This window comes from Helobdella robusta (assembly GCF_000326865.2).
Source record: "Helobdella robusta unplaced genomic scaffold HELROscaffold_8, whole genome shotgun sequence".
In the NCBI taxonomy this organism is placed as follows: domain Eukaryota; kingdom Metazoa; phylum Annelida; class Clitellata; order Rhynchobdellida; family Glossiphoniidae; genus Helobdella; species Helobdella robusta.
In genome coordinates this window covers 2,229,894-2,301,982 of record NW_008705459.1, presented here as the reverse complement: position 1 = coordinate 2,301,982, position 72,089 = coordinate 2,229,894, and the positions used below count along the sequence as shown (strand labels likewise).

Sequence of the window (72,089 nt, the reverse complement as noted above, 5' to 3'; positions counted from 1 at the left end):
TAGGTGGGAATGATTCTGCCTATTTGTTCTATCCCCCAACCTATCAACCCTGTCTGAAATGTTGGCTTCTGACATCCATCGAGGTATCCCTGGCCACACCCTGAAATCTCGTCGGTAAGTCGTCGATCTGCCTGATTCTAGTAGGTTCTTCTCTCGCCAAATTTGTTTATTTACATCTGATATGTCTTTTAATGTCGCTCGTTTTGTATGGTTATCTGGTTATAGAATATAATGTGGGATATAAACATGTTGAAATTAATGAAAACATTTGTGGTACAACCTTGTTTGATAACTGGAGGTGGTTTTAATATATCTTTTGATGTTCCTGCTGACGTTTTCAATGTCGAATCAAGAGGATGTATTGCTTTGTGTGGGATGACGACAAAATTTCCTGAACTGCTATCGTACCTTCTAAAACCATCATTTTCAATTTTTACTGGAATAGGAAGATTTCTATCAGGCTGAAAATATTTTGTAATGAAAAAACTGTTCAACTGCAATTGTTAACGAACAATCATTAACTATATTAACATTAGCACATAATATGTGAAATTAGTTGAGAAACCAATGTAATGATTCATCGTATTTCAACTATTTTGCAAACTGGAACTATACCACTAAAATATGAGCAAAGCCATTTCATCCGGAAGGCAACTTACGTGAAAACGATCTTCATACCAATTTCCAATAAGAACTTGAGTAGAATATTTCGGTTTAATTTCGTGATCGTTATCATAATATCGTGCAAACATTTTATTTCAGCAAATGTAAATAAACTTTCGTGAGCGTTCACACCATTTATAATTCTAATTATCTGAAATCTAAACGAAATAAGTTTAATTTATTTAAAACCATGACAACGGCATATCTCATTTAATGCTAAGCAACCACGTAAAAACAGGTATCTATTCATTCTATTGAAATTATTGAAAATGTTTAAAAATATTTTATAACAAACATCCATTAAATAAATTAATGTTTATTTTTAACATTTTCCAACAATATTTTCATTAATAAATTAATGATGAATGGCATTCATTAATTTCTAACTTACATAACGTTTTAACAACATTGTAATACATGCGCAGTCATCGCTTAGCAACTTATTTTATTCGTTCAAATTTCTGATTTTAAATAAAATTTGTTTCATTCCCTTTTTAAAATTTTCATAAACCTCGATTATGGTAATTTTTTATTTTAAATTTAATTATTTTAATTTCACACTAAATACGCCTTATTTTGTGTTCTTCGTTTTTTTTCCTAAAATGGCTAAAATGGAAAATCACAAATTAGGCAGAAATTGAAGAAACCTTGAAGAGATTGCAAAGCCAGAAAGGTGTCATTGGTCTAATTGTCATCAACAGTGAAGGTATTATAGTTGGCTGAGATATTAAAAGCTGAACTGATTAACTTTAATTTTAATTAATAATATTTATTAAATATAATTATAATGTTATTTTCTTTTATTATTTACAAAAATTGAGAATCGAAGAATCTTTATTGTCTATTCTATCAAGATCAGCAGATTAAACATGGATGGTAGCTTTTTGCAGAAAAAATTTAATTTATAATTGAATGCAGTGAATCTTTTGAGCTTTATATTTATTTATAATCAATATTAAGTCAATTCAACAAACAAAACATATGGATAACATTGGAAAGTAAAACTCACAGCTTAAATAACACAAATAAAAATAAATAAAGATGTATCTCATTATTGTGTCTGCATCGAAATTTCAGTTTAACATGTATTCAATCCTAGGCATTCCAGTGAGGACTACAATGGACAATGCAACAACAGTTCAATATGCTAGTCTGCTTCATAGTTTGGTGGCTAATGCTCGTAATTGTGTTCGAGACACTGATCCACAGAATGATTTAACCTTTCTCAGAGTCAGATCAAAGAAACATGAGATCATGATTGCTCCAGGTTCAACATGCTTCATTTATTTGTATCTTAAAATTTTTTTTACAATTTTTATAGTGATAGTATAATTTGATAATAATTTTTGTAAACTTCTTTTCTGTTTATGTAATTAGTTAATTTTAAATTATTTCAGATAAAGATTACATGCTTATTGTCATTCAGAATCCTAGTGAATAACATTGAATGGATGAATCAATCATTTAACATGTTCAACTTTCACTAAATGTTATTTCTAGTTTATTGTATATATATATATATATGATATATATATATATATATATATATATATATATATATATATATATATATATATCATATGGTTACGGGATCCAGTTCATCTTCAAAGTACTCACTGCATGTGTCTAATCTCTATTTGAATCCATTTATGTTTTATTCATTTATATTCAAAGTTTTGTGGTGGATTCTTGGTTTTTTCGATTGAATAATAAAGTAATAGTTTGTTATTTGGTCTTGTCGTTTCGGCGTTGAAGCCGTTTAAACGGTTCAAGTTTTGCGTTGATTAGAATAATTTTTAAAATGATGCGCTTCACAATTTATCTCCAATGTATGTTATTTTGCTGTACGGCCGTAAAAATGAATAATCGTCGATTTCCTTGTAAATTCTCTTTTATCGTCGGCTTTTAATCTCCGTAGCTTGACTAAATGATCTTCATTTTCTGTCAACTGAAGAATTAAATTTTTTGAAAAAAAGTATCTTCATGGCGTGTAAGTTTATTTTTTATCTTTCTGAACGTTGAAAGTTTATTTTATCGGTTGAAGCACGATTGGTCAATTTCTAGTCCGAATCATTTGTTCCTATAAATAAATAAATTATCGAAAAAATAAGCTTCAAAGTTTTTTTATGAAAACGAACGGCGTAACGAGCGTTAAATATCCATTGCAATCCAACTCCATTTTATTACATTTATTTGCATTAGTGAATTAACGTTTTTTTGCAAACGGACGCATTACGGATGTAAATTCGTCCAGCTAGTAATTAGGATTTTTTGTTAAAAAATTGTTATTTGCATGCACTGACAGCAGGCAGCGGGGATCAGCATTGGTACTTCTCGCAAGTCAAAGGCACAGCTGATGAGGAAATTGCTGAAGGTCAGTTTGTAAATGCATGTCTGTGTGTGTGTGTTGGTGTATGTGTTGGTGTATGTGTTGGTATGTGTATCATATATATGTATATATATATATATATATATATATTTTATTGCAAGTAATTTAAATTTTTATTATAATTGCAAGTCGTGTAATATAATACTAAAATTATAAAAATATTATAGCTATTTATTACATTTTTATATCAATTAATTTTAATAAATTTTTAATGTAAATGAAGTTTATATTGAAAGTTTAAAATTATTGTTTGGTGTTTGCTCTATTGCTTCATCATGCTACGTCAAAATTGAATTAATAATTAATTGTGTTTATGCAGCCGATGTCATTTCCTGTGTTGAGTTCAACAGAGATGGTGAGTTACTGGCCACTGGTGACAAGGGTGGGCGTGTTGTCATTTTTCAACGGGACCCAGAAGTTGGTTCTACTTTTTTTTGCCATTTCTCTACCTAACATACATCATATTTTTTCATAATTGAGATATTCCGTGTCTTTTATTTGGTGTGATTTTATATTTTTTTCTCAGACAAAGAATAGTGAAGACAAGTTAGCAGAATATAACGTCTATACAACTTTTCAAAGCCATGAACCAGAATTTGACTATTTAAAAAGTCTTGAAATTGAAGAAAAAATTAATAAAATTCAATGGCTCCAACATTCCAATCCAGCACATTATCTCTTATCTACAAATGGTGAGTTATTCTTTTTTTTTAAATCTCTCACCTTTAAATATCATTTTGATATTTTAAAATGCTATAATAATTATGAAAACTATTTTAGATAAAACGATTAAACTCTGGAAAGTATCCGAACGTCGCAAACAGCCAGAAGGTGAGCTGAATTTAAAAGATGAACAGGGCGAACTGAAAGACCCCTCAACTATTACGACATTGCATGTTCCTGTTTTTAGGAATATACCCACAATGACGGTGGAGGCCAATCCACGAAGGGTGTATGCAAATGCACATGCATACCACATTAACTCAATTTCGGTGAACAGTGACCAGGAGACATTCGTGTCAGCTGATGACTTGAGAATCAATTTGTGGCATCTAGGCATTACAAACCAGAGCTTCAGTTAATATTTTTCATCTTCTTCTCTATTTTTTCAATCAACTTGTATTTTAGTTCACTTTTAAACTTTTTAAATTAATCAGTTGATTTACAGTTTTTTTTGGTTAATTATTTCATTTTATTTCTTTCTACTTGAATTTATAAATGAATTCATAAATTTGTACTATTTATCTGCTTAATCCTGATTAAATATCCTTCAAAACCACATTAAGATATTGTGGATATAAAGCCAGCAAACATGGAAGAACTGACAGAAGTCATCACAACAGCATGTTTCCACCCCATGGAATGCAACATTCTTGTGTACAGTAGCAGCAAGGGAACATTGAGATTGTGTGACCTTAGGTCACAGGCACTCTGTGACCAACATGCCAAGCGTTAGTTGCATAAATCACAGTTCGATGATTATTTATATAAATTATTATATGTATCCATATATTTGTTACTCTGGACTGCAGACTACATTTGCAATGTAAATTATTTTTACATCAACACTTTGTTTCTCATGTTTGCAGTGTATGAAGAGCCAGAGGATCCAGCCAACAGGAGTTTCTTCTCTGAAATAATTTCAAGTATATCAGATGTCAAGTTCAGTCGTAGTGGCAACAACATGGTCACGAGGGACTATCTCACTGTCAAGGTCTCTTGTTCATTATCACCTTTAATTATTATTCCATTGTATGTAGAGCCTGTAAACAGGAGAGTGAAGGCTAACTCCCTGTGACAGGAGAGTGAAGGCTAACTCGGTATTGTGTATAGGATGTCAGAAATGGGTGCATAAGAGATGTAGTGGTGTGAGGGGGGCACTGAAAAAGGTGGAAGGCACGTTCAAATGTAAGAAATGTGTTCATGGTGTGATTAATAGGACGGACGCAAGGACGGGGTTGAGTGGTGGTATTGAAAGAGTGGAAAGCTTTGTTTACTTAGGGGATAAGCTGAATGCGGATGGAAGATGTTTGAGTGCAGTTACGGATGGATGAAATTTAGGGAACTGGGTGGGGTATTGTGTGGAAAGAAATGGTCAGTGAAGATGAAAGGGAGGGTATATAAAGCATGTGTGAGAGCAGCGATGGTATATAGTGGTGAAACTTGGGTGTTGAGGAGAGAGGAGGAAAGTGTACTGCAGAGGGCTGGAAGAGCTATGGTGAGGATGATGTGTGGGGTTAAAGTGAAGGATAGGAGGAGTAGTACAGAGCTGATGTCAATGATGGGACTGAATGAGGACATTGTGACATTGATAAGGAGATCGAGATTGCGATGATATGGACATGTGTTGAGAAGGGATGAAAGGGTCGGGATTAGGCGAGCGTTGGAGTTCGAGGTTGAAGAAGTGGTAGGAAGGGGTCGTCCGCGATTGGGATGGAGAGAGTAGGTAGAGAAGGACAGGGTGAAAGCGGGGTTGCGAGATACTGAGGCGAGTGACAGATGTGGATGGCGTCGAGGGGTATTTCGGTTTCATCATAGGTAGCAACCCCCGATCTCAGGGAAAATGTCGTCTAAACGTGTGTTGTTGTTGTTGTATGTAGGGCCTGTAAACCTTCCTCATGCAACATCAACTTCCATGCCATTATCATTTTTGAATCAACATTGTTCATATCTTTTTATGTCTGACCTTCTTGTATGTGTAACCATCACTTTTAATTTGTTTTTTTTTTTTGTTCGATGCTGAAGCTGTTAGTTTTTCAGCATATTACATACACAAGTCATGTAGTTATCTAGTGATCAACTAAGTGTACCTGCCAACTGAGCATTCGTTCTCCAGCTTTCTTCCTAATCTCCAAATTGAAAAGTAGATGATTTGAAAATAAATTCGCTTAAACTGCAAACATAACAGACCTTGATTAACACACCTTGATTAGTACTCATAATAGTACTGAACATGCGTCCTCTTTATTCAAATTGTTGTATATTTAAAAAAAACTACATTTTAAAAACATCAACCATTGCTTATAATTAATATGTACAACTGACATTATATAACAATTGAAACAGGTTTGGGACCTTAGAAATGAATCGCGACCTGTGGAGACCTACCAGGTTCATGATTATTTGCGAGCAAAACTCTGTGCCCTCTATGAAAATGACTGCATATTTGATAAATTTGAAGCTTGTTGGAGTCCAGATGACAGGTTACAATCAATTAATCAATTCTCTCATTTTCATCATCAAGTTAAACGTCTTCACATTTCTCAACACTATTGCCATTATTGACTTCGTAGCAGTCTTTTTCATCATCACTGCTGCTTGTTTAATTTATTTGCTGTCCGTTTCAGTAAGATAATTTCCTCATAACATTTCAAGTGGTTTAAATCACAAAACAACTCACATTGAATTGAGGACAGATGATAATAATTAGTTTCCTAATGAACATCTCATTGCAGATGGTTGCTGACAGGCTCCTACAACAACTTCTTCAGGATTTTTGACAGGGAAGGCAGCCACAAAGACTTGACCTTTGAGGCATCCAGGGATGTCCAGAAACAACAGCAATCCACCTATGGAGTCATGCTCAAACCCAAAAAGGTAGAAGCTGATGTTTCACTTTCATGTTGTTTCTGTTTTTATTCATTGAAACTTTTTGTACTGGTAAAATTTTTTTTGGAGGATTTTTTTTTTATAACCAAAATAACATTTCTTTTTAACATTGATCCCCACAAATGGAACGTTCATATTAACCAATAAAATGTATGGTAATTTCAATTCCTATCATCATAAGTCTCACATCAATCAACTAACCGACAAATTACTCATAACGTGGAAACATTATATGTATTTCTTTTTCAGGTTTTTTCCAGTACCGGTGGTGCAGCAGGAAGCTCGAGTGCCGGATGTCCACGAAGAAAGAGGGACGAGGTGGCTGTTGAATCACTTGATTTCAACAAAAAGATTCTCCACGCTGCCTGGCATCCTGCAGACAGTGTGGTCGCCATCGCAGCTACCAATAATCTTTACATATACAATGCCAAAGATAAATAATTATATTAGTTATTATAATAATAATATTACAATAGAATTTTATTTAATTATGCATATTTTTTTCATTTCACTCATTCATTTGTTCCCTTACAAGGTAACATTGTTATTACATCGTTATTACTTATAATAATATTAATCTTTTTACAAATTCAAAATGGACATTCTTTTACCATTTGATTAGTTAATTTAACTAATTAATTAAACACTTTTTTTGTTGTTTAACTGGTTACATTATTATTTTGTTTAATTATTTGTTGGTAGTCATTTTAATTAATTGCATTTGTGCATAGATGACTTGCCTGCTATAAAACAAGCAAAGTATAGGCAATCATTAGCATTATTTTTTGTATAATTATTTTCTTTCCGATAATTATTGTTGTTATTATTGTTGTTATTATTACTATTATTATTGTTATAATTATGATCGTTATTTTACAATGAATTTTATGTAAGGCTAATTGCACCATATTTCTGTTGTATAATTTAGAAAACTCATTCAACAACTAATTGATAGGTGAATTAGCATATTCTAATGCAGTGCGTGGGTTTTGTGCGTCAATTGTCGTTCTGTATTAGTCTTATTTATTGTTTAATTAATGTTATATAAGACGTGTAATTAATTTAATAATTAGATAATTGTGCCGAATGCGGTTGGTGACGAAAATAACTTTGTAATGCGTTTCGTTGAAAAAACGAGTGCGTTTTTGTTTGTATGTGTGTGTGTTTATTTGTATGTGTGGTGTGTGTGTGTGTGTTTGCAGAGCTGGTACAGTTTTATACATCATTCGGAAGTAGATTGTTGTCGCATCATCCGCTTATTTGTGCATCTATATTACCGTTGTACATGTCTGTATATATTTGTACGTGTACATATGTGAGTTTGTGTGTGTCTGTGTTAGATTGAAACATTTTGGGAGGCATAGCACAACTTAATTTAATAGCTGGTAATTTGTCCTAATTTTTGTGTTTATAAATTTGATTCATAAGTTACTAGGCAGGCCCATGTATGGTAGATTGGATATATGCCGATGAAGTCGTCTGTTAACTTCCATCATTAAGATGCATTTAACTGTTACACTACGTATGGCAACAGCTTTATTCTAGGATTTACTTTGAAAATTTTTACATTTTATGAAGAAAGTTCGATCGTCTAAATGTTGAAAAACTATAAATGATTGTGATCATTATGTAAATAGATTACTCATCCGTTTACTCAATCATTCGCCATTTCATTTTATTCATTCTTTCATTCATTTTTTCATTCATCCATTTATGAATTGTTCTTTTTTTGTACGTTTGTCTATTATGCTTTTTCTAAACATTGACCGACGATATGCATGGTTAATTTGTCCGTTCGTCTTGTCGGCGCGTGGATGTACATGTTATGTACACATTTTGTGCACGCGTACTTTATTCGTATGTTTGAGGTGCATGCTGTAACGTTCAGTTACATATATTATCGATTCGATGATTGATCATGTTTTTTTAATTATTATTAATTATTTAATTAATGATTCAGCAATGCGTTAATTAATCTTATTCTTTTTTTAAGTCATTGAATTATAATAAATTTAACTGATGATGGCTACTATATTAGCGGTTCTCAGTTGTGGACGCGTGTGTCGCGGCATCTTTCGGAATAGTTTTGTGTCGTCTTAACGAACCTCTTATTAGATCATCAGCGACAGATTAATTACTAAGTTGAGGTCACTCAATTAGTGACGTACTGAGGTCAGTTAGATGATAAATTTTTTCTTAAAGGTTTGTTCATCGTAGCCTGTTTGCATCTGCTACAATTGTTAAGACGTACTAAAGTATCTTTGCACTTGCTCTAAATGTTCCTAATGCTTGTGTGTTTATAAAACTGACAATTATTTTGACTTAACTACTTTTTCAATTTTTTTATACGTTACAGAATTAAAGAACTCGTATTTATTCTTGAAATTTTCAATTAAAGAATTTATTGTTCACTGAAGGAGATGAAATTGAGGCAACAAAATACCAAACAGGTGCAGCAACAAATGTCCTTTCAAAATTTCCTGCCCATTCTCTTCCACGTAGTCCACGAATTCAACTTTTACATCTGGGATTTTTCTATTGGTGGCCATGGTGCTCTCACTTTCGTCATATTCATCTGATTCCGTTGTGGAAACAAACTGAGCATTTATCGTTTCGTTTCTTTTCATTCTTTTCCTTGCTTCTACCAATATTGGCTCTTCGTATTCCACGTACCCTTCTTTAGCTTTTGATTGGTCGACATCTTTCGCATCTGGTTGAACACCATCTTTAGCTTTTGAATTGTCACCTGTCTCCACGGTTTTGTCGCCAGGGGAATTTCTAATCATTCTTTTGTTCCTACCTTTCTTCCCACGAAAGAGCCCTTCACAATGTTATAATAATTGCATTCTTACACAAATCAATTTATTAAAAAAATGAATTAGTATACATAAGAAAGCGACAAAATCTTACAGATCTTACCAGGTTGATGGCTTTGGTCATGTTTTGATGAAAGCCGTGCAGCTTTTTCTTTACTGTTGCATTTGTCTTCTCTGCATATGAACAAGCCACTGTCCGTACTTTGGCGAGCTTTCTGCTTTGCTTCATCGTAATCTGAACAAGCAGCAACGAACCTACCTGTGCAGTTCAGTTACATACATCGTTATCTTACTAAGTCTCGATTTGTACTTATTCATTTTTTGAGTATTTATCTAATTACGCGAATTTGATAAAATGTAGAATTAACCCTTGTTAACGGAAAGAAGTGTGCAAACAGGTTTGTTCTTAGTGCATTCAACTAAGTTGTAATCACATGCTAAATTATTACTATCATAGCATTGTAGTGACTGGCAAAACTTTGCAATATCAACAAGGTGTATTGTTAAAAGCGGAAACATGATTCTTGATGGCCCCTTCATTATTAGAAACAATAATGAAAACATTCTGACATCATTATTAATCATTAATGAAAACAAAAGATTAGGAAACATTAAAGAACTTGAAAATAATAAATAAACTGTTTCATCATCAAAAAAAGCTAAAGTTAACCAAACATGAAAAAATTTGTTTACAAAAATTTAATTGAATAAAGATGCATATATATATATATATATATATATATGTGTGTGTGTGTGTGTGTGTGTGTTATTTCTCTTATTGTTTTTGAGTTTTCAAAAAGTCATTCATAATTTTATCCCATTGAGCAACTTTTTTCTCTGTAGTTCGGAGGGCCTTAGCTGATCCTGTGATGAAAAATATTGTATAAATAAATGAATTAATTCATAACCATAAAATGCTTTCAAAAAATCAATAAGTGAAATCTAAAATGTTTCAAACCAATGGTTCTTCGTGGTGCCAATATTTCTTTTGACTCATTTGCACTATCCAAATCGAATTCATCTGCTATGCTCCTGATAAGAAATTTAGTGAAACAAATAAAATAAATAAATAGAGATTTTAATAATATAATATTTTTATTAAATTTTAATTATTACATTTTAAAATTTAAATAAAAATAAAAAAATCATTAATTGTTAATTGAAAATTACATTTCTTTTTGGACTGTGACTTCTGGTGATTTAGTTGCAGAGGTTTTAACTTTAACTGAATCTCCATCAACTTCGACGCCATTCTTCTCCAGAGCAACTTCACGAACAACAGACTTTTTCTCAGTTTCTTCCTTTCGAGTTAGTTTGCAGTCAAATTCATACTTTCCTTCATTTAGTAAATTAAAAACATTTATTATATCGCTTGGACCGATTTCATACTTTTCATCATCACTACATTCCACTTGCCAATCTTCACCATCTTCCTGAACAGAATTATCTACCTCCATCTCATCATTCCGTACTCTAAGAAAATTATTTTTTTGAATTTTGAATATACGAAAGTTAAGTTTACTTTTAGTTGCCAAAGACCTTCAACATTTAATAACATTAAACCACACATACAATTAGAATAAATATAACGGCCTTCGCTTATTTTTGACGGTCGAACAAGAAGCTTACTTCCGGAGGGAAATTGGAGGGTGATTTTTTATCGTCCAAGTCAAAAGTTACGATCGTATATTTACTAATTTCGGAATATTGCTTCTATTTAAAATTTCAAAATGTTTTGAAAGGTACTAGATGCTGTTTTAGGATAGATATTGCTGTACGACGGTTAAGTATCTTTTTGCATTTGAAATAAAAAAAATTTTTTGTGAATCACCAACAACACTTAACTCATTAACTGTAACAACACTAAACGACGACTAATTAGTAATTAAATTACTAAACTCTAATAATTAAGCTAAAACTAAACTCTACTGATTCTAATTACTAATTGAAATAAATAACATAACACTAACGAACATTAACAGATTAGACTACTAGAAACTACCAACCACTACAGTTAACAGCACTTGTTCCTAAGATCCTAAATTCTATTGCTTGATTGGTTTTAAAATTTTTATTTACAATGCTTAGGTCTGGGAATAAAAAATATACTAAATTAAATAAATATATCAAACAACTTATCAATCAATTTTATAAAATAAACAATTTTGTAATTTGTTCAATTCAAGCTTCAAACTCCCCAAGCTAACTTGTAATTTAATTAAAATTTATTAATTATGAGTGATTCAAACTAAATATTTTTTCATTTAATGTTTTACAAAATATTCCTCATTCTTAAATTGTAGTACATGTTGTTGATAAATTTATTAAAGATAATGCGTGATTCCAGTGATTCATCAATCCATGACTTGTTAGATCATGATCATTCAGTTTTAAAGAATCCCCATTGCCATAACCAATGAGGTTTGTAAAAATTGTACTTTTAATTTATTATACATTTTATGCCCGTACAAATGCAGTGTCAACGCGAATGATTTTTGATCAGAGTCATATGTTCTAATTTTTTTAAACTTTTCCAGAAATTTTTCTGTTAATTTATTTGTTACATTAAATACTTGATGTGTATTTCATATAAAAACTTGATTATGCCAATTTAGTTAACTTGTTAAGCATTAATATAAAATTGACTCTGTAATGGTGATTGGTATGATGATGATGATCCCAGTTCTAAGCAGGGTTTATTATTCACAATGTCATTATGCCCTTTCTAAGTTTTGATAAAATACATGGAATATTGGTGAATGCATTTTATATTTTTTGTATAGATAAGAATGTTGCAATGTACAATGGTGATGTGAATTGCTTCCTTGTGTAACTGATGACATATAAATATAACTAACTTGAAAACATGGGAATGCTTTCTTCAGCATTACCTTCCATTCTCCATCATAACCCTTATAATCTTTATTACAGAAATGATCACTGCATATTCTTGCATTTTTTGATGGAAGCCATTTGAAATCATTTATTTCCTGTCTGATGCACTTAATCCAATCGTTTTGCATTTTTACATTTTGAGGAAATCTGAAATTTTATGAACTGTTACAGAAACTTGTGCATTTCTTAAGTATTGCTTTTAATAATAAAATGGTAATCCATGATAGCATTATAAATTATAATAGTCTATAAAATAAAATATATGTAATTGTAAAACAAAATAGTTCTATTCAATGAGTATAGGGATATTGTCAATAATTAAAAAAAAATTTCAAATCGATTTCATTGTGATATCAATAATGATTTTTGTAACCTGACTGATTAAAAAGCATCAAAGAAAGTTAAAATAGAATGGAGAATTTGTTATATTGGGATATTCGTTTAAAAAGCGAGCAAAATTTTAATATAAAAGCGCTTATAAATCTATGCATATTGGCTCAGCTTGGCTTGGCTCGGCTTGGAATCGGATGTTTAGCAAGGTGTGGTCTTAAACTATTTTGAATTCTCCCCGAAAAATTTGAACTGCGTGCGTACATATATAGCAATGATTACTGTTGTTTTTATAATGAATTTATAAAATATATAAATATAGCGAGCAAAATTTTAACATAAAAGCGCTCATAAATCTATGCATATTGGCTCAGCTTGGCTTGGCTCAGCTTGGAATCGGATGTTAAGCAAGGTGTGGTCTCAAACTATTTTGAATTCTCCCCGAAAAATTTGAACTGCGTGCGTACATATATAGTAATGGCTACTGTTGTTTTTTATAATGAATTTATAAAATATATAAATATAGCGAGCAAAATATTAACATAAAAGCGCTCATAAATCTATGCATATTGGCTCAGCTCGGCTTGGCTCGGCTTGGAATCGGATGTTAAGCAAGGTGTGGTCTCAAACAATTTTGAATTCTCCCCGAAAAATTTGAACTGCGTGCTTACATGTATAGCACTGATTACTGTTGCTTTTATAATGAATTTTTATTATATATATATATATAAAGTGACTGGAATCCATGTATACAAATAATTAAATTATATTATATTAGATTATATGTTTATATGAAAAGCAATATAGCAGATTCAACCAGCCAACCAGAAAGTTTCGAAGGCGTTCGTTCGATGACTTCAATTTAGTACGGTTAGCATTGTGGTTAAGACTGTAAAATAGTGCAGTATATACATTAAACAAGTTTTTTACTGATGCGAATGATTGAAATGATGAGAATGTATGGTTGAAACGAGTATAAATAGAGGAGCTGAGACAACATGAAAATCAGATCAGCATTCTGCCTCGCTTGAAGCAGTCTGTCTGATCTCATTTATTTTATTTTTAAATTTTTTTTATTTTTATTTATTTTATTATATAGAGTTATATAGAGTTATATAGTGTTATATAGAGTTTGCATGTTTGTAGGTGGTTTGAATGTTTGTAGGTGGTTTGAATGTTTGTAGGTGGTATTTTTTTAATTTTAGGTGGGTTCTTTAACGGTTGCTCATACATACATACATACATCATGTTTGTTTGTGTGGTAGTATTTTATGTTCTGTTTTATTCCTTTTTCTCTTTCTTCATGAGTCTTGAGTTAAGTTAATGAAGCATAGGTAGGTGAGGTAAAAATTAATTTATTATATAGGTAGGCTAGGGCATAAGGTAATTTAGTTACATAGGTAGGTTAGGGACTCCTATTCTTTTACTACTTGGTGGCGTGATTTTTGTTTTGTGTTTTTTTTTGTTTTGTTTCACATCATACATTCAGCAGGTACGCGGTGGTTCCTGGTTTTAGTGGGATTTTTATTGATTGAATGTGATAGTATGCATGGTTATATAGAGTTATATAGAGTTATATAGAGTTATATAGAGTTATATAGAGTTATATAGAGTTATATAGAGTTATATAGAGTTATATAGAGTTATATAGAGTTATATAGAGTTATATAGAGTTATATAGAGTTATATAGAGTTATATAGAGTTATATAGAGTTATATAGAGTTATATAGAGTTATATAGAGTTATATAGAGTTATATAGAGTTATATAGAGTTATATAGAGTTATATAGAGTTATATAGAGTTATATAGAGTTATATAGAGTTATATAGAGTTATATAGAGTTATATAGAGTTATATAGAGTTATATAGAGTTATATAGATGGCACGATAGCCGATAGACTCTGAATTTCGAAGTCTGTTGTCAGAGGTAAGCCTTGGTGGCCAGTGGTGTACCGGCAATGGTTTACTATCCGGACGGCAATGGTTTACTATCTGCACGGTAATGATTTACCATGCGGCACGGCCATAGTCTACTACCCGCACGGCTTCCGGACGGCAAATGGTTTACTATCCGCACGGCAATAGTCTACTATCCGCACGGCAACGGTTTTCTATCCGGTGCCCTGGCTGTCGGTGAACCTCTGTGCAAGGAGGAAGAATGAAAGGGGACTTTCGACTATCGTACCATTAACAATTTAATATAGATTAGTTAAGGTAATTGAATAGGTAGATATGATTATTTTTATTAAGCAATTTGAGATGCAGGCACCGCTAAGCTTTCTGATGAGAATCTACTCTTTCTCTATCTTTCTCCATCGACACGGGCTGTGTTTCAACAACAACCTCGAGGAGGACTGGCACCAGTATTGGAGGACAACGTAGGAACCGGACCGCATTCAACATTCTGCCTTTGTCGAATGGACGACGGTAAGTTTTTTTTACATTTTACTTACTTTATTATTTTAAAATTTTATTTATTTGACATTATTTTTATTTTATAATTTAATTTTTTTTGCTTCTAAGATTCTAACATTCATTTACTACTACGCAAATAAAAAAATTTTGTTTACAGAATGATGAGAGGTGGGCAGTGGTGGGAGTCAGCACGTTTTAGATGGTGGTCTCATGATGATTTACATATGATGATGGTGGTGTAGGAAGAATCAGCTCGTTGGCTGTTTGACTGACACTCTGAAGTTCGGATGGTATTTTGTGTGCCGACCAGATGGTGGTGGTCGGTGCAATAGAAAGTACAGTAACGACGATTTTTGAAGTAAGGTTTAGTTTCGTTTTTTATTTTTCTCATTCGTTCATTTTATCACTCAACCTTTCAAATTATTCTTCTATTAATTGATTCGTTAATTCATTCTATTTATTAATTGATTAATTCATTCACTCATTCATTCAACCAATTATTCAATCATTCAGTTAATCATTTATTCGATCGTTCCTTTGTTCCTTGATTTACTAATACGCTATTAAAAAATGTCTACAGAATGATGAGAGGTGGGCTGTGGTGGGCATCAGCACGTTTCAGATGGAGGTCTCATGATGATCGTTCCGATGACAAATCGAAGATAATGTTAAAGGTTAATTTGTTTTTGTCTCATTGTACCTTTGAAAGTACTCGAATTTGAACAAAGATTGAGTGTTATCTCAAAAAGATAAGTTGCCTATTTTTTCCAATTGCTTGTTTTTTATTTTAGTGAATTAATTTTTTTTTTCAATTTATTTTTCAGTATCCGGTCAAATTCATTCCATCGATGCGTGTCAGATGATGGTCGGTGCAATGGAGGTTCGTCGGTAGTGAGTGAAGTTTCTGGAGATTGCGCGCCCGCACATTTACATACACACACATCAATACAACACACGCATACACAACATCCATTCATTCGGTGTTGCTATGTTTCTCTTCAACTTTATATTTTCTCTACCGTGAACCGGGCTTTAATTTAATTCATAGGTAAGTTAGGGACTGAGATGAGTTAAACAATTGTAGGTAGGCTAGGGCTTAACATTAGTTAAAAAGCTTCAAGTAAAATAAAAACGCTAAAATATGTAAAATAAAATACTTGAAACATCTAAAACGAGAAATAAAAATTTGTAGGTAAGTGAGTTGAGTCAATGTTTATAAGTAAGCTAGGGCCCTGAGAGTAATTTTATTATAGATAGGTGACTGACTATTATTCTTGCGACTTCTTACCAGTTTTGTGTGATGTGTTTGTTTTCGCTTCACAACACCACACCAACAAAACAAACTACATTTCATTCTCGTCGTCGCCTTAAATTGTACCTTTTTGAACAATCTTTTTAATGTCTATTTATTTATTCATTAAATGTTGACTGGTTTCTAGTTTTTTTTTAAATTGGTTATATAATTTTTGGATATTTTTTGATTTACTTTGTATATATGCATGTATAAATTATTTCTGTTTAGTATGTTGATTTAGTCATTATGATATGTTGTGAACTGTTCTTACTAAATGTTCATGTTACGTGGTTTATTATCCTTCGAGAACTTCTAAGGAGTGTGTATGATAATAATAATAATAATGGATAATAATTATTTTTATCGGTCGATATTTTGTTATATTTGTTTATTTAAAATACGAATTTAAAAAAAAATTGGCATTTTAAAATTTTAATTAACCGTCACTTTTCATTTTTGAATGAATTCAAATAAATGCAACTACTGTGTTTTTCTTTCTTTACTAAAATCTCGAAATTGTTTGTAGATCTGTACGGTTAACTGTTTGTTCGAGTTTAAACAGGCCTTGCAAATTTTTTTATTTTTGTTTTTATTTTTGTTTATTTGGATCATTCAATTTAGTTGATTGATTGATCAGTTGATTGATCGGTTGGTTGATTGATTGACTGACAGACTGGCTGGCTGGCTGGCTGGCTGACTGACCGACCGACCGACTGACTGATTGATTGATTTATCTCATAGTATTGTATACATGAGAAAAAATCCGTAATTTAATAATCCATAATTTAATAATACATAATTCTATTAATCATTATTAAAATTAAATAGAATTACTACAATGTTTTAAGCATATTAAATCAAGTAAATATTTCATTTAGCTTGCTCGTTAAAATCCATGCAATTTCGTAAGCCAACAATCCAAGCACGACAAATAGCCCGACCGATAGATCGAATTGATCGATTAGTCCTATTATTCTAGTTATGTGGTTTGGAGCAATGGGAGACATTACTGAAAATAATTAAAGGTTGAAAAAATTAAGGTTCTTTGCATATCCCTGCTTCAACCCATAAGAAGGTGTTGTATGCTGGTAAATAGGCCTCCCCTTGAAACCACATACTGTTAATGTCTTTGTTCTAACCAACGCACACATATGTATAGAATATAAAATATAATTGTAGAGTACATAATTTATTTTATAAAGTATTATACAAATATATATATATATATAAATATACGAATATTAATTCGTTTTTCGTTCATTGTTCGCTCGTTCATCATTCATTCATTCATTCATCCATTCATTCATTCATGTGTGTGTGGTACGTGTGTATGTATGTGCGTCTATGTATCCGCGATTCTCTATGCGTGTTAAGTGTGTGTGTTTGTTAGATAAGTACAATTGTTGCAAAAGGATGTTTGTTAACGTTGTTGATGCTGTTTTATAGAACTGTTATTGTAATCTTTTATAAATTATAAAGTGATTTTGTAACTTCTGTAACTTTTGTAATAATCACAAAAAAACATAAAAACATCGAAATAACGCAAATATTGATTTTAAACGAATCGAATTATATTGAACTGAAATGAAAAGGAAACAAAAGAGAGTAAAATGTAAACCCAGAGTAAAACCCAACATTAAATTGATCGTTGATCTATTGCATCCTCATCTTTATCACCCCCATCAACTTTTATTGAATTCATCATCATCCTAAAAACTTTTCAAATCAAATTCATAAACCTTCTTAATTACTTCAATTTTATTTCTACTATTTGCGAGATAGAGTTGGTTCAACCATTCGCATGCTCTCCATCCCTACCATCGTTAAATGCTATCTTACATGATTGCATTTTCGACACAGGTAGGCACATGAGTCTCTTTTTTTCTTCGTGATTGTGCAAAACATTTTCAGGAATTTGGTGAAAAAAATATAAATGTTAATGAATTTATATTTTTAAAAAGTATTTTTTTATTTGATTGCCATTTCGGGCGCTTGTGTTGCGGCAAAGGGAATAAAAAACCAAACAGATTCGTTCATGCCAATTTCGCAATGGAAATTAATTCAATTTATCTATCTTTAACGACTGGAACAGAAGGAAAAAGCAATTTATCACGAGCTAAATCTTATTATCACCATTATTCTTATTTATAATTAAAATAAAATTGACAGTTTGTATAAAAGTTCAGAACATATCTAAAAATGAATAACGTAACTAAACAATAGCATTATATTATGCACTGGAAGAACTTTTATAATACAACATGACCGTTAAAAGAGAAGAAGTTCTGTTTTTTTTTTAACTTGAAACAAAAATTTGCTTAGAGCAGACTAAACATACACGCACACACAAACACATACAAACACACACAAACACACATACATATACATATACTTGAAAACATCTAATAACATTCAGTCAGTTTCAAACGCTTGGATACGCACACATGCAAAAACTTCTTGCATAGCATACTCGTGTGCATCGCAACTAATCTAAGTTCAAACACATATACTACATGCATGCACGCACGCACACACCCGCACACACATACGAATACATACATACATACATACATACATACATACATACATACATACATACATACATACATACATACATACATACATACATACATACATACATACATACATACATACATACATACATACATACATACATACATACATACATACATACATACATACATACATACATACATACAAACAAGCAAATGGATTGGATGATAAGATTGCTTGTTAGATGTGCTATGGTTTTTTCTTGAAAAGCTTTCTTCTATATAAACTTTCATACAATATACGTTTTTTTTATAAAATCAATATATAATATTATTTACCATTGTATTGAAATGAACCGCGCTCATAAGCTCAAACCAACTCTTACATGCATGCAACATCGATATTTCGATTTTCAGATTAAACATCACTGAATGGTTTTGTGTTTGTGTGGTACGTAATATTTCTGTTAATTTGTATTTATATTATTTTAATAATTTGCAAATAAATAGGATTCATTCAATATTCAAAATGTGTTATTAAACTAACCGACCAAATTAGAATTAAACTAATTAGATAATTAAACGAGTTTTATTGTATAATTTATATATATTATTTTTTTTAAGTTTTCATGTTTTAGCAAATATTTAATTTATAAATATAATTTTATGTATATATATATTATATACATGCACATATAAAGCGAATATTGTTTTGTTTAAAATTTGCGCAAATATTTTCTGTTTATCGTGCGTGCGTGCGAGCGCGCAATCACGGTGCGTTGGAGTCTCTCGCGAAATTTCAACTCGTTAAAAGACGAGTTCTCACCTCATCACGTTTGGCGCACAGTAAATGAATATAATAATAATTCTTCGTTGGCAAAAAGTCCTTGAGGAATTTCTGAGATTGTTGGAGTTGTTGTTTTTTGGCGTTGTTTGTTGTAAGACAGGTGTTTATTTGGTGAAAATAAATTTTTTTTTCTTTCGTTAAGAAGAGGAAGCCATTAATAATAACAAGACAAGCATATTTCATTACTTGAAGAGTCTTGTTGTACGATTTCGTGGTATCATTCACGAACTAACAGTCTGTTATCAACCAAGTTGGTTCATGTTTGAAGTTACATTTTCAAAATAATTTTGTAATAGTATTAATATTAGTAGCAATTATAATAATAATATAATAATAAAATTATTATTATTATTGACATAGTTGTTACTGTCATCAATGGCATATATATTTGTCGTTAATATTTTTCGAGTTTATATTTTAGCCCGAAATCTCAAAATCAACGTTGTACAAACATTCAAACAAATAGACACTTTCCAAATTTTTAGCAATTTCAAATCCCCGTCATAGAACTTTCGCATCCAAACTTACTCAGTACTTAGTCATAAAAGTTTGAAACTCCACATAAGAACAATGCATACACATAGAGTCACACTGAACGTATTAATACATACTTGAAGAGACATTTCAAGAATATTCAATAATCGTATCATCACAAGTCAAGGATCGTCTTTTCAACGTTAAATTCAACGATAGCGATCGTGCTTTTGAGTCTAGTGTAGGCATTTTGAAAATTCTCATAACAATTCATTCACTCACTCACTCATTCATTCATTAATTAATTCATCCATTCATTCGTTTATTAGTTCGTTCATTCATTCAAAAGTGTTTGAAGCCCCGCAGACAATGTGACGTATTGTTTAATGTCATCAGTTGATAAATTATGAAGCGCGTCATGTCAACTATATGAAATATTTCAGAATTTATTGCTTCAAATTTGCAGGTCGTTTTAAAATAGATCCGTGTTGTCCATAGATATTTAACTTACAATATCTTTAAGCTTAAATCTAAAATATTTCATTCGTACAAGCAATACACCAGCATATATATCATAAGTATAGTATAATTTTTATTAGTAGTATTTATTTATGATAAAAGTGAAAAAATAATAATTATGAGTAATAAAAGTATAAAACGAAGGCAAGAAATTTGTTAATTGAACATACGCAGGTTACAGGCTCTATTCAAATAGACCATAGACCATGACTGTTTTCAATAACTTGTCAATATTGCGGTTGTACTGTTTATGTTATGTATATAGCGTCTATACCAAACATGCTAAGTTTATCAGAAATTATTTTGTTATTATAAAGTTTTTGTTATTTCTAGTCGAACATGGCATTTTTATGATAATTATACTTGAATTATTTTTTATAAAAGGTTCTTATTTACCTCATAAATTTTATTTACTTTTTGTTTTTTCGAATTATTTGGAGGAAGAAATTAAATATAAACTCGATTTCAACTTGACATTGTGCAGAGTCCCAAGGAGATTCTAGATAACAACTTTTTTCATTTTATGCAATTTTATGTTGTCTTTTTTTAATCACAGAACATTTGAAACTTTTTTTTTAAACATCGTAGTAAAAATCAGATAGATATTTAAATACACTTTTCAACATTTCAACCTTAATAACATTAAAAATTATTTTCACCAGGGGTAATTTAAATTGAGCAGTGATGGCCTGCAATACCGACTACATAATCTCATCACCCTGGCTTCGAAACTCAGAATTAACCGGTTTTAGAGACCGGTACGCTACAGGCCAATCAGATCTCAGATATTCGTTACCCAGGTCATCCCGACCTAGATCTTTCGCGTCTGATTCGCTATCATATCGTCAATCTTTAGCCCGCAATTTATCTGAACCTCTTGATTTAAAAAGCACAAGTTCTGTTTTACATCAAGCTCAATCTTCTATCGATTCAACTTATTCAAATGAATATTGTGACAGCGCCGTACTATGTTACAAATACAGTTACGACAATGATTACGTTCACGATAATAAAATGTCATATGCTTTCAAAAGAAGTCCTTCCTACGATTCCGATTATCAATACCCAGCCGATTATTTTCGTCCATCGACTTCTGGAAATTATCCGGTTTTTGACGATTACAAGTATCGAATGGAACGTAATGCTCTATCTGACTACAGTTACGCTGACAACAATTATTACAATGTCAACAGGTACAGTAGAAGTCGACGCGAGAATTCTGAACCAACAATCGATCGATTGAGCAGACGATCTTCAGCAGGCAGAACGTTGCAGAGATCGTATTCCTACGATAAATCGTTCTATATGCACGAGCCTGTCCATGTAAAGCATACCACTTCGAGTAGATTGAAAAGTCTGGGCGATCGCTACGACGAACTGCTGAATGATGAAGAGACAAAAACGATTCACCAACGTATCTCTGATGTCGTTGAGAACTACCGAACACGAGTTCAACCAACTGCCTCTGCGAAGTATTCGTTTGATGCACCATTCAACATTGGCAGAACGCCTCGAAACAAGGTTAAAATAAATACAATACGCGAAAACTTGAACTACAAATCACCTCTAACTTCGTCCTTGTCATTCTATTATAACAAATTTGATATAAAAAACTTTGGACCACATAAAAAATTTGATCACAACTCATTCATAAGACCTTTGCAAGAAACTTTGAAAATTGAAAAAACTGATTACGAAAACATTAAAAGTACTGATAGTGTTTGGTCTGAGCACAAAATCATCAACGAAAATTTGTTGAATAAAATTGATCATCTGAGCAAGGACTTGGAAGCCAAAAAAATTACCAGAGAACTGCAAAAACTCAAATCGAAAAACTATACCGACACCGACACGGTCCTCGACAGACGAGACATTGCACAGCTCGTTCTGAAACCTGAAGAAAGCTTCGAGCCCGATGACGTATCGACGAACGTACTGCCGTCTGGCGAGAGAGCCATCATATACACGCAAACGAAACAGAAAACGAGCGAGGAAGATACGCACGGTGCAACTGTAAATGTTACAAACAATACTTGGGCTGATATCGCGATCGATGAATTCGCAAGGAAGACCGACGAGATGCAAAACAACTTACCGACGTTAGAGCACTTCATTAAGAAAAACAGGAGTTTGTTTCCAAAAGATTTGATAATCCTGCAAAATTTCGTGTACCATAAACCTTCCAGCTGTCATGGCGCCATCTCAAACGGAGTGAATAATTTTAGAAAAATTTCAAACGTTGAAGAGTGTCACGTGAAAATTCGTGAAACTTTAGTTTTGCCGCGTGGATGTCAGTTAGAAGGGATGGATGTGGAAGACCTTTTGAGGAGGTGCTATCCGAGACATGACGAGGTGGAAGTTGTCTATGAGGATGAAAGTTACATAAAAAGGAAACAACAACATCAGCAACAACATCAGCAACAACATCAGCAACAACACCAAGAAGCAGAGTACCACAAAGTGCACAAGTCCAGGAGAGACATAATGATGATGAACCGTGATGAGAATGTTTGTGACGACAACGATTACGTCATCAACATAAACAAAAATGATTACATCAAGCATAAATCATCTCAATTATATATCGACGAAGAATACTTGTCGGATTATAAATCGGTTCGTTTCAGATCGACCGACACCGAAGTGGATGCACATCCTCGGTTCATTTCCACCTTCAACTCTCAGCAAGTTCTCGAAGGCCAGGCAGTGAGGTTCAGTTTCGAGGTCGCATGCAGTTGCGAAGTTGCGGTACGCTGGTTCAAAAACAACGAAGAGATAATCAGCGGAGGTCGATATCTTATTACTGTTAGTGTGGTGCTGAAAAAAACATTTTATTTAAAAATTATTTAAAATTAATAAATGCATATTTAATAAGTGAAATCGTCACTGAATAAAATTTCGAATGACAACACCACTGAACAAACAAACAAACAAACAACCCAACAACAGAACAACTACGGCTTATGTTCGCTGCGCATTAACTCGGCGCAGGTTGACGACAGGGGCCTCTACAGAGTGCAGGTGAGTAGCGAGGTGGGCCGCGTTGCTTTTGATGCCGATCTCGACGTCATAAGCAGAGGTTGCGTTTGATGTTCTCATTCAGTCTTCTGTTACATTACTTCAATCATACTTCAACATTCATTCAAAATTAATCTAGTTTCGAATACAACATCACATTTTAAGCATTAACTTTCTTTCTTCTGTAACTTAGAATCTCATTATAGCTAGAATTAGTGCCAGCGTAACATGAGATTCAACGTGTAACGTGAGAAAAAAAAACATGATGCTAATGAAATGAATTCAGAAAATTATTATTAGTAGCACTCCTATGTAAAAAGTACATGGTAACAATAAATCTATGTTTCTAGATTTTGTGTTAACATTACCTATTTAGTTAGACTTAATAACTTAATTTCACCCAATCAGATGAAGCCCTAGCAAAACCTCTCACCTTCACAAAGACCCCATCTCCACGTGTTCACGTGATCGAAGGTCAACCGCTGACCTTGAGATGTTTCCTTGAAGGTCATTTAAAGCCAGTCGGTGGGTAAAATTTAGTAAACAAACAAAATACCTGTTCACGCATGGGCTTAAAAATTGCACAGAGATGCATAGCATACAGCAAATAGTTCTTAAGCGCTAGAACACATATTGGAAGCTTTTAAGTTAAACGGGTGTGTGCGTGAGTGCCTTTTTACGTGTGCGTGTGTGTTTTTGGTATCTGTGTGTGTGGTGCGTGAGTGTGTAGCAGTAGTAAATCGGTTCTGTTGCACTACGGAATATGTAAAATAAACATTCATCTGCCGTTATCAGACGCGATCAAACATTCCGTTGGAGAACCTGCAATCAGAACAATTATTCTTTTATTTTAGATGAATATTTGCTTGACTGTGCGTGCGTGCGTGTTTAAGTTTACTTAAATGTACGTCTGTACTTGTGTGTATATGTGTGTGTGCACATTTTCTGGTAAGTTCTGGTACGTGTGTTGTGTATTCGTTAAGTTTGTGCAAAGCTTGTCATGAACTGCTAACCGTTAAATTAAATAAATTCCACGAAAGAGAATAGAAGATAAATAAAATTAATTAACCTGCCATCAAGTAACATGGTACAAAGGATTGAAAGAATTGACCTCATTTTCCTCGCCATCATCTTCCTCTCCATCGCGGAAGTACAGAATCGTCGAGGAATCCAGCTGGCAGCACATGCTGCAGATAAAGGAGGTGCAACTGAGCGATGCAGGTCTCTACACAATCACTGCACACGATGGCGTCTCACTGGTCAAACAATCTTTCGAAGTTGACGTCACTCATAGGCAGTGAGCCAGTTTGATTTCTCTACAAACCGCTGTGAAATTTTATTCATCTTATTCATCATTCGACTGAAATTTTTTTTATTAATTCGAGTTGTTAACATATAAGTTTCGCTTATGTAAAGATAATTTTTATTATAAGAATGAAAACTTTTAAATTTAGTTTTTCGAATAGAATTTTGAATTGTGTAATAAAGTATTTAAGTTCTGAAACCCTTGCTAAAAAATAATTTTAACTTACATGAATATTTTAAAATTTTAAACTAAACTTGTTTATTGAAATTGAAGAATTTGTAAATAAAATTATTTCATCGAAACTATTAAACAGAATTGAGGATGATTTAGAGGCTTCGGAGACAGAATTTGAGATAATCACAACTACGGATCACTTGAAAATGAGTCTCTAACAAAAGATTGCATTTTCTTTTTTAATATCATCCAACATTTCTACAAAATTAACTCTATAAATTTAAAAATTAACTTCTTAAAATTAAATTCAACCATCATATACTCACCACTAATCATGAATGCAATGTAACCCTAAAACCAGAACCACTATTCGTGAAGAGATTGCCGACGGAGCAGAGGTTATCAGAAGGGGAGAGCCTCATGATAGGTTGCGAAGTGGAAAAATCAGAAACTCCAGAGTACGTTGTTGGTGTCGAGATCGTTGAGAAAAGGAAAAGTCACGTGGAACATGACGAAATCGCCACTGAAAAAGTTGTTGATATCACAACGGATATGAAATCTCCAGCGATCAAAATTAATGACGAAAGTGTTGCTGATGTTGTTGGTGGTAGTTGCGACGACCGCCAACAAGCAGCTGATAAACAGGCTGAAGTTGCGGCTACAACTAATAGTCTTAGTAAGCAAGGCATACAAATTAATGATGTGCAAAAGAAAACTGATCAGGAACATGTTCAGGAAACCAAACAAAATCACCAAGGATCGCAACAACAGCCACAGCAAGAAACACAACAACAGCAAGAAATGTATCTACAACAACAAAATCAAATACAAACAAACGAATTGGAAAGAGAAAAACAACAAAAGGATAGAAACGAACAACAAACTCTTCCACAGCCTCAACAACTGCAAACTAAATTAGAAGAGCAACAACAACAACTCCAACAACAACCACAACAACAACCACAACAACTTCAGCAATTGAAAGACATCCAACAGCAAAATAAAAATGAATCGCAACATCAAGACATAGAACAAGAAAAAGATCAAAAACCTGATCAACTGCAACAGCCTCAGCAACAGTTACAACCAGTAAATCAACCACAATCCCAACAGCAATCACAACAAAACCAACTACAACCGCAAACAAACCATCAAGATCAACAAAACGATCAACCGCAACAAATTCAACCGGCGATACAGTCGCAACAACAACTACAACATAATGAGAATGAACATTTGCAAACAGTGCTAACAACTGTAAAAAAGACAAAGCCAAAGCAAAAACAACAGAAGCAGCAGGAGCAGGAACCACAAACAGATGAGAAACCAGTCAAAGCAAAACAATCGAAAAAGACACCAAGGAAGCAACCACAAAAAAAACAAGTGCCACCAAAACAAGAAAAAAATTCTCACGAACAAAATGAACATTCACAACAAACACAAGACACAGATCCCCCACAACAAGCAAATAAACCAAAGAAAATAACGCAGCAAAAGAAGTCGTCGAAAGTGCAAAAAGAAAAAGAGACGAAAAAGAAACCAAAGAAAAAACAACTTGAAAAAGAACATAAAGAAGAACAAAAAAAATCAGATGAACAGCCTCAAACGCAACAAAAACCAAGTGAACAGCCACAAAAAGCGCAACAAAAACCAGATGAACAACCACAACAAATGCAACAAAAACCAGATGAACAACCACAACAAATGCAACAAAAACCAGATGAACAGCCACAACAAACGCAACCAAAACCAGATGAACAACCTCAACAAGCGCAACAAAAACCAGATGAACAGCCACAGACGCAACAAAAACCAGATGAACAACCACGACAAAAGCAACAAAAACCAGATGAACAACCACAACAAAAGCAACAAAAACTAGATGAACAACCACAACAAGCGCAACAAAAACCAGATGAACAACCACAACAAACGCAACAAACAGCACAAGAACTTTCAGAAGCAAAACATGAACATGAACCAAAGCAACAGATACAACTTCCAGTACAACAGGATCGGCAAGATGATTTCAACAACCAGCAACTGATAGAAAATAAACAAGTAGATTTGGAAAAATCCGAGCTGCAACAGCAGCAGCAACAACAACATTTGTTACCTAAACTTGAAATAATTGAATAATTAAACAGATAAATCTTGAAATTAGAAATATTTTTTTTAAATTGTTAGATGTTGCTGGTAGATTGAGATTGAATATTTAGATCTCAGTTTATTTAAAATAAAAAAATTATTATTTTAACTTATTACATTTGTGAATATTTCTTTTTGGTGTTTAATAAAACATTTCTTTTTGATGTTTAATTAATTATTTGCGGTGAAAAAATAAAAAATAAATGATATTTTCTGTTCCTTTCATATAAATATTTTACATTTCATATTTTAATAACAATTTCTATTAACCCATACCTTGGTTTGTTCTTGAATAAACTTGTTAGTAAAAAATGAAAATAAAAAGTTTTCTACTGTTCAAGTCATCTTATATAAAAATAGATAAAGATATATACTCATATAAATTAATATATATATATATATAAATATTTGTGATAAAAATAAGTATAAAGTACAAGAAATAAGATTATTTGAAAAAATATAACCTTCCATTTTTATCACAAACAGCCAAGGATAAATATTTTTATTTCTTTGCTCTCGATAAGCTAGCTATCGTTGTTCCCGTTCGCACGTAGTCTTCTAGATTTTTTCTATTAATTTCGTTATTTCTTCAGTGAAAGTTAGGGAAAATGTCCGTCTGGAAGTCTGCGGCACTAACTCTTAATCATTCGTTTAAAGTAAGGGTAGTTTTGGGCTAATAATTGCCGTTTTGAATGTCGGCGTATTATGATAATTTATTTGGAGGTTGGTCTCACCTCACCCATTCCGGAAATCCTAAAAAATGCATTTAAAAATGTCATTTTTATTGATTTACTAATTATAGGTGTTTTAAAGAAAGTTTAATTTATCCAAAAACCACACTGTCCACATAATTGAACAATTTGATCTACTCTATATTTCAATTTAAATTCCCAGTTTTTTGACCTTTTTCAACTTCTGTTCAATTTTTTAATTCACTGTGTTACATCCATTGATTTGCTAAATCACTAATCAGGAAGATAATTTATAAAAATTGGTATTATTTTGAAAAGGCTCCCATCTTATTTATTTGAATATGAATTTTTTAATATTATTTTTAGTTTAGAATTTTAGTTCATTTCAAAGTTTTTATACAAATAAATAAAAGTTGTAACTAAATAAAAATGAAATGACTCGATTGTTCAATCTACTGAAATGATCACAGAGAGCACTGTTGTACCAACTACCTGCTTGTCAGATAAGATCCAAAACCACTGGACCTGAAATTACCGTTAGTGTCATTTGCATCAATAATTTGGTATATGTTAGCTTAGTAGTCACATCAGTGACCAAGCTAACATACATATTACATACATATTACGGATTTTATTTTATATGTAATATTAAATTAGCATTTTCATCACTATGTAATATTAAATTATAGCAATAAAGTGAATTATTTATATCCTATTTATTCATAATATATCTAGAATCTCAAGGAAGAGTTAGCAGTTTTGATTCCAGAGCACAGAGAAGTTGTCAAGAAGTTTGTAGCAGAACATGGAAAGTTTTCATTGGGGGAAGTCACCATTGATCAGGTTTTAATTGACTGTGCAAATTAAAACTTTAGCATCAGATTTATATATAACCATAATCTCACCATTTACTTTTTCAGCTGTACGGAGGAATGAGAGGAATCAAAGGTCTCATCACAGAAACATCAGTACTTGATGCTGAGTTTGGTATCCGTTTCCGTGGTTACAGCATTCCAGACTGCCAGAAGATGTTGCCAAAGGCCCCAGGTGGAATTGAACCACTTCCAGAAGGATTGTTCTGGCTGCTGTGCACCGGCAAGATGCCCTCTGATGCTCAGGCGAAGGCTGTTTCTCAGGTTTTTTTTTTCAAAATAATTTTTCCACTTGCTGGGCTTTACTTTTGTTTGTTTAGGGGTAATTATTTGGTATCATACATTTGTTTGTCTATATTTAAATAAAGGAATGGGCAAACAGAGCAGGTCTGCCATCACATGTGGTGACCATGCTGAAGAACTTTCCATCCAATCTTCACCCCATGGCCCAGTTCTCAGCAGCCGTCACTGCGTGCAACAGTGAGAGCAAGTTTGCAAAGGCATACAGTCAGGGAATACACAGAGATAAATACTGGGAGGTAAGGCAAATAAATGAACAATAGTTTCCCATAAAAATTTTTTTTGATCAAATTGACAGTATTGAATTTAATCGATGAAATGAATTCCACCAGTACATTTATGAAGATTCCATGGATCTCATTGCCAAATTGCCAACGATTGCGGCTATCATCTACAGGTATGTTTGCAGAAGTTTTGTTGGTCATGCTCATTTACAGTATTTGCATCATCATAGTTAAACTTATATAACTGCACTGTAATCAATAGTTTAATTTGACTATGTTTTGTTTTCTACTATCTCTGTTGAATTAGGAACCCGCCACAATACTAACAAAAAGTATTATTTTTCCTCCCTTTACTTACGATGACTTAAGCTTGATACGCACACCACAATAGGAACCTGTATAGGGACGGTACCAGTGTGGGTGCTATTGATCCTAACAAAGATTGGTCTGCAAACTTCCACAGTCAGCTGGGCTATGAAGATCCTCAGTTTGCTGATCTCCTCAGATTGTATCTCACCATTCATAGGTCTGTTGCTGGTTTTATGTGTGTGTGTGTGTGTGTGTGGGCTGTTTGTGTGTGTGTGTGTGTGCGTGCGTTGAGAAAGTAGCATATTAATATAAAGTTATGATATAACATTCCAGCTCTGTTTTTATTTAGTAACAATTGGAAGATTTGTATCAGTGCCATATAAGGTGATCATTGAAATGTTAATTGTAATTGACCACTCAGTGACCATGAAGGTGGTAATGTCAGTGCTCACACTTGCCATCTTGTGGGCAGTGCCCTCTCTGACCCCTACCTCTCATTTGCTGCCGGTCTCAATGGATTGGCTGGGCCACTTCATGGTTTGGCTAATCAGGTTTGTGGGAATAATTTATGCTAGTGAGATTTGTTGGGCTGTAATTGTTAGAGCTATAAATTATTTTAATTCTTGCTAAGGCTTGCAGCGTGATTTGTATTAACAATCATGGGTTTGTGCAAATAAATAATGTTCATATTAGTCTAGTGTTCATAGTGTGAATAAACTACTTTCATAGTATATGATTAATTGAATGTACAATACAGCCAAATTAATATTTCCTAGGAAGTGTTAGTCTTCTTGAAGGGCATCCAAGGTAAGGTTGGGTCAGATTACACTCAGGAGGGTCTCAAGGAGTATGTCTGGTCACAGCTGAAAGCTGGACAGGTGGTGCCAGGTTATGGACATGCGGTCCTCAGAGTGACTGATCCTCGCTACACTTGCCAGCGTGAGTTTGCCCTCAAGTACCTGCCCAACGATCCACTCTTCAGGCTGGTCAGTGACCTGTACAAGATTGTACCCGACATTCTTCTCCAGCTGGGGAAGGTCAAGAACCCCTGGCCAAATGTTGATGCACATAGTGGAGTCTTGTTGCAGGTATGTTCATGCATGTGTGTGTGTGATTGCTTGTCTGTCTGTCTGTTCATGCGCGTGTGTGCTTCGTTTTGAAGAGGATGATGATGGTGATGTGAATTATTTTGAAACTCTGAAGCTAAATGATGATTATGAAAATAATGACATTAATAGGAGTCATATTTACTTGTAAAAGCATTGCTCTTGGGAACCTTAATATTCATTGCTATAATACTTATATAATTTACTTGATGGGTGCTATAATTTCGTAATTGGCTACTTTACTTCGACCTTTTAATGAAGGATGCTTCAGCAGTTTATGTTATTAATTATAACAATTATTTTTATAATTAATTAGTATGATGATTATTGTTTTTATTTCCCATCGCGACAGCACTACGGAATGAAGGAGATGAACTATTACACTGTACTGTTCGGGGTCTCCCGTGCCCTCGGCTGTCTGGCCTCCCTAATTTGGTCACGTGCTCTGCGCTTCCCCATTGAAAGGCCAAAGTCGTACAGCACTGCCCTATTGCAGCAGATGGTCCAGAAGGCCGCCAAGAAATAATTTATTCATCATCACTCTTTGATGCAATGATGATATTTTTTTTTTACCTTCTGGATGTATATGATGATAACAACAACAACAACAAAATAGCCATGATGTCGATATATTTATAATATTATTATGGTGATGAAGATTGTGACGATGATGAAGATTGTGATGGTGATGATGGTGGTGGTGGTAGAGATGATAGTAGAGATGGCGATGAGGAGGGTGGCATTAAAATGAAGTTTTTGCGGATTCAAATATATTGCGTTTTTTATGACTGGTATGGCCAATGTTATGGTATTTATGATAGAATTATAGATTCAATTATTATTGTAATTATTTTTTTTCTTATTGTCTTTTTTCTTCTTCTTATTCTTATTATTATTATTATTATTATATCTATTACAAAACATCTCGTACAGCTCTTTGAAGATCACATCCATTCACTTACTTCCACCAACTTGGTCATATTATTTTTTCATTTTATATTTCCACCATTTGATCAACGACCTAATTAATTAATTAATTAATCAACTGATTAAGTAATTTATTTATATATTTATTAAATCGTAATTACCGAGACCATACGTAACTACAGAAAAATACACATTACTGATCTTTTTTTATTCTTTGCTTCTTCACTCACTCATTAGATTAAATTTTAATGTTAGGAAAGGTAATATGAATGATATATATCATATATATTTATATATATTATATATATGTATGTAGAGATATATATAAATAATTATATAATACATATATATAGTTAACTTATTAATGAAATTAACAACATTTTGAATGGTAACCATATTTTTCTTACTTGATAAGCCAATGCAGTGCTGTGTTGTAATTGTTCATTTGTACGTTAGTCAGCTTGGTGTTGTCAGTTTATTGTTATTATTGTTGTTATTATTTTTCATTTTTATAATTGTCAGGTTCTGGGAGTGAAATGAATTATGAGTTTTGATGAATTATGGTTGATGGGTGCATTAGTTTACATGTTTTCGTTGTTGCTGTTTTGTTTTGTTTTTGTAGTGCTGGGTTGTAGCTTTTATTTGTAAATAAATTGTTTATACGTTTTAATCATATATTATTTGTTGTTATACTATGGTTCATCAGATATGTTCTCACTTTTGTTACAATTTTTGAAAAAATTTTAAAGGATTGTCAACTTACCATAAAAATCATCATTTGCTCTCGTTACTATTGTTGTTTCCTCTGTGGAATAGATAGAAAGCTTCTTCATTACAAATTTTATTTTATTACTAACCACAAAGACCAGGCTTGTAGAAATTATACATATACATACAGACAAACAAACACACAGGCAGGCAAACATATTGCACACACTCACACACATACATATGCGCTAGGCCTGTGTTCAACAAATAACTTAAGTACATTTATACATGTGTGGATAACAGATTTAACGGTTGATCGCTCGAACATCATTTGTCGATCTAGGTTAAATTTTACTGTGAATATGTTTATGTATATACGTGTATATGTACGTGTGTGTGTGTGTGTGTGTGTGTGTGTGTGTGTGCGTGCATTTATGTATATAATTATTGTTTTAGGTACATTATGTTTCTTTCATCCGTTTTTTTTCACTCTCTTATTTATTCACCTAACATCACAATTGGAAAATAACTTTGAACAAGTGTTAGTTCTTAGTGCAGTTTCACTTTAAAGTTGAAGTTAAGATAGAGGAACGTGGTGATCACAGAACTTTCCCACCACACCTCACTTCCGCCAACTATCGGTGATTGAAAATCCAAATTTTATTTCTTAATTATGTTTGATTAAGATTAACTAAGGTCAATTTATTTTTTCCACTATCATTATCATCAGTGATCGTGTTAATTGATAAGATGGTTATGTAAAAATGATACTTTTAATTAATTAATTAATTAATTTGTGTAGTTGTGGTTTATAGATAAACAGCATTTTGAATCTCATAAACATAAAACAATGGATTATATACAGACGTACATACAGACAGACACACAGACACAAACACATACATACATGCTAGCATAGATTCGTAAGCGCGGATTTAATACAGCTCGAATTATGTTAAATATCGTATGTTGTAACGTGTTGCATTTATCAAATGCATTAACGGAGAACACATGAATTAATGCACGAATTGTTTCATTTAATGTGTCAAATACGTTATTAAAATGATGACGTTCTTGCTGTCGCTCTGGTTTACTGTTTGATTTACAATGGAAAAATTTGACTATGTATACCTTATTTATTTAGTACTTACCATGTTTAAAATGCACTACTCCCATGTATAAGTAAAATGCATGTTTCGAAGTTTAAATTTCAAAGCCGAAAATGTTGAAAAGATTAAACAGCAAAATTAAAAACATTCTTCAGTAAGGAAAAAATGATGTTAAAAGAGATTAAAAGTCTTAAACACTCTTCCTAGGCTCAGAGGAGCCAACAAGCAAACAACATTTACACGAATACGTGCTGAACGACGCATCACATTCGAAGCACGTGACAGGCGGGGATCTCTTTGTTTTGTTTTCGAACCCGGTCACTGCACGCACTGCCAGCGGCATCAGCCGACCTTAACCACCAGGCCATCACGCTTATGAGCATTGGAAAAATGATTGCAGAGGAATGTACCATTTATTAATAATTCGATTTTTATATAAAACGTAGAAAGGTAAATATTTTTAAAGAATTTATAATAAAAATAAAATATACAAAACTGTTTGCACTGACTTTTTCTCCGAACATAGTTGTAAATGGGTAAGAATAAAAATCAATGAGCACATTTGTCAGTAAATATATCATGAATCCAGTAGAGTTTATGAAGAAAATGAGCCATAGCAGTTGGGGAAAAACGTCCTTAGACTTGAATAACTTTGAAAGTCCTTTCACTGACGTTGTTTCTCCATACTTTACAAGCTCGAGCTTTAATAAATGGAACATTGTTTATCAATAATTGTGAAATTTAATTTATATCACTCTGCTGCGGCTGGATTTCAACGTGTCTATATTAATTGATCACTTGTTATACATTTTTTTCAAAAAAATTTTATTTTGATTAATAAAAGTTTGGATAAACAAGTTCTAGAATATATTTAAAACACTTTTTCTAATTAATTTCAACAATGTCTACATCTGATTGTGTATTCCTTATTTAAAAGTTCGCTGGAAATTTTTTTGATAGATAAGCTGCTGACGACGACTTATTCTACATTGAGTGTTTTGAAAACTCAAAATGCAACGATATCAAACAAGATCGAAGAATAGCATTAATAAATCTAGTTATGATGATGCTGTGATGGGTGTAAGATAACATTTAATTTATATTTAACACGTTAAAAATTCAAGCGTTTACAATTGCAGTTTGTTTCTATGGATTTGTCAACATAATAACTTGAAGAAACACTTGGTTATTTAATGACACAACGAACAGAAAAATTTTTCATCGAAGAATTATTAATTATTTTACAACAGATGATGATAACTTAGGACCATGGTGAGACATGCGACCGACAACCGTTCTAATTGCATTCCCAGTTTTTTATAGACAATCCCGACGTCTAAGAAAGCCTGTCTGAACTTCTGAAGTGTCTATCGATATTTTACACTGTCGCCATTTGTAATCAATAACAGTTTATTAAATTAAAAAATATTTAATAGTTAAAATATATATTTTTGATATACGAACACGTAATTTTGCAATATTTCGAAAAATTTTTAGACTAATGTGCAGGTAAAACTATCATTCAAGAACTGTTTATGAGTGTAATAGATGAATAAATAAATGAGTTATGAAAGAACAAATGAAGGAGCAGATAAATATGTATATACGTAAAAATTATTTAATTTTACAAATACAAATTTATTTTTTATTTGCGCAGTGATTCCACGATGTGGAGATGCTTGAATTTGATCAGTTGATCAAACACTTGACAACGTGGAATGAATTTAATCTGGAGTTTTGTTGGCTAGTCGCCATAGCAACAGTCATTTCAAGATACAAAAATATTGTTTATTTGCCAATATTTTGAAGGTATGATCTGTTAATTAGAAATTCCAGATTTTTTTATAATCAAAAGTGGACCATTTTATACACAAACAAACCTCGGAAATGGTTTAATTTGCTACTAAATGAATGGATGAATAATAGAAAATAAAATGTTGCCATACTTAATATTTTATTAAAAGAAGCCATTAATTACCTGGGCTTTTTACCTCCGGGTTAGTTATTGACAATAATAATTATTCACAAGCTATCACTCGCTAAGGATGTGAAGTTGTAGTGTCACAAGTTTGAGCAGACGTTTGTGGCTCCGTCTTTAGTGCGTGAGTAAGAATAAAACATCGGGTTGAAATAATTATCGCTTATCTTTATTTACTACAAATAGGTTATCTACGAATTAATTATAACTTATCAAAAAGTAAGTAATAACAAATCACACAAGGACATGCCACAAAATTAATGGCTTGCAAACTACACATTCCTCAGGTAATTTGTACGCGACACCCATCTACTCCAACCGGCCAACTCTGTGAGTTCTAACAGAATAAAAATTCTGAAAATGGCACAAATGATTCAAACCAGAGCAGTCTATCACGGTCACCCTGACTACTTATCTCTATATTAAATCGTAACTACCATGATAGTGCTACTAATTAATTATAGCGGGAAGGTATAAACTGTGACACTAAATTACTATATTAATTCAAGCGCTATTGATGAATAACTCAGACAAGCCAAGCGGCTTATACTCCATGCCTACTGAATTACTGAACTACGACAGTGTAGTCTACCATAAGAAAATTAGCTCACTTTGCGTTCAACATAACTCACTATAAATTGAACAAATCACAGGTTATGTGATAAATGTAAAACATGAATTTCGAAAAGTTTAACCGATTTAAGAAAAATGAATGATGGTACTTTACAACAACGAGCAAGTTGTTAATTGTAACTCTTGAAGCTACTAAGCGACGGTCGATATTTAAATGGTGAGAAAGTTGTTATCTTGTGATGTACATAAATTGCTAACAATACGGCATATCTTCTTATGTGAAAAATCTCAAGTTATAAAGCTGAAACATTCTATATCTGAAAAAATCTTTGATAATTTTAAAACCATTGAGAACATCACCGCTGTTATAAACTTCATCAAAGATTTAAGATATTATGATAGTATTTGATAGCCAACGGCAATGAATACAGACAATGGCACAACATAGCACCGGGGCTGAGAGCTGAAGTGCCGTTAAAGCGTCTATACAACAACAACATAAATTGCTGTTCCAGCTTGATGGATTTGTCTTTGTTGGAGTGGCTGCTTTAAACTGCAAAACTACCTGTTTAAAATGACCAGAGTAACGGAACATTTATGAAAAGACAGCAGTTATAACCGTTGAAATGGTCTCTGAAGCCGCCAATCAAACTAAATTAACAAACCTGGCCCCTGGAACCAGCAACCAAGTTGCAGAAACAGATGTAGTCTCAAGAATCGGCAACCAAGTTGCGGCAGCAAACGTGGTTCCTGGAACCAGCAACCAAACTGAGCCACCGATTGAAATAAACTTTACCATCTTTAAAAACTTGAAGACGAGTTTCAATACTGTCAAATCAACTTCATACCCAAAAAAGCAAAAACGATACTGACCCAAACATAAACAAACAAAACTCGGAACCAATTCCTATTAGGAAAATAAAGGACGATAGCAACAACGATAAGGAAAACATCTATAAAACCTACAATAAAACCAACAACAACAACACCAAAAACAACAACAAATGTAACAGTAAAAATATTGCAAAGAACGAAAAAAAAAAGTTTGTAGTAAGTTCAAACATCATGACCCTCTACCGAAACCACCAAAATCACCGAAACCATCAACACTAGTACCACAACAAACACCAGTACCAGCAACACCATCAATAGCACCAACACCATAATAACCAGAGAAAAACATCTCAGTACTGTCAACTGTCTCGGGTTTAATTGCAAGCAAGGAAGAAAATGTGAGAGTGGAGTCAACTGTTATTAAATCTTCTGCAATAGATTACTCGAAAAAAGAAACTATCAAAAAACTAAAAAATAATAATTTCTTTTGTTTATTCTCCTTTTTTATCACTGAAAATATTAAAATTAATAAGTTACATAATTTTTCTCGTGGAAGCCCCTATCGCTGTGGAGACACCGAGTAGTTTCGTTATTTTATATATTACAATTACATAAAGTAGATGCCGGTTAATTGGACCACAATCGTGTTACTCTCATTCAAATGAAAAACTCAATTTTATTTAAACGAGAAAAATATAAATTTTTGCAGTTAGGTTTTCTGAAGATTTACCAATAGGGCTATTAACAACATATTTAAAAAACTATTTTATTATCCTTATTCGTAGCGGTAACGGTGTTTGCTTTTATTGTCATTAAACTTTTATTTGATAACTTTTTATTTTAAAGTCGTTAACTGTTTCATTTATAATGCTAAACAGTGTAGTCATCTATACTAATAGTAAAAGAGTAAAGTTATCAATTTATTAATAGCTACAATATGTCAATAATGTCAATTCATGTCAATAAGGACTGTAATGAGATCCCCACATTGGTTACCCCCTATATGTTGGCCTATATTGGTGGAGGTGTTGCAAACATTGGAAGAGGTGTTGCAGTTATATTGGTCTAGGTGTTGCAATTATATTGGTCTAGGTGTTACAATTATATTGGTGTAGGTGTTACAATTATATTGGTGTAGGTGTTACAATTATATTGGTGTAGGTGTTACAATTATATTTGTGTAGGTGTTACAATTATATTGGTGTAGGTGTTACAATTATATTGGTGTAGGTGTTACAATTATATTGGTGTAGGTGTTGCAATTATATTGGTGTAGGTGTTGCAATTATATTGGTGTAGGTGTTACAATTATATTGGTGTAGGTGTTGCAATTATATTGGTGTAGGTGTTGCAATTATATTGGTCTAGGTGTTGCAAACATCGGCGGAAGTGTTGCTAACATCAGTGGAGGAGTTGCAAACATAGGTGGAGATGTTGCAAACATCGGTGGAGGTGGTGCAAACATAAATGAATGTGTTACATACTGTTGCCCGTATGCTTGATATTGATATTTTCTTCTTCTTACAGTTTTCACTCTTCTGGCACCTTCACCTAGACCTGTTGGGCCTCTCTTTGGAGTTGCCAGTCTAATGTAGTTGGTAACGCGACAATTGCAGACCATGTGCTAGGCGTATCGTTCATCCGTTTGGCTTCTTCGCTTTTAATTTTTTTTATTTTCTCCGCTTCCGCTTGCATTTCACGAATCCATTTTTTCATTTCTTTTTTCTCTGCATCTTCTGAGTTTGCATTCTCATCTTTGATTTTGATAACTTTTTCGTTTTCATCAAACGGTATTGTTGTTTTGCTGATTGGACCACAATTTTTAGAATGTTCATTCAATTCTTTCACCGCGATTTCATAATCAACACTGCCTTTCCGTTTTGATGTGCCACCAGTTTCTGGTTTGTCTAACGTATTTGTGGCAGTGGCATCAACTGTTTTAAGTTCTTGTGAGGTGAACAATGATGTTGGTAACGCGATCATTGCAGACCATGTACAAGGCATATCGTTCATCTGTTTTGCTTTTTCAATTTTCATTCTTTTAATTTTCTCCGCTTCCTCCTGCATTTCAAGAATCTATTTTTTCATATTGGATCGCTATCAATATTTTTCAAAAATACGTTTTAGCTGACATTGCAGTGGTTCACAAAATAAATATCCAAATAATTTCGATAGATAAGCAATAAAATCTCAAAAATCTTATTTCACACGTACTTGATGAAATCTGACGACATTTTGAAATTTTTACCAACAAATTGCGTTATATACTCACAAAACAACTTTGACTCAAGGTCATCTCCACTTTACTGTTTCTTTGTTAATTCATTAATAAACATTGTATGCAGTTTTATTAGCTCTTAGCACTTGTCTACTTTGCTATCCAAGCATTTTACGACATCGCTTAGACATTTAGCAGCTGAATGATTGAGATAGGCGGTAATTTTGCTTCTCAATATATCTTTCTGAGTCAATATTTTGAGCTGTTCCTCGCTTTATTACATATTCTTGGGTAAATTTATCGCTAGCACACAGAACTGGTTGGTCTTTCTACAATGTTCTTTTCTGCTTACGTTCCAGCCTTCAACTCACAAAATTAAACAATATATAAACATGTGTATTTATTTAGACCCCTCCATATACTCCTTAATAATTCCAAAAGGCATGTATACTGGCATAATAAAACACACACACACACATACATACACACACACACATACACTCAAAAACACACACAAACACACACACACACATTCTTGTATCTTTTCTTATTATATAAGTTGAAAAATATTATTCTATGCAATGTTTCAGAACGTTTATCAATAAACAAACAAAACATTTGCAAAACTATTCAATTAAAATGTTTACATGAAAATAGTGAAGAGTTTATAAAATTTGATTGATGTTCTACCGTCACTGTAACAACTGTTATAAATTATGAATTTGTATACACGAAGAAGATAAACAAGAATAAGAAACTGTGAAACATGCTATTGTTTTTGTCTAGAAATTGTTTTAACTTGATTTGTTTTCTAATTTCATTCATTTTGTGGTCTGTCACAAGATTGTAACGTCTTTATGATCTTCAGATCACTCCACTTCATTCAATTTTGATCATTTGATTTAATAAATAAAACGTTACTACCACAATTACAAAATTATAAGATCCAATGATCAGTTTGCATATACCTTCAAATCTATCCTTATCTATCAAGTTTATTTCAATTATTTTCAATTTAAATTTAATCTTAAAATATAAATTTGCTGTTAAACTGTTTTAAAACGTTGTTGTCATTGAAACTAGCTAAACCTCTTGATTGAAATCCTTTCTAAATGTTACAAAATTTGATTTAAAACTTCAATGTTTCGTGTATTATTTCGATGTTTGATTTTATATTCAGATTGTTTTAATATTTTATTATTAAGCTTCTTATAATTTTGTTTGCTGCTTGCTTTTTGATTTTTTGGTTTTAAATAGAATTATTTTATTTTAAGTAATGAATGCTTTGTGCGAACATTGAAATTTACATTTTATTGCTCTGTGGAATCTTATTTCTTATTTAAAAGTTTTCATGTAATATAAAAGTTACAATCAATCAGCTTAAATTTAATTTTTTTAAATTCAAATATTTAAGATAATACAAAAAAATCATTAATTAATCTCACGAAATCACGAATCATTCTGATTACTTCCTGCCTATGAACGTCTCAAAGCGTTAAAAACATACCAGATTGAAAAACAAAAACTTCCAAAAATTGAAAAAATATGGTGCCAATTGTATTTTCTTTACTATTGTTATTCACAAAGGCGTTACATCTAATTTAGCGAACCAGTTTTGTTATCAACAACAGTGTTCATGTAAAATTTGTATGTGTTTAATTTCTTATGCTCCCAGCAACGCTTGAACAGCAAGTAGACCAGCTCTATGACCTCCACTCCACTTGCCACGGTGATGCCCAACCAGAGGGACAACATTCCTCCCACTGCTCCAATCATCATGTCATCTGTGTATACAGGTTTGTCCGTTTGAAAGTAAGGAAAGTTTTGTTTCATCACAAATTTGATTTTGAGAAGGGATTCAGGCATTACGGTTAAGTTTAGAAGAGATGTTCTGTCGCGTTTGTTAGCCAGGATTTGTTCGTAGTAATTCACGTATCTTGCTCTTACTCTAGGGTTATACATGCACCCACGATTAATAAAAAATTTTTCAAAGAGATCAAGCTGCACAGAAGATTGTGGCCAACTTGCTGACGTGAGGAAAGATTGATATGACATTTCATGACAAGGCATCAGACAGTTGTTTACACAATTTACAGTTTTCGTTGCATCTGCAATTAAAAAATAGTTTTAGTTTGAAATAATGTTTGAGAAATATTAACTCACTTGAGCCCATTCCACGAAAATCTTTATTCACAATCAAGCTGTTCGTTAGTTTTAGAACTGTGTTTTTAATTAGTTCGATGGCTGAAACGTTTATATTCATATCGAAATAGTAGCAGAAGTTTCCGCAAAATGGTATGTTATCAAATTCATTCTCTGGTACAGTTAACTGGTGCGTAATACAGCCGAAAACATTTTTGGTATATTCTTGTTGGCAGTATTCAGTGCACAAATCGTGAGTATACTTGTCAGAAGAGTTGTAAAAGTGACTCTTGCGCGTACAGCCCAATCTATAATTCAGGGTTTCTTGATAAATTTATTTATTCACAAAAAATATAATACAAAAACGTGTGAAATTTTTTGCAAACTTGTTGTAAGGAGTTTTCAAGCGATTTCTTTCCGTTTGAACAATTTCCACGATGTTTTCGGTGCCCGGAGCCACGTTGAATCCCCGTTTGAGATCGGGAGGGGTTCCAGGACTGTGCACACTCACTTGCACTCCTCTCGCTTGAGAGCTTGTTAACGCCGATTTAAATGGTATTTGAATAAAATTTGGTGGTCCAACATTCAGTAATACATCTAAACCCCTAATTATATTTGAATGAGAAAAGTTCAAGTCGCCACTTTTAAGCGTGTAACAAGTATGATAATTTACATTCCATCGTTTCGTGAAATTGAAAATGGAACAAGTTTCTTTGGTTTTAAACCAATTTGTTGCAAAAAAACTGCAATCGACGATGAAGTTTGGGCAGTCGTTGGACTTCAGCATTTCTTTATTCAAATTTATTATGTAACCAGTTACTGAATTCATTTCGTTGAACGTGTTGTTTATATATGCAGCAGAGTTTGCGTCGAATATATAAATCAGTCCAGTCTTTTTAATATATTCATAAAAACGATCTTGAATTGAATTTAATGCTGCTAAATAATTGTCAAGAGAAAATTCTTTTGATTGACTTGTAGCGAATGGATCAATGTTGCATAACGTGATGTCCGGAAACAAAATATTCTGTCCAATCTGAAAATTAAATTTTAAAATTATTTTTATTTGTCGTAGCAAAATTAGTAGCAACAATTCTAAAAAGCACTGTTATTTGTCAATTCTTTGAATGTGCGTCCTTTAAAAGGAGTTTATTTAAATCCTGAACCAATGGATGAAACCGACATTGCTGTAAAATAAACATGCGAGTGTGAATATGTACGAAGAACTGCACGAACGTTTTCTCCGTACTCTGTGGTAACAGGGTAGGAGTAGTAATCGGAAAACAGCTTGTCCAGTCTCATAGTCATGTATGTTGAAGACCCCAGCAATAAAATCAACCAGAGCAACTTTAAAAATTTATCATTTGACTTGAACAGTTTAGATAAACCCCTTATGGAAGTATTTTCTCCATATTTCTGAATTTCTAATTTCAAGGCATTTATCATTCTGCTAGAAATAAAAAGGTATTTATATAGCGTACACAACAGAGTATGACAATAGTTTTGTTTAAGTTGTTCTAACTCGCATGCAAAAAAGGATATTAATGATTAAGTCACTAAACAATTTTTTAAATGTTTTTAATACCTCGTTAAATATATAAATGAAAAAATTAGATTGATCGATGTAATTAAACAACTTTTCACGATTCTATTTCTATATTTTAATCGTGCTTTGTATACTTTTCAAAAAAATACTTTTATTCGTTTTATCAGAAAAACAATCAAAGGTTTAACATATATGAAAAAATGCACACAATGAAAATTAAATAGTTAACTTATGATGATAAAAGAAACAAGTTTATAACGTGATTTATGATTAAGTAAAAATAAAAAAACCATTCAGACGCAATGAAGAGGGATGAATGACGGTTGAAATAAATACATGTACGTACATAATTCACAAGTGATCAAACATATCGGAACGTGCGTGCAGTTATTTGTGGTGTTGATAAATAGAGAGAAAGAATAAAGAAGGAGAGGGAGAGAGGAGAGGGAGAGAGAAAGAAGAAGAGAAAAAAAAGAGAAAGAAAGAATATTGTATGCATCGGCGATGTTAGTTCATATAAACATGGGCAGGCGTCACAAAAAAAAATCTATTGAAATATAAGCCTCAAAAACCATGAAATGTCCGAATTAAAATTTAAATGTACATTTATACACAGATAGCAGAGAAGCTTTTTATTTTACCAGTGCAAACATAACCAGATATCGTTTCAAAGACAGGTACAACGTGTACGTACATGTATGTATGCAAATGCACAAATGAACGTTTTTTATAATTTGTTCAATTACAACTAATCGAATGTATATGATTTTTAAAAAAATATAGGTTTGCTCAGCTAACATCAGAATATTTTTAAAAAATTTTAGATGATTTGAAATCAATTAATATATAAAAAAGAAATGATTATATGAAATGGGAAAAAATAGTTTGTTCAATTTCAATCTGAGTGTTTTGTTGGATATATATAAATAGAATAAAATAAGTATAATACTTTTTTTATAAAAAATAATATTAGTTGAAAGAGTTGTTAACAAATATCTTGATTTATTCCCTAAACTAAAGTTAGCAAAAAGATGTTCATGTTCACTTCATTTAGGTTACTGCCGACGCCGACAATAACAGAAATCTCTTTTACCAGAGTAGAGAGGAACTGAACCTTGGAAGTGCAAGGTCACAATTCTTGAAGGACTCCCAACTAAGAGGACTTTAATTATTTAAAGTATTTCAAAATTATAGAAACAACATAAAAAATAATATTTGTTGTTTATGTTTATTGCAAGAGTTTGCAACATATTTTGATATTTTTACATTTTAGTATTAAAAGCGAAGTTATAAAAACGAAAGAACATGTTTTGTCACAAACCCAAAATTTCAATTTCTGTTGCGTCTTGCTGCTCTGTTGAACCTTTACAACTTCTGTGCAGGTCGGTTCGGTTGATGCTGGTTGGGCCACTAAATTTTGTTCCTTTCGTGAGCTATGGTTAGGGTTATATATGTGTTCAAGACCGTAGCTAGGATTATTTTTTCGGGAGGAGAGGGGCTGTCGGGATGCAGAAGTAACCATCGGCTGTGTGATTTTTGGGTTCACGCCAAATTAGTGGAATTCCATAACTTAAAGAAGTTTTCAAACCTCTGCTCCAACTTTTTAGTCCTTCTACACATGTCCTGCATAAAACATGAGATGCCCATGGTTTATCTTGATCACCTAATTTTTTTTAAATATGCATGATACATTTTTTTCACAAGTCCACTGATGGACAGCCTTTGCTTCTGAGGCGTGTATCCTGATTTTCACAAATATGAATGGGGAGAATTCAAACAACATTTTCTGAAATCGAACTAGTAGTGATGTTAAATCAAATAAATTAAAATGAATAGAAATTTCAATACTAAATAATGAATTTATTTTAATTAAACCGGCAGGCCTAGATTTTGGATTATATAAGCAATTTCATATACACATGTGTGTGTCTGTGTGCATACAACATTATCCATGTGGGTAATGAATATATACACAGATTTTGTTGCACATATATTGGATTATATCATTGAAATATCAGACGTTATCTGGATTATATAATTTATTTCAGTTGTTTGATGTTGTAAGCCATTATTTTGGAATTATGAAAAAACTGTACGTGATAGAAAAAAAATGGATTACATATTTGAAATCAGCAAATTGAAATCTATTAGATAAAAGTTTCATTTTTGAAACATCTGATATCATGCATACCAGTGAATTGGTGCAAATTTAATAACTCACAAGCTGACAATGAATAATATTTATAAAGATCATCTGTGATTGTGAGTGTGTTTGTTTGTGTGTGTGTATCCTGAATATATAGGCTTCAAATGGGTTGACTAAGCTTTGGGCGGGTTGGGAATTGAACTCCTATCTCTTAGAAAATACTCCCATTGGCAGTGGGTGTGTCACACTACGGTTAGTCAAGTCCTTCTTCTGGCTTTCACGTAGCGAAGCTGTTTAACAGGAGAGGGCGACGTCGAGTAACTGGCGTCTTAAACATTCGTTCCAGGCAGGTAGTGCTTGTTAAGCTTGTCTGGCCATCCACCAAGGAAAGGGAAACTCTGAATACAAACTTTCGCTGCCTTGCGGCCATTTGTGGATAAGGCTATGGAAGTAAATCCAAACAGAAAATCACATTTCGCATTTAAGAAAAAAGAGCGAGCAACCCTAACAAAAATAATTACGGCACTAAAGAGCACTAACGAGAGCGCAGATTTCAAGTCTCTAGTGGCACCTGGGGACTACCATTTTCCGAGTCCCGCCAACCACACATCTTAAGGGGACCTGCACTAGCAATAATTGGCATGAAACAAACGTAGAACGATACTGCAAATTTCGAGTTTCTAGTGGCATTTTCGAAAAATGTCGGTATTCTAAATTTTTCTTTTATGTGATTTGTTAGAATCCTTATCATCACTGACATAGCAGTGCAGTTAATTGGTTAAAAATATGGTTTTATTGATGTATTTGTGTTAGAAACATCAAAGAAATCTACGTTTATGTACGTAACGTAAATATATTTAAGCGCATTTCCTTAAATTTATTATTATTATGAAAAAAACATGGGCGAAGACAAAATGTCCCTATGCCCGCAACACAATATTAACTACAAAATTTTAACACATAAACAATGTACATGAAGATATGTTAATATGTTCTGTTCATACATAAAGTTCAAACAAAAATAAAAATATAAACAAAAATGTAAGAGAATAATTTTTATTATTAATTCAACTACATATAATATATATATATATATATATATATATATATATATATATATATATATGTATAGTTGTATACAGACATTTTTTCATAAAAATTCCAATTTCAAATAATCATATATATCGTCCTCTCTTGAAGACAATCATGTCAAAACAAACATTTATACATCATACCATCATTATTGAATTACTATTTCAATATTCGTTATGGGTGCGTAAAAAGCAAAAAATATTGGGCAAGGGTTGACAAAATTCGGGACTGTCTCACCTAATTTAAGAGTTATAACACTTAAAAAATTGTTTCATCTAACTAAAATGTAGTTTAAAGCCATATTCGTTGCTGTTAATTGCGCTGTGAATACGATACTGGTTGAGATGATCGTTGCACTATTATACGTGGGTGCATGTGAATGGTTTCATTTTGTTCCATCAATCTATATTTGAATGTATGTTCCATGTTTTTAGTGAATGATATAAAATTTTATTTTGGCGTGTTTTTCATCTTTTTCATTTTATTTCAATGAAACGACTATTATCGTTTTATGAATGACTATTTTATTGATTATTTTCCAAATAAATCATTAAAATTTTGATCGGTTTTAAATGCTTCCAAATTTCATTTTTGAAAATTGTAAATATATAACTTGTTAAATGTTACTTAATTGGAGTAGATGCATATGTTAAAGTTTGAGATAAAAATTTGACGATGGTTTATATTAAAGATCCTAATTTAAATTGTATTTCTCCCAATAGTTCATAGAGGCCTTTGGATGGTAACAAGGCCAAATTTAAAGATGGGTCCGAGACCTCCAAAAAGGAAAAAAGACCACATTGAAGATAAAGGTATTTATTTGCATTTTACTGGCTGTTGTGAAAGAAGGTTAGCCAGCCAACAATTAAGTCTATACCTTTTTTTGCCTCTACTTTATATCCGGCCTTAGATGAAGATGTTCGATAAACCTCCAGAAATGTTCTTAACCCGTTGCATATAACTAGTTCTAAAGTTTTAGCCCCGTTTAAGTTTAAAATCCATAATATCACTAATTTATTTTAACATTGCTAGGTACATTATTACTAAATTATTTTGTTTTGCACTCTATTATATAATTGAATAAAATTTGCATTAATTTAAAAATTTTTATACGTTTTATTAATAATATTTATGACTTATTAAACCTTACTTCTGATCAAAAATTATTTGTAACTACATATATTGCGACATATTTTAGTTAACTTGAATTAATTTGTTTTTATAAATCTAAACACTCTATTACTATACATACTATTATCTATCTTACCTGATTCTAAAACTCTTGATCTCTCTCATAAGTTTCGTAGTCTATGTTTTATCTTTGATTCTAGTATGTCTCTTTCTTTTCAGATTAATAGTGTTGCTAGAAGCTCTTGCTTTCATCTACGTAGAATAAAAAACTTTTGCCTTCTCTTGATGATCCTACTCTTCTCCTTCTTGTTACTTCGTCAGTCTTATCTAGGATTGATTATTGTAACTCGCTCTACTATGGACTCTATACTCTATCCTTTAAGTAAAGCTTTTAACTCAGCTGCTCGTCTATTTGCTCGTGCCCCTTTCTTTTCTCATATATCTCCATATCTTTTTCTCTTGCACTGGCTACCTATAAAATATTGACTAATTTTTAAAATTTGCGCATTTATGTACAAGTCTCAATCTAAATTATTTTCTAAGTACTTATCAGATATATTAATTGAACCTAAACGCTCCGGTTTACAATCGTCTTCTTTCTGCTAATTTTCTGTTAATTTAGGAAAAATAAAAATTTTCAAATAACTGTTCATAGATGGTTTTTTTAATAAATCACATTTTTTCATTCTATCAATCGCAGAGATGCTTGCATATTATTTTATGCTTGTCAATTAATTTTTCGTGAACGCGCAAGCACTGCATGATACGCATATGATGGTCTTTAAATTTCCGACAGACAGTATTCGAACCAGGCTGATCAAACGCTAAATAATTGGTGCAAACTTTTGTGTTTTGAAAGTTGGAGAACTGTCCAGTCGACATTTTTTCATTGGTTCCAAGAGGAAAAATGAATGATTGTTGAATTGATGATCCGTTGGACTTAATTTTTGATGCCAAGAACCTGACTATATTATAACGTTACAATTATTTAACTATTTTAATTTGTTACAAAATTAAATAAAAAATGTTAATAAAAAATAAAAATACATAAATTAACAATGAACTTAAATTAATTATTTAAAAATTTCGTTTAAATTTATTTGGAAAAAATAATCGTGACTTCATTTCAACATCGTGACGTCGTCCAACATTTTTTAAATTTCAATAAATGCATCTTTTATTTTTCCCTTCAACGTAATTCAACCAATAACATATATTCTTTTGTTTACGTTTTTTATTACTTAAAAGAACATACGTTTTTTAAAAGCAAAAAAAAATGGTTATACGCGGGTAAATTATAAATAAAAAAAAATATTATTTATAAATTTGTGTTACATTTAGTTCTTGATTCAAATTCTACTAACATGGAGATGTGCGTCTGGCAATTTGTAATCGTCGCCTGTCTTGCTGTTACTACCGAACCAAATAAATTTAAACATAGAGCACCTCTAAACAAGACTGTTAGAAAGATTAGGGATAAGTCTGGAGCCAGTGAAGAGAATTTTCATCCCATCCTCGTTAAGAAAGTTGAGCCTGAAGATGCCGGCACTTACGGTGAAGAGGACCAAAGTGACCAAACTGAGGAGGAGGAGGATAAAAAGGGTGGGAAAACAAAGAAAGAGAAAAATAAAACGAAAAAAAGTGGCAAAACAAAGAAAAGAAATGAAAATAACGAAGAAGAAAACGAAAAAATGTGGAGACCGACTAGAAGAAATGAAACAGTCGCTACATGGCAGACAGGCAAACTTGCTGGAATAGTGGCTTTCCTACTGATTTGCGGGATTGTAGTTAATGAAAACATTTTAATGAAATAACATTATATACATTTTCAGTTCTATTTTTTTGAATATACCACACAATTTTTTAGTTCAAATTCGATAATTTTAAAAAATCACACACAGTTGACAATAAAATTAACGCCTAACTTGCATGCCAACGAGAAAAAATTAAAAAAATTGGAAAATTGATTTCGATGTTTGATTTTAGTTAGACACCTCTAAAGTTATATTTGTGTCAATGCCAACGAAGGTAGCTGATTTTGAAAATCAAGTTCCAGTGTGTGATCGATTATGTAACATTTCAAATCGCTTTCACTCGATTCCGATTCAAAACTTGAACAACTCAGAAACGTCAGCACCAAACACACAGTGAAACAACATATTAATTTAAACAATTGATAGAACTAAAAATTTATGAAAAATTATAATTTAACTTCCAAGTATATTATAGTTATCTGCTTTGGCTTTTATTTATTATAAAAATATTGTTAAAATTTACAACATTTATAATCAGAGTGTCGGAGTCGAAATATGCGAAACAGGATATTTTTCCGGGCTCCAACACCCTGCTTGTAATTATGCGAACAAATTTTGACTCTTATTTATAATTTATTTATTTATAGTTATATAGTTTGCATGATAATTTGTGCTATATATATTTTTTAATGTATAAAAAATGATTAACAACTTCATCTTAATTGTCAGCTACTTAATTGGCTTGATGTTATTAGGTTGGTGCAAATATCAATATTTACCAATAAACATGTCAGATTTCTTATTTTTGAAACAGAGTAGTTTTGCGATAATCATAAAATATGAAACAATTTATTGAATTTACTCAAGGAAGTTGAATTAAAAATTGTATATATAAATTGAGGAAAGTGTATTAGGAAATTTATATTAAAATTAGCATTAAAATTGAACTCAATTCTTATTTTGATTTATTCTTAAACTAAATCCCAGCAATGTAAATAAAATGATTTTTTCCTCATAACACATTATTTTTGGACAAACAATAATAGAAATTGAAGCGATATATCCAAAAAAGAAAACGAAAGTTAGTTTTTGTTCTGAACATTTTAGTGGAGTTTATTCAAATTTGAGTAAGTTGAGAGTATTATATCTTAACAGGTTTAGTGACAAGATTGAAACCAGATAAATTTTACAAACTTTATTAACTTGTTTTAAATTCTACGATATAAATGCTGAAAATATTTCAAGGTTAATTATTCAGAAAGTCTGTGTCTCCATGCTTTTTGCTGAATGTGTTGAAATTGAAAAAAAGTGATTAAAAATGTTTGGAGATTGATAAAACCGCGATAACGTTTTACGACAGTTGTGATTTGAAAAAATTATTCACGAAAATTTATCTCGTCATTGTACATGCACTAACGAATAGCAGCGTTACAGATCGTGCATGTCACGGTCGTGAAGATTGCCAGCATCAGTTTTTCTTGTAACATCAACGCTTTCCACTGCATGCATCTCCAGTTGTTGAACTGTATTGCACTTTGTTGCATTTTCATTTTTAGATCTATTCTTTTTATCGGCCTCAGTTTTATTTTCTGTTTCTTTACAGTATTTACAAACTGCATTTTTGTTTTTGTTCTTGACCACATTTGGATAACGGCTTGGAAAGCAGCAGAGCAAGCGGCAGAGTGCTGATGACAAGCATGATTTCCATGGAAACAACATCTTCTTTAGCTCCATTCGAAACTTTTGACCGGTGGCACAGTAGAGAAAGAAGTTGGAGGAGTGGTTAAGGAACATCAGCATTTCTGTGAGGGTCGAAGCTAGCAGGAGGCTATGGAATTGATTGAATTTTTAGACTAGAATTAAGTTTTAAATATAAAATTTGTAGTTAATGACAAAAATAAATTGATATTTTAAATTAAAAATATCTTTTATTCATCAATCTATGATTTTTTTGATCTTTTTTTTATCTATTAATTAATTAATATGCTGGCTTGATATTTTTGAAAAACTGCTTTCATGCTAATTTTAAAAACAAACTTTGCGTGCGTACGAAACTCTTCATTCTCAAGAATTTCACTTTTGTTGTAACCATCAGTTCTGTTTCCACTCGCCACATCATGCATTGCACTGCCTGCATGACTATTTGACCAGTAGACGAGGATGAAGTAGATGTTCCGGGGCAGAGTCATGATGATGAAGGCGAAGGAGATTGTGAGCAACATGATGCTTAGCATGCATTTCGTTTCGTTCTGTTCCTTGCTTGATGTCCGATCAGTCAATGATAACGTACTAGTCGTTTGGTGAATTAATTTAGTTTGGTGATGCAAAGTGTGAAGTTCATGTGCGGTGCTGCACTGCGGCGAGTAAAGAACTGGAGAGTAAAGAACTGGGAAGTGAGGATTTTTAATTTTTTGATTTAGCAATGTTTCTGTGGTTGAAACTGCTATTTGTGCTGTTGTGATAGGGCTACAAAAATGATTATTTGATTTGCAGTAAATTCCATCTAATAAACTGTTTGGAATTCTTTTGTGGTACTGTTGTTTTTGTTGTTTCTGGCAAACTTCCATAGAGCCAAAATTTGAGATTTCTTTTTGCTCTATAGGTGGAGTACACAGGTTGTTAGCAGTTATAAAAAATTTAGTTTTTGGAATTTTTTATTTCCATTAAATTTAAAAGTTTAATTGCAATAATGTGTTTGCAAGATATTTTTATGCATGAAATTTGTGAAATTATTCAAAACATCAGATCAAAAAAATTTTTGCCTATTGTCTTAAATTGGAAACCGTCAACCATTAAAAAATGATTTGAAAATGTTGAACATCTTATTTTAAAATCTTTCTTTTTTTTTACTTGTTTTTTTTTTGCCAAATTGCCAGGCAATGTTCTATTTTAATATTGTTACTCACTTTCGATTCACCAAGCCAGCTGAAAATTTCAGAGTGGGTGTGCTTTAGAATAAACTATCTAACAAACGTATTTAATTTGGTAAGGGTTCAGTGAATTATGTCTGATTAATTAATCAAATTTAATTCCATTTCTACATCGAGAAATTCATGATATATCGAGACATCGAGAAACTAAACTAAATTTTTTGGACATTGAAAAACTAATGAAAATTTTTTTGGTGTCGACGATCGGACTTGGTGTCCGTAATTAAAAATTTAATTCCCGATATGAAACATCTGAAATTTAAAATCGGAACTTCTTAGTACACTGGTTCAGTTGTTCCGAAGCGCTCATGTTTATTATTCAAGTCTGCTGAAACGACTAAACACTTGGCTTATTTGTTTGTTAGATATCCCGATGCTATGTAACGCTTGCAGGGTACAGCTAATAAACAACAAAACAAATTTGTAGCATTAAACCAATTTATTTTGCTTGATGTACAATTCCTATTGTTCAAGCTAAGTTTCATTTCATTTGAATTATTTGTAAATATTTCAAACCTTTGTGAAATATTTTTTTAAATCTTGCGTTCAGCTGATGTTGGTGGAGATGAGCAGACGTGGCATCAGAGCGATTGACGGAGACGCTTGACTGGCTGATCATCTTCCACCTCCTCCTCCTGGCAACCATCACACGTCTGATGATCATGCAGTTGAGGCTGATGATCACCACGAATGGAAGGAAGGAATAAAAAATCGCGTCCACCCACGGCCAGTACTTTTGTATGAAGTCCTCGTGCCCTCCCGCAGCCATGCAGCGACTTTTCTTCACGGAAGAGCAGAGGTTCGTGCCTTCCTCGGTTATTTCGTACGTTGAAAACATTTCTGAAAACTCCTAAAAATTTGTAATAATTTTAAATAAAAATATGTTGCAACAATTAATTATCTAATAAAATCAACATATTCAAAATGAATGGTAAATTATACAACTCTACTCTTATATCCACAACAACAGACTGTTATTTTATATTTCCAATACTGTCTTTTATTTGTAAAATTATAACCAACGATAAGTTTACTTAGGTATTGCATCAGATCACCTTCAGTTCTGTAGTCCAGATAAAATGGGCATTTACAGTCAACAGCAGCAGGAACAACAACGATACCACCTACAAAATTTTATTTAATTTATTATCAATTTAGCAATAAGTTCAAGTTTTAATTCAACGCGATAGATAATTAAGGCAACGAGTTATTTTTATTTAAACTTTAAAAAATTTGCAATATGCCAGAAACATGCCAGTTAGATTGGATCGGTGATATGTCTTCGGTTGTAGTAAAAATTGCTCAAACTAATTATTTAATTTTTCTTTTCAACGAAAAAAACTGAAATTGATATGCTCAAAAAAACTTAAGTTAAGCAAAGGAACCTTGAGAGCAGTCCTCCTGCGACACATGGAAGCAGCCCTCAGTGGATGACAAACAGCGATGAATCGCTCCACAGTGACGGCAATGATCAGCCAGACTGACAGGTCACTCATCGAGTAAGAGAAGACATTCAAAGTCTTACAGGCCACATTCGACTGGTCCCTCAGCCAGCCTAAATTCGATCTCTCGCCGATCCACAACTGCAACAGTCCCATCGTCAGCACCAACGTATCCACCACGGACAACACGGACAAATACGTGTACGTGGAAACTCTCCTCATCCTCTTACGAACCAGGACCGATAGGGACAAAGAGTTCCCCAGGACTCCGACGATGTAGATGATTAAAGGGATGTAGGTGAGGATGAAAGTGTTGATGTACGATGCAGTTGGTTCGTCGTAACTGGCATGTGAGATGTCATTGCTGTTGTACGCCTGCCTTGGGTCTGCATGTGTTTGTTCCTCTGAGTTCAGCAGAGTGTAGTTGAATGAGTTACCATCTAAATAACTACAATGATAACCATAAGTGTGGGAGTATTTCACCAAGTTTTTATTGTAACTATCAATTTTAATTCTGCTGCTAGCGTATTCTTTATTATCAATCAAAAAATTAATATTTTCCGTGAAATTTCGATAAAGTTTGATTTTGCATTTTTCACTTTTAGTATGAAAAATGTAAATGAGTTCCATTTGTACAAGCCGATCGAAAATTTTGTTGTTCGGTTTTTCACAAGAATCAGTAAAAGAATTATGCAAAAGGAATGTGTTTAAAGTTTCATTGTCTTTGTCGATGAAATTAAGTAGAAAACTGGGGAGATGTTTTTTGATCATCGGTGCAAGAGTCGCCTGCTTCAAAATTTCCATTGTTCAGTCGCAGTGACGATTGGTTTGTTTAATTATGTTAATTCTGGTTTTGTTGATTCTTTTTAATACTGGAAGCAATATCGTTGGTGGCGAAGAATTAGACGTTTCCCGAGACGGTGCATGTATCAGGCGTCAATTGCGAAGATGGCGAGTTAAAAGTCAGTTCTAGGTTTTCGGTTTGTGGATCATTTCAGCTGTTAATTATATTTCTTTTGTTTTTTCAAATGTTTTTGCGATCAATAAATTTAGCAACTAATTAAATTATCTCGGATGTCTATGTTGAATAAGTTGATGAAATTTGAAATGCTACAAGACTGCATTCTAAGTGGGTAAAAGAAGTCCAATTTTTTATTTACATCTGAAATTGTTTAAAAAATCAACAGTTTTTGTCATCAAAAATTTTAAAGTTTGGATTGTATACAAATAATTTTTTTTATTAAAATCAAATTTTCTGGAGTCTCTTTTCAAATAAATTGGTTATTTATTAAAGAAAATTAACACATACACAATATTGATTATTATATAAAATGTTTTAAAAGTCTCGATAGCAGATAATTATGGATTTTAATGTAAAAATATATAAGAAATAATTATGAATAAATCATGATTTAGTAAAAAAAAACAATTTCAACTTTTCACTCCCACTATAATCATCTTAATTTTTGAACAACAACTTTCATCGAGTTTTCTATTTAAACAGTACTTCTTACATGCCGATAAAGATTTAATCATCAAGTTTATAATATAATAATATAAAGTTGGCTGATCTTAGCTGGTATAACGGGCCTCCAAAGCCGAACCACCACCACCCCCCCCCCCCTGTATCCGCCACTAATTGCTACATTTGTTTCTAAGAATCTTTTTTCTGTTTAATAATGTTAATGCAGTTTAGGCGAATGATTTCTAAACTTTGAAGTATTTTTGTTTACAATGTTTAAACATTCAAAGGTGTTTACCAAATTTATTTGATACGAAAAAAATTATAGAAAATTTAATTTCTTTTTAATTATTTTTATTTTCACGTATTATAGTTTTTTTATTGCGTTTTTTCATTATTGTTTGTTTGAAATACGTTTTTTAACGAAGTCAGCGTTTTAATGTCTCTCCGAAGTAGTGAATAGTACGTGAAATGTGTGAAGAAGCAGTTGGTTGCATCCTAAAAATTTCATGTCGAATGAAATTGTTTTTGAATCAATAATACTCTCTTGTCTTCTTGGTCGTTCAGTTCAGTCTGTTGAGTTTGTTGGGATGCATGTTTGAATGAGGCGTTGTTTGGCTACGTGAAAAGAACTTGAATTTGATTTGTTATGACTTTTAAAAAAAATAAAAAATTACTTGCTGCTTGTTTTTTGGCTTATCATTTGACAGCCAATTTTTTTCATAAAGTTTTAATGAATGTCCATCCTCATTAGAAGAAAATTGACAGGACGAAATTTTTTTGCAACAAGATTGGTGCCATATATATATATATATATATATTTTTTTATATATATATATGCAGTAATTTATTAAATCTACCAAATGGATAGTTTTTTTTATCACATTTCTTAATATTTCGAACCAAATTCTTGTCGTCATTATTCATTTTAATAACGTTAAAATAATGTACAGTTTTTCAATTCATTCTCGAGTGTATAGGATCTATTTCGATTTATATATATATATATATATATATATATATATATATATCTATATATATCTGAAATATATCGAAATGTTGATTGACAGATCATCGATTTTTTTAAAAACTGGCCTACGATCAGATCGGGGAAATTTGTTAGTGGTCTCGGTTACTAAATTAAAGATTGCATCAGGTAGTTTTGCAGTTTATGGACCAAGGCATTGGAATGAACTTCCATATTTTTTGCGCCGGTCTGGTCTGACACTTCCCCAGTTCAAAAGTCAATTGAAGACATATCTTTTTTCCTTGTAGAAAATTGCCATAGTTGTAAAGCGCCTATGACAATGTTTTTAATAGGCGCTATATAAATGATCATATAATAATTATAATATATAAATATATATATACATATTTATATATACAATTATTGATGAAAATCACAGCATGTTCGGCGTTAGTTAATTTCCAATTTAACTTTTCTATTTTTCTAATGGTTGATCGTAAATTATTTTCAAGTTTCTTTAGTTCAAAACCAAAATTTTGTTTGTTTTATGCATAATAGAACAGAAAATCTTTTTTCGGTATTCCTATGCCATCTTCGGTGTTCAAATTGATATGTTTTGGTTGTGCTCAGATATCAAATATTTTTATACTGTGCTTATTTATTGGTTAATTGTTTATCCAAAGTGAATATTTAGTTTTAAAATTTTTCGACATCGATAAATATAACATTTTTATTTGTTTTCATTGTCGATAAATATAACATTTTTATGTGTTCTCATTATCGATGATTCTTCTGTTTCTAAATTTATTGGTGGGAAGAATTCCAATTGCCCGTTGTTGAATATTTATCATCGAATGTCTTTGTTCTATGAGTATTGATTTGGCTAGTCGTAAATAATCATGGTTGTTATTGTAATGTAAGATTTCAACATTGTCGTCCAGGATTTGTCTAGTAATTTTAGTTACGTGTTTCTCTTTTATGTCATTCTTTATAACGCCAGTTTGTACGTGCATCGTGAGTCTTTTCGATAACTTGGTCGTCGTCATACCAATATATTCAGAATTATGGAATCACACATATATAATTAATGGCGATTGTATTGTAACTGAATTTGATTGACTCGCACTATCGTCAAGTTCACGTAGGTTCACTGATTTTTTGATAGTTTTCTCTACTTTTTGAACGTTCATTTAAATGCCTACAGTAACAGAAACATGAATCGTCCGCTAATCTAAGAAACAAGCTCGATGTCGCACGGTCGGCAGCAATTCACAGCGCAACCCCATGATCCGCTACTCCAACCTCGCTACTTTTACAACTCGTGCAGTGCCTACACATCACTTGTTTTACAATCGACACCTTTTACAATCAAAAAATCCTAAGTTCTACAAAGGTGAAAAATATTTCAAAGATAACAAAGAATTAAAAATAACAATCAATTGAAATTAAGAAATAGAGAGCAATGACCATTCCAGCGGATATGACAATATATATATATGTATATATAATAGTAAAAAAAATAAGAAGTTGTTATGATAGGATTATAATTGATAATTAATGTAAAAATAAAATTGCAGTTATAATAATAGTGATAATTAGAACTAACATAGAACTTAGCGTGAACAAGTGAATTAAAGCATGTACGTACGTAGAAAGTTTAATAACGAATTAACAAAGAAACAAAGAAAAGTGGAGATGACTTAAGTCAAAGTCGTTTCTTGAGTATATAAAGCAATTAGATGGTTGAAATTTCAAAACGTTTTCAGACTTCATCAAGTACGGTGTGAAATAAAATTTTTGAGATTTTATTGTTTATCTATCGAAATTATTTGGATAATTATTTTGTGATCTACTGCAACACAATTCCAAAAAATGTCAGCTAAAAACGTTTTTTTGAAAAATATTGATATGAATCCAATATGAAAAAATGGATTCTTGAAATGCATGAGGAAGTGGAGAAAATAAAAAAAATATAATGGAAAAAGCAAAACAGATGAACGATATGCCTTGTACATGGTCTGCAATGATCGCGTTACCAGCATCATTGTTCACCTCACAAGAACTTAAAACAGTTGATGCCACAAATACGATAAGCAAACCAGAAACTGATGGCACATCAAAACGGAAAGGCAGTGTTGATTATGGAATCGCGGTGGAAGAATTGAATGAACATTCTAAAAATTTTGCTTTTCGTCTGGAGTGTTTTCGTTTGATGAGAATGCAAACTCAGAAGATGCAGAGAAAGAAGAAATGAAAAAATGGATTCGTGAAATGCAAGAGGAAGCGGAGAAAATAAAAAAAATTAAAAGCGAAGAAGCCAAACGGATGAACGATACGCCTAGCACGTGGTCTGCAATGGTCGCGTTACCAACTTCATTGTTCACCTCCTCACACAAACGTAAAACAGTTGATGTCATTTCCACAATTACCTTAGTCAGACCAGAAACTGATAGTAGGTCGATATGGATAGGTAATCTTGATCAGGAAACTACGGTAGAAGAATTGAACGAACGTTTTAAAAATTGTGGTGCCATCAGTAGAACGACAATACCGTGTGATAAGTTAAGCGGTAAATCAAAAGGGTTTGCTTACATTGAGTTCCTGGACGCTGATTCAGTTGGCCTCGCTATGACATTTAATTACTCAGTTTTACGCGGACGTAAGATCAAAGTAGCTTTGAATGAAGAGAAACAACATTCCTGTGCTGACGACTCCAGACGAAAAGCAAAAATATTGAGAGGCAGGAACAAGAAAAGGAAGTACAATAGGAAGAGAAAGGCATCAGCATCAAGAAAATAGACAACACTATGCAATAGACACATCAACCAATTTCTGCGACACACCCACCAATGTTTGCACCACCTCCTCCAATGTTTGCAACACCTCCACAAATGTTTGCAACATCTCCACAAATGTTTGCAACACCTGCGCTTGCAACACACGTGCAACATCATTGCCCACAGTATAGGGGAAGATCAATGCGGTATTCTCGCAACAATCCTTACTGACAAAAATTGGTTTTAAATTTTTTACACTATTGGTATTATCAAACTTTACTGTTCTCTTTCAGAAACGTGAGTGGTCGTCACAGTGTATGTGCTTATGTAAACAATAATGTGTGCACTTGTGCGTTTGTATGTATGTATTCACTTTAAAAAAATTGTATCAAAATATAGTAAAAAATGCCAAAAACGAATTATATTCTAATGATAAGCCGAAGCAAAATTTAAGGATGCTGTTGTAGTTTAATATGAGAAATTGTTCAGTTCAGTCTACGTAAACAGCATTTAGATTCTAAATATGGAGAAGATGGTGGTGGTGGTGGTAGAAATGGTGATTGTGATACTCCAAGAGTAATGATAATGATTTGATAATAATATCCAATAAGGATTCGTGTGTGATGATACATCGCAACTGATAAAACTTTGAATGGAAAAGAACAGAAAGAGAGAGAATGAAGAGATAGAGAGAGAGAGAGAGAGAGAGAGTGTGTGTGTATGTATTTTTTTGTATGTATGTGTGTATGTCTGTGTGTGGGCAAATTATCTTTTGATTATTTAAAGATTAAAATCAATGTTTTGCAATGTTTTAAAATATGTATTTATTTTATCACATACGTTTTTGCGTAAAAGTTAAAAAATTCAATTCTTCCAGTACCATAATTACATAACTAACAACATGTTCAGTAGTTGTTATCATGCCAAGTACTTTTCTTATGATGAACAAGTGAATGCAAAGCGGTGAGCAGACGAACGAAAGAACGATCGAACTGAACTTATGAATGATTGATTGATTGAATGAATGATTAAATGAATAAAACAAACGCATGAATTAATAAAATTTATATATATAATATATTTGTATATGTAGAATCTAAGTGAATAACAAATGGAAATTTTTCTAACTCTCGCTTTTATTATTGTACAAATTTGAGTTTTCAAAGTAAAATTTACTGGTATTAAAAAAATAATTGGGAAAAAATACTATCGTTGAAAGAAAATTTTTTTTACAATTATTTAAATGAAATAAAACTCTTAAGATATTTCACATTGTTTTAAAGGTTTTAAAAACCCATTTACAAATGGGAATCGCAAATCCAGGATTATTTCCTTCGTTGCATCTATTTTTCTCTAAAATTGGCTTACAGATTTTAAAAATTTATTTCGACGTGAACCTCATACTACAACTACCATCAGGGCAGTGAATGAAACTGCTACCGCGTTTTTGTACCAGGGGTATGGTGTGACATTTTTCGGAAGTCTAAGGGCTTTACGACTATTTTTTAGCCAACCCATGTCTAGTGGCAGATCCATGGAGATGCATTCCACACCAGGAAGTGAGCCGAAAATATGATTGTCAAATACAAAACCTGGAAAATCATACTCACCTGCCGAAATATGGTAACTGGCAAAATAATGATCAAATTAAGAATTTTGAAAGTCACCCGACCCCCTGCAAAATTCTAATTCCGCCACTGCCGATATTTTTACTGAATCCTCTTATTTTAAATGTGTAACTTTATTACAGCTTCTTAATAATATTTTATCAATAGAACACTCAAAATTTAAGAACTAAAATATAGGATAAAACAGAAAACAGATTTCAATTCCGATGCTAAACCTCAGTGCTGCCATTGTATGTAAATCATTTTTATAGGAAATATACAACTAATAGCCAACAAAAAAAAGACCTCCATTTCAAATATCTAGAATTCATATATTTGAATTTAAAGTTCAATGGTTTAGTGGGAAGAGTGTTGGATGACGACACAAATGAAATTGATGTTGATGCTGGGAATTTGCGATAGCATTGTGGTGGTTAATTATTGGCATGGTGTGGCAGTTTTATATTTATTATAATTTTTAGTTTTTTTTCCTATGATTAATATTATTGTCAGATCAATTCGGAAGTAACTTGTTTGAAAAATGTGAAATCGTCATCTTAAAATGTGCTGCATACAGGTTCCTGCTGACACATTCCCAATGGAACATATTTTAATGAAATGAACCTCTAACACGTTTGCATCGGTAGCAGGCTATGAAGCGGCTGTTAAAATATTGACAAATATGACGTTACGACGGGCATGCCAACGTATTTATGATGAAATAACAACGTCATCGAAATTTGGTTAACAGAATATTACAATTTTATGAGCTGAGCAATAAAATTTAACATTCGATTCTATTACAACAGACAGTGAGTGTTTTCATTAAAAGACAAGCGCATTTATACTTGCACATTCATTTACAGTTTCATATCTATAAGCAGTATGTCATCATGGGCGAGATTAGTTCTGAAGTATTGTCGGTTAAATTTTGTTCGCTGACTTGGTTCAATGCAGAATGACATACAGCTTTTTGTCTGTGGAGCGGTGGCTGAGCAGAGGCGTGCATCTTGGCGTGTTGACGTGTGCTATGCTGTTCTATGCTGTGCAGTCATGTCGTGCCAACAAATCAGATCTATTGATTAGCAAAAAATTAATGAAATCTTAAAATAAATAATTGAAAATTAAAAAATATTTACGTTTGAAAGCTATGTTTTCACAAGACAATGTACGTAATGGGAAAGAAAGAAGGTTAACATAATGAAATATTTATCATTTATAATTTTACTATTTCGTTTTCCTGTGATATTTAAAACTTTTTAATGTAAATTAGAGGTTAGAAATTAAAATGACGAAAAAACATTGCCATTAAAATATCATGAGATTAACAAAAAAGATTGGTTGAAACTTATGGAGGGCACATTTTTCTGTAACAAACCTGGAATTTAGTACATCAACCGTGAGGGACAGCTGAGATGGAAGGTGTCCACACACTACCTCCTTCCAACGCTTTATTCAATTTTTTTCATTTTTTATTCATCTTGGAAGATTTCCTAACTTTTCACGCTTTTAGTTTAATTAGTTTGTTTGCAGTGATTTAGTATTTCTGATTGATTGTGAAATTCTACGACTTTAATTCCTCCCAACCGTCATTTGCCGTTATAATCAGCGTCTGTGGACTTTGCATTTGACACTGGCAGATCCATATAATCATTGAAACAGATTTTTTTTTCAAGAGTCTGTATCAAGCACCAGTTAAATCTTTGCAAAATGATTCTTTTTTTCAAATTACTCCCCCCAATAAATAAATAAATAAATACTTTGAACAGGTTTGTTGATTATCTTAAATTGATTTCGATTTCATCTGTCAATGTTTGCAAAAAGTTTAACTGACAGTTTTAAGTTTTTTTTTTTAAATTCTTTTCATATTTTTAAGAATTTCCAAACCAAAATTTTTTCAATATTAATGAAAAATTAAAAACGACTTCCTGTTTTTGCATTTACATTTTCTGGATCAGCATTTAACTACAATTAACTACTACCTACATAAGCTTTGCCGTTGCTCTTCACAGTTGTAGTTAACTGTGCCTTAGATTGCAACATTTCAGGTGACATTCTTTATCATATATGGTATGTAATTGTTTGAAAAAAAAGATTTTTAATTTAAAAAAATTTTTCCATTTATTAATTCAAATTTAATGATGAATGAACCAGTTAACAATGTTATCCACTGACTGTGAGAATGACAAACTTTGACTGTTTCAATACGAATAAACAAAACACAAGACAGATGTTAATGATTTAAATAAATTTAAAATAAAAAAAAGAATTAAGGTGAAAATTGAAAATTTTACGAATTTATACTGCAAAGTATGAAGTGAACGGTCTATTTCTATTCATTTTTCTTATCAGAATGTTAAAAGCAGAATTTTTTGAAAAAAGTTTTTGAATTTCTTAAATATTTAATTTGAATAAAAGAAACCAGTATGATTTATTTGCAGTGATGCCAGTAAAAAAATTTGTATGGAAAATAAAAGATGAACAAAATTCTATTAATCAATGAAACTAAATTTCTGCTGTTACAAATTGTTTGTTGATAAAAAAAAACAAACAAAATTAAATAATCAAAGTTGATACAACAAAATCAACTTTATAACTCATCTGTAGTATTGTATGTTTAGTTAATATTATGACAAAATTTCAAAAGAAAGAGCGATCAGTTACATCAGTTACCGATGACAATCTCAACATTAAAATGTATCAGTCAGCATTTTTTTTTCTTCCAAGCATATTAGCACCTAACAGCTGTATGAAACGTTTGTTTCCGTGAAATGAGAAAAAAAAACTTCTGAATTAAAATATTGAAAATCTTCAACTTCTCAAATAGAATAAAACATGTGAAATAAAAATGCGCCTTTACAAAGTAAGAGAGCGAAATTGCCCCATTATGTTCCAACCGTTGCAAATCCATGTAACTGTGTCAGGTAATGAACAGAATGTTAAGAGTTGTTTAACATTCTCATGGAAATAATTCCTTGATTTTGCCACTACATTTAAAAATTTTCATCGCACCACTGACGGATTCAGGGAGGGTTGGGCCACGTAGCCCTGCCCCCGTTATTTACATAGATCTTATTTTGACCATTATATAAAAATAAATTGTTAACTTATTGATAAAATCTTTTTCTATATGAAAGAAGCAATGTTTTTAATAAATAGTTTGACAAAAATTTGCTATAAAATAAGGTATGCAACATTTTCATATCAAATCTCTCTTCTGTCACCAAAGTTTTGGCCAGCCCTTTCCCAAAAAATTGTCGGAATCCGTCAGTGTAACAGCTATCAAAATGACTGGTCTTAATATTTTTTATTTGGAAATGTAAACATTCATGCTGATATAACATATAAATTGAGAATTTTTGAAAATTTATTTTAAACTTTCAATCTTATATTTTGATATTTTAATGTATAATAAATAATTTCATTTAAAATTTTTGATTTTAAAACTGGAAATAAATGATAATTTAACGTTGATAAACACATACAAAATATTCAAATGTTTCTATAATTTTTATCAAGTGCTTTTCAAATTAAAATGACATTTCTTAAAAATTTATTTGATTTGCATTTTTTTTGGAAAAAATGAAAAAGTAATTATATAAATTTGATTAGATGCTGATGTTTAGATGGATGGAATGTGGAGAGCGCATGCCATCTCTTTCATCATGTACTTTTCAAATTCTCATTTGTTTCAAGTTTTTCGGTTTTTTAAGAAATTAATTTAAAAAATTGAAATTTATTTTTTGTACATTTTAAGTTTTTAAAAAATGGAAACATTATAATTTTTATGTACGTGTGTTAGCATGTATGTGTGAATGTGTGGTTATTTATGTGCTTCAATGTATGTATGTTTGCATGTGTGTTTGCATGTGTGTTTGCATAAAGTTTTGTATGCGTGTTAGCTCAACGAGAATAAGAAAAATAATTTTAGATAATATTAAACGTTACAATTTGATTTTGATTGAGCAGAATTTTCAATATTTTAAAAAATCCATAACATTTTCAACAAATGTTCAACAGAAACATTTTTATCGCGAGTATAAATTTCTACCACAAATCTCAAAGAACTAAAATTGATCCCAACATTTCAACACTGACAAAAACAGTTTGGTTGACAACCAAAAACTTCAAAAATGAATCAAACAGTTTTCGATAGCAGGCGTTACAAATATTTCTGATGGACAATATTATGTTTCAACAATTCTCATGTGACGCTTTTGCATGGAGAATTTTTTGAGTGACTTTGAAATATTTAGCCTACTCGTTTGCTTTCCTATCCTTTTGTTTTCATTTGAAAGGAAAAGTTGTTAATATAATTTCATCGTGTTGTTGTAACAACTCTTGCATTGTATCAAAAAGGAATCAATTTTGCTTGTTGAATGTTGAGGTGGATTTATAAAAGATTGTGAAGTTGATGATGTTGATGATGATGATGATGACGGCGATGTGATGAGTATGGTGATGGATGAAGACAGAGATGTTGATGATGATGACAATGTCCACAAACTGTTTCACAAGTATTTTCACAAATTTTATAATGTTTGAAAAGATTTTTCTAAAAACATGTTCAGCTTCTTTTTGGAAAAATACAACTGGTTTTAATGCTCAAATATTTTGTGTTCTCTTGTTCAAAATCTCGTTGCTTCACCGCTTGAAGAATTCATTTTTATAGACCATATAAATCTCTGAAATGAAAAAGTATCCAATATATTTTTTCAGAATTCTTGGATAAATTTAATTAATTTTTAAAGATTTGATGATATTAAATCACTACACCAACCTCTTAGTAACAATCGATCTCTATCAAATCAACTTTTCTACGTTTTGACAGATACTCACGTACACAATTATGAAAATAGGTACACATAATTCACTCATACACGCAGTTTCTGTGTAAGAAGCGACTGAGACATTTTTTTATTCGAGCGGGCTTGCAACAACGTTACTGTTTGCTGAACAACAGAGCCTTCTTGTAGCTGTGCATGGGACGCTCTATGAGAACAATAATAATAATAATGACAATAAAAAAATAATAATGATAATAATAACGAAGATGATAATAATAATATTATTAATCATTTATTTATGTATATAATAATTATATTATACACGTTAGAACACAATCACCTACTACACATACTTCCTCTCTCTCTCTCTCTCTCTTCCTCTCTCTCTCTCTCTCTTCCTCTCTCTCTCTCTCTTCCTCTCTCTCTCTCTTCCTCTCTCTCTCTTCCTCTCTCTCTCTTCCTCTCTCTCTTCCTCTCTCTCTTCCTCTCTCTCTCTCTTCCTCTCTCTCTTCCTCTCTCTCTTTCTCTCTCTCTCTCTTCCTCTCTCTCTCTCTTCCTCTCTCTCTCTTCCTCTCTCTCTTTCTCTCTCTCAACATCCTCATCTAACCGCCTAAAGAAAAGAAGAAAAATGAAAAATTTGCACGCCAAATAGCAAGTGCTAATTAGTTTCATGTTCCTTCTAGCGTACGTACAACCGAACGTACACATTATTAACGTATGACCTACATTCCTCGCGTGAACAATTTTTAATAAACATTTAATCAGCGCAACTTGAACAAACGTGGTTATCTCAAGATAATTTTTGTACCAAATTGATTTCACCTCGTAATTTCTTATTATGTAGCAAATTGCTTCTTCCCATTTCACGCCTGAATATTCCACATGTTTCTGAATACAATTTCTTCCTGCGAGTAATTATTATCAATTTAAATTGTTTAATATTTTTCAACATCTCAGTTAGTGTCACAAATATAATTTCTTACGCTGAGAAACTCCTGATAATAATCACTTGAGCATCAAATTTTAAACTACAAAGATTTTTTTATCTATTGAATTGAGAAAAACTTTTAAAATGCAGAAATTTTTAAGAGTATTTAATTTTATATAAAAACACAATAATATAAACATTTTAAATATAAACACAAATAATTTTTTCAAAATATAAATAACATATTTTTTTGGTATAATATATATTATATTATTTTGCTATAATAATAAAATTAGTAAAATGACAATAAGCATGTCGATAATTATATGACGGATAAGTAACGACATGTGAATTAGAAACGTCAAAAGCTGAAAAATCATGACATTATTTGGTTACCATCTTTTTTTGGTTAACTTTTTCTTTTTTGATACCAAAAACCAGCATTAAAAAACTTATTTTCATTATGTCTACCAGTATTTTAACTATGAAATTGTTTATTAAAACTATTCCCTTCGCCATAAAGACCAACTTCTCCCGGAGACGATTAATTATTTTTTTATGTGATGCATTAGCAAGAACATTAAAAACCACTCAAACTGATGATTTTCATTAACTTTATTGTCGCAATGATCATTAAAAACCACTTCCCCTCCAGCAAAACCAATTATCTCATCATCTCCATTACAATCTCTATCCGAATTATTATCACAAGTAACTCTTTCTGAATGACAAATATTCTTCTGTTTTATTGATATTTCTCAATTGCAGCAAGGAGGGAACAATAGCGACCTTAGTGTTATTTGCATTTTTTGCCTCTCATATCTTTCACGTTTTAGTCCCAGACGCTCGTCGAGCCGATTTATTAACAGTAGGCCTATTTTTCAAGGGCCTACGAAAGCCAGAAGGACATAAGAATTTTAAGAAAAATGAAGCACACGATTAACGATAAACGACGAATGCGAAGCACATGATGTAATTCCGGTGCGTGCATAGAGACTGCATAGAATAATTAACAATTCGAAACGTTTGTTTAAATTTCAAATCGCAAAGAAGTGCGGGTGCATTTGCGAAGAATATTGAAAATGACATCGGGGAGGGCCTTCGACTTTGTAAGGGCCTAGGGCCTATGATGACCTTGAAACGGTCCTGCACGTTCAATGGTTCGGACAAACGGAAGATACAAAATAATACGAATCAGAAAATATCGGGGTTTGAGTTCAGATCGGCGCGGTAGGTAGAATTAGGAAGGCTTTAAAAATAATAAATCCTAAAATTTACAAAGTATAAAAATCGTTCATTAAAAAATGATCGATTGAACATAATTTATAGTAAAGATGAAGATGGTGATGACAATTCCTCGGAGCATTTTATAAAAGCGTTGCAGGAGGTGAGAGTGTAGTCTATAGGGAGGCTGTCAATTGGAGCTAATTTGTCATCGTTTGTTAGGAGAAGATGGATGTCTGTTAGGTCTGCTAATCAATGTTGTCTCTGTCGTGAGGTTGTTTGCTTCAGCAGTTGCTGTATGCATATCATTATGACGTTTATGGTGCAGTTGTTTCTATTTTGTTGGTGTTTATATTCACTTTGTGTTGTGTGAATTTTTGAAATTAAAATTTATAAATGCTAGCAAATGTTTAGCTAAACATTTTTTCAACTCAACTGAGAAGTTTTTTTATTGACTCCAGCCAAGGAGAAACTTTAAAACTTACATATGAACAATGTTTTCTTAATGAAGCATTGTATATCGATAGAACGGATTTATGGAAGCATATTGAAGCGAAAAATTGTTGTGACGCCACGTGTTTCATGCCCACATTCATTCCAAGCCACATCGGCACTAAACAGATCCAGTTGACAACATCAACTCAATCAATCACGCTCGATTGTAAAATTTAAATAATGATTAAGCTGTTTTGTTATCTTAGTGTCATTTCTGACAATAACAATTATTTTAGAAAATTTTATAAATTTTTCAAATGATTTTCTCTTGGTATGTAAATTTTTTTATAGAATTTATGAATTTTTAATTAGCTCACACTGAATTGACTATTTAAAAAACGCGGGAAGGTAAAAATATGCCAAAGTTAAAGAAGTTATTTCATCGTCGGTAGTTTTAATGAGGAAATCGTAACAGTTTCATAAATATTTTTGATATATTCAACTTTTTCTTTACTTCGAAGAGATTTTCATTTTACACGCGATTACTCATCTGTAGCTCCTTCAAACTAATCAAACACTAATCAAACGCTAAGATTGCGTATGATTGCACCCAATGAAACCCTTCGGTAAAAATCCAATTCCGTATTGGATCTAGTTGCTCGTGCAAGCTTTGCGTCAATACTTGTATGTAAGAAATCTTTATTTAGCGCAACTACAGAATTGTGCTATTATGCAATATATATATATATATATATATATATATATATATATATATATATATATAATGAAAATTTGCTTGCAGTCTCAAAATATAATAAAAATTGATCTCAGACTGATATTTCTTAGGTTTGAATACCCAAAAATGAATTTTTATCGTGCACCACAGTTTTGAAAAGAGATTTGAAAAATTATTGATAGTGCATCGCGAACTAACAATCACAACACAACCATCACCATCACTATATCATAAGCAACTTTCATTTTGAAAATTTTTCCTTAATGAATGCTTAACAAAGAAAATTATTGATTCACTGGCAATAAAGCAAACAAACTTAAACCCCGTACGATTTTAACCAGGGCAAACGTTGCGTTACGGACTCTTGTTCATTTATCTACCCATAGTTGTTATTATATAAGGGAAGAGATCTTTTCATCTCTCCTTGCACTTTAACTTTTTCGTAATGAAGAAACAAGACTATAAATAACAAAATCATAAAAATTCTTTGAAGTTTTTAAAATTATAAAAGTTAATTAATCAAAATGTGACGATGAAATTAAACTTTAATACAAAATAAAATACTCGTTCAATTCTAACTATAAAAAACAATGCAAAATCATGTGTACAAAGAATTAAATTGTAATCCTCACATAACGACGAATGTATAATATACATGCCCATACGATATATGAACATTTACCAGTGTTTTAAATGTTTTGGATAAATGTTAAAATAATACCGTCCTATCGTACGATCAAGTTTCTACAAACTGATCAAGATATCATCGTAATCAAATGTACGTATATATGTGTATATATACATGTATGTGTGTGTATACTACAGCAATTAAATCGAAATCGTTTCGATGTCCTAAGATTATATTACTAGTTTTAAACAACTTCTATCCACATAAATTTGGAAGTTTTTTAAAAGAATGAACAACTTTTTTTTCTCAAATTGTTCACGGTGGTCTGGTTGTTGAATCGCTCGTGGCTCAGTGCTGTAATGACATTTTTAATTAAACAAGGTGTCTGTTGACAGTGTAAGCAAGCTCGTGTTTTAGAATTCAAATTTATTTTTAAGAACATATAAGAAGTTAAATTTTGGTGCATGTTTTTGTGCTTTAGATTCAATTTATTTTTTTTCCTTTACGTTTGTTTGTTTAAGTCACCGAGTAATCTTAGTCGGTACGCGCTGTCCTGGTTCGAATACCAATAACCTATAAAATGCCATGCCCGTATGAACGAGCGTACACGATGTGTGTGTGTGTCGTGTGGTGCTTGTAGTGTATATACAGCCTTTGTGGCACGAAAGTTTAACTACAAGTGCCGCATAACATGTAAGCAGTTTTGCTTCTGACAGATCTGCTCTGTAAAGAATAAACAAAAATATTGTAGAGAAAAAATTATCAACAACAAAAATACGAAAAATTTATTTCCATCGTTTATCAGGTATTAATTCCTCAACAGAGTAAATTTTTCACAATAAGAAATAAAATATATAAATGTTGGATAAGTAAGCATTAATAAAATTTAAAAAATAATAAAATTGATTAAGAGATTTTTAAAAGTTTTCTAGTCGCTTGTAGTAATACAATGTGCCAAAATCTGAACTAATAAATTTACATGTCTCTATAGCTGAAGATGATTGAAGCAATTTATTTATTCTACTCGACCAGATGTTTGTGCGTGCATTTTTCTGTTCAGTCTGTTGTTGTGAGTTGTCTTGCTCAGAGTTTGGCAACTTTCATTTTCAGAGTGAAAAATAAATTTAAAAAAAAGGATCCCCAAAGCAGTAAAATGTTATTTCAGTGTTCCTAATATGAAAAAAAAACATTTCACTTAAAATCAGCTGATCAGACGAAAATTATAAAAAAATATATATCTATCAATATAAATTAAAAAAAAGAATAACAACTATTAAAATATTCACAATAGATTTAATATCAAATCCTGATGAATGACAATTATTTTTCAAAAGGCCAAAACGATTACCTTAAGGTAATTTAATAATTCTACTGAGAAAAATGGCCATCCTTCATATCAGCGATATTTTAATATAAAATATAAATATATATGTAAATATAAAAAACAACAACAATAGCTACAACAGCAGCAACAACAACAACAACATCAACAACAGCAACAGCAGCAGCAACAATAATAACATTGTAATATTTTATTTGTATTAGTGCCAACACGAATTTTATAGTCTAATAATATTATGAACCGTTAATGTGTACGAGACGTCAACAGCATTATTGGATTAGTATGAAGTAAGGAAACGATATTACGAACGAGACAATCAAACATTCTTATAACGAACAAAAATACAACAAAAATCTCTATATAACGAACGTTCCTTAAAATTTTACATGTAAAATTGTTTCTATACAATGAAAATAATTTCCCAACAACAAACGAAATTTCCAAAGTTGAAAGAAATCTCCTAGAACTATACTTATTGTTTCTTCTTCGAGTATTCTATTAAGTAAAGGGCTTAGTTCAAAGTGACATGTGACCCATTTAAAAAAAATTAATTAGACATAGTAAAGGTATTATGTAATGTAAGTACACACATATAATATTAGGTTTTTTTCCATATTTTTTGCAATAATACAGTGTATTATTAAGCGGTTGTTTTTCATAAAAAATAGCCTATAAATACCTTTTAAGCAATATAGAATTTTCTTCCAAATCAATTTCACGCAGATCAAAAAAATCAAGTTTCTGCTTAAATGCAATTTTCATATCAAAAAATTAGTTTCAATTAAAAAGTACAGGACAATTGATGGCTACTTTATTTTTATATGTTCCAATCCAACAGGGGCGAATTCTTACTACTAATTAAATGTTTTAAAAAATGTAAAATAGATTTTTAAATGAATGAAGAATGCAATTCATGCCCATACGAATTTCTTTTATAACAATCAGTGAAAGAGTAAATGTGTTTCGTTTGGAAAAAATTCGCTGAATGGCGCTTAATGAGAAGCGTCAAAAAAAAGGTGAAACAATTTCTGCATTCATATCATTTCCGTCACGATGACGACATTTTTGTTAGAACGAGACTTTTTCACGAAAGAAAATTATTAATTTTAATGATTTAATGTTGCAATCATTTTTTTCAATGTTGGGTACATCTGCCATGGCGAGATTATTTTAAACACTTAGAAAACAAAATTAAATGAACAGTAATATTAGTATTTATTTTTTATCATCATGTGTTTCATTAGTTTTAAGACGAATGCGTCTACCTGTGTTATCACAGTCAGCTTGTTGATGACATTAAAAAAATCATCATTCAAATTGTAATCATGGCAAGCAGGTTCACAAACTCACTATATGTAGATTTAACATTTAAAAGAGGGTTTCGTTTTCAAACAAATAAATTAAAACTTATTTTCTTTTTCAAAAAGTTTTATTAGATGAAACATTTTTACTTGAACGAATTGAAGATTAATTGTTTGTTTGCTAGAATGGCGAGTTTGTTTGATTAAAGTGTTGTGTTGTGAGTTGAATTGCATGAATGAACAGCTCGTAACTACCAACACCGATGTTATAACTTCAATGATTTCTATATTTCCAACACCAGCGTTGTAGCTTCCAACGATCGTCAAGCGTTCGTTATTCCGTAGGTTCAAGATTTCCTATAGATGAACACAAGTGCTTCAAACGCAAACTTTGTTGAACGTTTATTTGAATGCAAACAGTAGTAGAAACACTAAACTACTCCAAATAAC

General features: G+C 32.0%; 13 protein-coding genes across 13 annotated transcripts in view; 6 read left to right on the top strand and 7 right to left on the bottom strand.

Annotated features, from left to right (window-relative positions):
- HELRODRAFT_165549 (hypothetical protein) overlaps positions 1-752 on the bottom strand; it is a gene marked incomplete at both ends in the record, with an annotated part of 800 nt that extends 48 nt beyond the window's left edge. Inside the window, 3 exons of the mRNA XM_009032107.1 lie at positions 1-215; positions 281-494; positions 660-752. The exon at positions 1-215 is cut by the window's left edge and continues 48 nt beyond it. Of these exons, the coding sequence (XP_009030355.1) occupies positions 1-215; positions 281-494; positions 660-752 (522 nt within the window). The remainder of the gene's footprint in view (positions 216-280; positions 495-659) is intronic.
- A 541-nt stretch (positions 753-1,293) lies between these two features.
- On the top strand, positions 1,294-2,104 carry HELRODRAFT_70505 (hypothetical protein; the record flags this gene model as incomplete). The annotated part of the gene is made up of 3 exons (XM_009031894.1): positions 1,294-1,369; positions 1,763-1,930; positions 2,061-2,104. Coding segments are annotated over 3 exons (288 nt in total), but the record flags the coding sequence as incomplete, so codon positions are not given.
- Positions 2,105-2,566: 462 nt separating this feature from the next.
- Positions 2,567-7,102, top strand: HELRODRAFT_108341 (hypothetical protein; the record flags this gene model as incomplete). The annotated part of the gene is made up of 10 exons (XM_009032106.1): positions 2,567-2,653; positions 2,969-3,037; positions 3,372-3,469; positions 3,579-3,744; positions 3,833-4,129; positions 4,339-4,503; positions 4,642-4,766; positions 6,119-6,255; positions 6,508-6,598; positions 6,911-7,102. The coding sequence occupies exons 1-10, from the start codon at positions 2,647-2,649 to the stop codon at positions 7,100-7,102; spliced, it is 1,347 nt and encodes a 448-aa protein (XP_009030354.1). The 5' UTR covers positions 2,567-2,646.
- A 1,967-nt stretch (positions 7,103-9,069) lies between these two features.
- Positions 9,070-10,017, bottom strand: HELRODRAFT_165546 (hypothetical protein; the record flags this gene model as incomplete). Its single annotated transcript, XM_009032105.1, has 3 exons — positions 9,070-9,482; positions 9,581-9,732; positions 9,956-10,017. The coding sequence occupies 3 exons, from the start codon at positions 10,015-10,017 to the stop codon at positions 9,070-9,072; spliced, it is 627 nt and encodes a 208-aa protein (XP_009030353.1).
- A 235-nt stretch (positions 10,018-10,252) lies between these two features.
- Positions 10,253-10,934, bottom strand: HELRODRAFT_165545 (hypothetical protein; the record flags this gene model as incomplete). Its single annotated transcript, XM_009032104.1, has 3 exons — positions 10,253-10,341; positions 10,436-10,509; positions 10,648-10,934. 3 exons carry the CDS (start codon positions 10,932-10,934, stop codon positions 10,253-10,255), a joined length of 450 nt encoding a protein of 149 aa, XP_009030352.1.
- Positions 10,935-21,450: 10,516 nt separating this feature from the next.
- HELRODRAFT_165544 (hypothetical protein) lies at positions 21,451-27,403 on the top strand (the record flags this gene model as incomplete). The annotated part of the gene is made up of 5 exons (XM_009032103.1): positions 21,451-23,571; positions 23,716-23,845; positions 24,193-24,291; positions 24,865-25,005; positions 25,626-27,403. 5 exons carry the CDS (start codon positions 21,451-21,453, stop codon positions 27,401-27,403), a joined length of 4,269 nt encoding a protein of 1,422 aa, XP_009030351.1.
- A 525-nt stretch (positions 27,404-27,928) lies between these two features.
- Positions 27,929-32,676, top strand: HELRODRAFT_96242 (hypothetical protein). The gene is made up of 10 exons (XM_009032102.1): positions 27,929-28,068; positions 28,575-28,640; positions 28,840-28,947; positions 29,025-29,240; positions 29,345-29,515; positions 29,609-29,673; positions 29,892-30,026; positions 30,231-30,360; positions 30,586-30,897; positions 31,268-32,676. The coding sequence occupies exons 1-10, from the start codon at positions 28,021-28,023 to the stop codon at positions 31,439-31,441; spliced, it is 1,425 nt and encodes a 474-aa protein (XP_009030350.1). The 5' UTR covers positions 27,929-28,020; the 3' UTR covers positions 31,442-32,676.
- A 5,919-nt stretch (positions 32,677-38,595) lies between these two features.
- Positions 38,596-39,111, bottom strand: HELRODRAFT_165542 (hypothetical protein; the record flags this gene model as incomplete). Its single annotated transcript, XM_009032101.1, has 1 exon — positions 38,596-39,111. One exon carries the CDS (start codon positions 39,109-39,111, stop codon positions 38,596-38,598), a length of 516 nt encoding a protein of 171 aa, XP_009030349.1.
- Positions 39,112-40,858: 1,747 nt separating this feature from the next.
- Positions 40,859-42,850, bottom strand: HELRODRAFT_165541 (hypothetical protein; the record flags this gene model as incomplete). The annotated part of the gene is made up of 4 exons (XM_009032100.1): positions 40,859-41,370; positions 41,426-41,712; positions 41,791-42,440; positions 42,641-42,850. 4 exons carry the CDS (start codon positions 42,848-42,850, stop codon positions 40,859-40,861), a joined length of 1,659 nt encoding a protein of 552 aa, XP_009030348.1.
- Positions 42,851-48,683: 5,833 nt separating this feature from the next.
- On the top strand, positions 48,684-49,133 carry HELRODRAFT_165540 (hypothetical protein; the record flags this gene model as incomplete). The annotated part of the gene is made up of 1 exon (XM_009032099.1): positions 48,684-49,133. The coding sequence occupies one exon, from the start codon at positions 48,684-48,686 to the stop codon at positions 49,131-49,133; it is 450 nt and encodes a 149-aa protein (XP_009030347.1).
- A 1,124-nt stretch (positions 49,134-50,257) lies between these two features.
- HELRODRAFT_189703 (hypothetical protein) lies at positions 50,258-54,249 on the bottom strand (the record flags this gene model as incomplete). Its single annotated transcript, XM_009032098.1, has 5 exons — positions 50,258-50,901; positions 51,111-51,669; positions 52,520-52,853; positions 53,059-53,127; positions 53,389-54,249. The coding sequence occupies 5 exons, from the start codon at positions 54,247-54,249 to the stop codon at positions 50,502-50,504; spliced, it is 2,223 nt and encodes a 740-aa protein (XP_009030346.1). The 3' UTR covers positions 50,258-50,501.
- Positions 54,250-58,103: 3,854 nt separating this feature from the next.
- On the top strand, positions 58,104-58,547 carry HELRODRAFT_125265 (hypothetical protein; the record flags this gene model as incomplete). The annotated part of the gene is made up of 2 exons (XM_009032097.1): positions 58,104-58,252; positions 58,313-58,547. Coding segments are annotated over 2 exons (384 nt in total), but the record flags the coding sequence as incomplete, so codon positions are not given.
- A 1,502-nt stretch (positions 58,548-60,049) lies between these two features.
- HELRODRAFT_165537 (hypothetical protein) lies at positions 60,050-62,313 on the bottom strand (the record flags this gene model as incomplete). The annotated part of the gene is made up of 4 exons (XM_009032096.1): positions 60,050-60,261; positions 60,883-60,920; positions 61,637-61,707; positions 62,245-62,313. 4 exons carry the CDS (start codon positions 62,311-62,313, stop codon positions 60,050-60,052), a joined length of 390 nt encoding a protein of 129 aa, XP_009030344.1.
- Between the last annotated feature and the right edge of the window lie 9,776 nt (positions 62,314-72,089).

What these genes read in the sequence shown, in the direction of transcription:
- HELRODRAFT_96242 (XM_009032102.1), top strand. Translation starts at nt 28,021, where the DNA reads ATGTCCGTCTGGAAGTCTGCGGCACTAACTCTTAATCATTCGTTTAAA. An exon ending in GGGAAGTCACCATTGATCAG is followed by an intron (nt 28,948 to 29,024) that starts GTTTTAATTGAC and finishes TTACTTTTTCAG; the next exon opens with CTGTACGGAGGAATGAGAGG. An exon ending in TTCATGGTTTGGCTAATCAG is followed by an intron (nt 30,361 to 30,585) that starts GTTTGTGGGAAT and finishes AATATTTCCTAG; the next exon opens with GAAGTGTTAGTCTTCTTGAA.